This window comes from Lepisosteus platostomus, chromosome 7, assembly GCF_059453375.1.
Source record: "Lepisosteus platostomus isolate fLepPlt1 chromosome 7, fLepPlt1.hap1, whole genome shotgun sequence".
Taxonomy (NCBI): domain Eukaryota; kingdom Metazoa; phylum Chordata; class Actinopteri; order Semionotiformes; family Lepisosteidae; genus Lepisosteus; species Lepisosteus platostomus.
In genome coordinates this window covers 35,244,084-35,303,368 of record NC_142617.1, presented here as the reverse complement: position 1 = coordinate 35,303,368, position 59,285 = coordinate 35,244,084, and the positions used below count along the sequence as shown (strand labels likewise).

General features: G+C 43.9%; 1 protein-coding gene across 4 annotated transcripts; it reads left to right on the top strand.

Annotated features, from left to right (window-relative positions):
* The first annotated feature begins 3,780 nt into the window (after positions 1-3,780).
* rap1aa (RAP1A, member of RAS oncogene family a) lies at positions 3,781-53,830 on the top strand. Of its 4 annotated transcripts, none has more exons than XM_088639990.1 (8): positions 3,781-3,934; positions 35,172-35,260; positions 38,724-38,792; positions 38,894-38,950; positions 39,768-39,908; positions 47,092-47,235; positions 48,210-48,328; positions 52,796-53,830. In XM_088639990.1, exons 2-7 carry the CDS (start codon positions 35,204-35,206, stop codon positions 48,297-48,299), a joined length of 558 nt encoding a protein of 185 aa, XP_088496116.1. In that variant the 5' UTR covers positions 3,781-3,934; positions 35,172-35,203; the 3' UTR covers positions 48,300-48,328; positions 52,796-53,830. The 4 variants fall into 4 exon arrangements, with proteins under 4 accessions (XP_088496116.1, XP_088496119.1, XP_088496118.1 ...); XM_088639992.1 differs by lacking the exon at positions 3,781-3,934 and adding an exon at positions 4,022-4,046; XM_088639991.1 differs by lacking the exon at positions 3,781-3,934 and adding an exon at positions 16,992-17,182.
* The last annotated feature ends 5,455 nt before the right edge of the window (positions 53,831-59,285 follow it).

Genomic DNA, 59,285 nt, shown 5'->3' with positions numbered 1-59,285 from the left:
CTGAACATCCCATTCCCAGCATTCGTTTTATTTGTTTGTCCCTCCTTCTAGCCCTCTATTGGCCGTCTTTTGACTCATTGCGCCCAATAAGATTCCAACAACTTCTTACCACCCGGCCTCCTCTATGTCAAATGCAAGTTTGTATCCACATTCTAAAGAGAATGGAAAAAAATGCAAATGCAAAAATGTTAGTTCATTTATGACTGAGCAAAGTAAAGCTGTTGCAAACGAAATAGAGGAAAAAGTGTATTTAGCTGTGCGGGTGCACAGCAGAATGTAAGCATGCCCATCATACTCTGTACAAAAGTGTTTCATTCTGACTGACTGACAGCATCACTGAAGGGGTGACAGGAAGGGCACCAACAGATGTGTTTGACATTTTGCAACGTTTTCCCTGCCAGCTCTCTCAGAGAGTATAGTGACAAACCTCCATTTAGTTTTCTTCAATGCATGAACGGAAATAGGTCAGAGGTAAACAATCAGACTGATGGCATTGATTCTACTGCCCAGGGGCTCTCCAAAAGGAAGTTCCTATGACCCATCTTAAAAGGGCAACAGCATCTTCAACACCATTCAACGAGCCCAGTCCAAATATGTGGACCATGGTTTTAAACACACCGAATACCCCTCTGACAGAATATGCCATTAAATATAAACTTGAAAAATCACACCACCCCAAGAAATTAAAAAAAATAAGAAGTTCAATACCAAAGAAAGAAGAAAATGCACAGAAAACAGAAGCAATGAAAAATGTGTTTTGGAATGTCACACTATTTGAGCTATGGAGAGGAATAGAATGATTTACAATTTACTAATTGCCAAGCAACTATGGCCTGGTGGTGAAGCTTTCAGCTGGTATAATCAGCACTGGACCCTGGTTTATGAACATAAGGTGAAGACGTTTTGCCTATTTAAAAGTACAGTAGGGTTCTCACACTCTGTGGCAGAGCTAATATCGAGTTATCTAAGATGGATGTTGGGGGGGGGCTAACAAACTCATTTCTATCCTTAGGGGTTGCAGAGCACTGGCAGAGGTGTCAGTTATCTGTACAGTAAATTGTTTGTTAACAGATTCCCCCAGGAACTGGAAATTATATTGCGCGGGCAAAGTATGGAAGATAAGGCCAAACTGTGCTTAGTTCCTTAGGTTGATTCTACTATCTGTCTGATGATGTGCGAGGATCTTGATTCTTACCACAAAAATATTAGATAAAACAGGCAGGGAGAAACAATTATTTACCACTAACCCTTACCATAGTTAATTAAGTAATATTACTACAATGGAAGAAAAGAAAAACAGTATCACATGATCAACGGCCAAGATTATTGACACAACATGCTTTCCTTGAAAAACTTACTCTCTCCTTCATTTGGAGGGTATTGATCCTTTACTTACTAGATTTCTTACATGTAGTTGATATTTCAAAGTAGTTATTTAGAATTTATGTTTTAATTTTTCACTTTTCCAAATGAATATATGTACATGTTCTTCCATATGAAAGTATATTACACCATCCATCCATTTTTGTACTGCTTTATCTAATACAGGGTTATTGGGGAGCTGGGGCCTATACCGACAAGCAACAGGCACAAGGCAGGATACACCCTGGATGGGCCACCAGTACATTGAAGGGATCACAAACACGCACACACTCACACCAGGGCCAGTTTTCCCTGAAGCCAACCTGCCTACCTGTACGTCTTTGCAAAGAAACTGGAGCACCTGTTTTGAAAAAAAAAATAAGTTGATGGGGATACACTGGGCAGCAAGTCTTCACTATCCCTGACTGAGCAGCAGGCTTCTGAACTGGGCCCAGACTGAATGCAGATGTAAAAAGGCAAGATCATCATTTATAATTCTGATGATGGTTTGATTTTTCTTCTGCACGCAGGCACTGTCTTGAAGCTTTGTTCTGGTTTCAAGCCCTACAGATTCAACCTCATGAGTCTGACCACTGGTGACATTGTACATGCTGTGATGTGTACCTAATATGATTCCTCTTCGGAACATTTCTCCTGTGGAGGAAATCACAGCAGCTCCAGTTCAAACAGCAGAAAACGTACTGACAAGCATTTCAGGAATTAATATTCCCTACTTAGATGTGTTGACAATAGCATTTTGCAGCTCATGCAGCTATACACACTTTGATACTGTATATACTGTGTTATTATTGATGGGTGTGAGACCTGGGGTTTCTTAACTTAATAAATGCTTTGTTTTGTTCAAAAACTAAAATGGTGTTAATGTTCCGCTCTGTTCATCAGTCAAAACACAAAGGATCTGTTGAGTAATGTAAGGATTAATTCTTCATTTCTAATATGAATGTTCTGATTTCTTAGCTGACTGTGTTGAGATACAGCCTCGGGATGGGATCTGTACAATGATCTCTAGTCACACGGTTTATTTAATATTTTCGTTTGGGCTTCATAGCTGACAGTTACGCTTAAAGTTCTCACTTTTGTGACACTTGTGCCTTTTCACCTTTCAAGTAATAGGACCTCCAGCAAAGTTTGGTAGACCCTAAACAACTTAGGTCGCCTCTCAATCAAATTCTGTTTAACTAAATTCGCCAGTCATGTAGCTTATTTAATGTTATTACTCTGAGCAGACTGAATACTCCCTAAGAGACTGCTTTACAATTACCATAAAGGACAGATCAGTTGCATTTTTTTAAAGGTGTCCCACAATGTTGTGAAAGTCTCATGTGCAATGGGCCTGATCTGTTACAGCTTGTTACAGTGACACAGTTCCATAGGATTCTGGATAGCCTTGAATACTCACAGGTTATGGGAAAGCTCTGATAGCACCACTTCCTAGCAACTGTATTTTATAAGAACCAGTACTGGACACTGCACAGATTTAGTTCAACTGTAATGAGAAAGGAGTTTTGTGTGTATTAATAAAAATGAATTAACATAATCATAATGATATGAATGCAACTACTCAACTACTGTTCCATCATGAATTAGCAGGCAATAAACGTTGATTTGTGTTCATCCCAGGGCACCTACTTTATAACCAACTCTGTAAAACAATCTTAGGTAACTTTCTGTGGCTAGCTATACAACAGACACTTAAGTGAACTTTCTCCTTAGTTTTACCCTAAAGTGTCCCCGAGTAGGCTGTCCGGTAGGAAACATACATATTTAATGCAAAGATCAGTTTCACGGTCCCCAATTAACAACAGTGTAGAATTGCCCACGCGAGGCAGTCCAGGATAAGCAACAAGAATAACCCGTGAAATTTTTAGATAGTGTTTAATACCCAGGGTGTTCTTTTCAGTCCATCTTTAAACCCCTTCGGAAAGAAACGTCCTTAAAAACAAATTATGCTTTCTTTCGGACAAATTAAGCTGAGCTTGTTGAGTTAAAATGGTCAAAGATGTCGCATTAACTACAAAAAAATATTAGAGCTTGCTACCGGCTCTTTTGTAAGTAAGCACAAAAGAGGAGGTTAAAATCGCCAAAACCACAGGAGAAGAGCCCCTGAACGCCTCTCCGAAGAAGCTTGGAAGGACCCCGGAATAAAACGTGAAAATGTTGCTTTACGAGATTCACATTGCCCGGCCATGCAAAGGGTGCCACAATGCCCGTTAAGGGGGGACCTTGCCTTTTCTCTCTTACGTGCATTTGGCACTAGAGACAATGCAAACGACGCTACATCGTTCTGGAATAAAACCCACCCAAGCAACAGCACTGCACTGTTTTTGAATACATCTGGGTTTCGGTTTGGCACAGCCGGTGCCCTGCCGGCCGGACCTGAGGATTCCCTGAGCCTGGTCGCAGGCTGCCGGCCCCAGGAGGAGACGAAGAAGCAGAAGGCGCCGTTGCCCTTTTAAGAGCGCCGAGAGAGAGGCTGGGGGATGACGTCGGCAGCGCAGAGCCCGGAGTTCATCCGAAGACACTGGCGGAGCGGCGGAGAGAGCGAGAGACGGTGAGTAGCGGAGTCCAACTTTAACCGGGGATCGGGGCTGTCAAAACGGGTCGCGACCAGGACAGGCCGGGGGGGGATCAAGTCCCCGGAGCCAGGGGCTCAAGGATCCGGGGTTAGAGGACGGGGGAGAGGCGGGGGGTGGGGGTATTCCAGGTTTTAGCGAGGGATAAGCTACGCACACCACCCGGAGACGGAAAGTGGTGTGCACGGTGTAGCAGCAGTAGTGTAGTTAGTGTGCGGACTCCAGGCCGGGCGGAAGGGAGGAAACACATCTAGCCGAGTGGAATATGGCGGAGAAAGAGATCGCTTGCAGAACCGTGAAGGGGAGAGCAAGTGCGAACGGAGTAGGCCATTGAAACCACTTTATTTGAGGGTGGTATTTTAGACGCGTGATCTCCTGACAGCAAGATTATCTGCGAGTCTCGTCTATTTTTTTTAACATCTGGCTGCTCTTGATTTGCAGTTCAAACTCTTCACCCTAATCTGGTACAGTTTTTTACGTCCTGGAGTGCAGCGGTGTCTGTAATAGAAAAGTGCTTAACACTAAGTGTTCAGCAACTTAATCGTATCATCCCCCTGTCTACCTTGTGTACCCCTCTCCGGTGAACGAAACGCTTCACCCCCTGTCTCAGGATTGTTCATACGTTGCTGTGACCAGTCTTACTTTTGATTGAAAACACGGGTTTGACCTAAAGTTAGTTACCGCACCCACTCATTATGTGACTCGGACTCCAGGAGATTACAGGAGAAACACGTTGGTGGGAGCCGCTGGTCATACAAGATAGAAGGGGCCAGTTTGTGTTTTGTTTAAATCAAGTTGTCAGCTTCAGTTATGTCCTTTTTGGCTACTTTAAAAAGTGTTGGTGTGGTTTCCGGCGAATCCCTGATTTGTAACAGTACAATTACACGCACTGATTTTAATTTCTGCGAAAATACCTTGCCTAAACCATTTTGAACAGCGACTGATGCTGTCCTTGGTGATTTCGACGGTCTGCTGGTGATGACCTGCACAGTAACATTTTGCATTTGTGTTGTAGCTCAGATCTAAACTATTTTCGTTAATTTTAATAAAGCACATCGTGCCCCCCACGCTTTGAAATAATATCTTAGACCTTTGCATTGGTTGTATCTGTGGTCTTGTAACTAATATATGTTAGAGTATATGAGTATCGTTTTATGTATATGTTGACATGATTATAGCTGTTTGGGGTCCCTGTAATGCCGACAGTTGTACACCAGTGTGGCACACCGTGTCCTTAAATACCGCTATTACAGCTTCCTAAAAATAGTGTATGCTTGACTGCATGGTAAGATACGCGTCTAGCAGGTAACAGGACATTACCGCTTCGAGCTCCTCAGTTCTCCACGGAGCGCCCAGGCTGTTATCTGCAGTGAACAGTAGCGTTTGGGAAATCTGATTCTGAGACGGCTGGACGAGAACGCCTCGCGTTAGCCGTTAGGCAGCCTGGTGTTCAGTAAATGGTTTTCGGCCTTGTGCATCTGTGCTGTGGGCTACGGCTCGGTACCACGTGCGTGCTGAGCTCCTGCAGTCAGAGTGGAGGGCAGCGCGTGCAAACCTCACTGCCGGCTCTGAGGACCTCGAGGAGAAAAGGACAGAATCGTCCGCTTCTTTATAAGATATAAACCCGTAACTGACAGTTTCCCTACTGTTAATGTTTCGTAGAGTGTGTTCACATGTGATAGACGAGATGCATTTTTTCCCCCTGCTGAGCTGTGATCGAGGACAGTGGATGTTTCATCCTTTAATTCCCAGTGCAGTCTTCCTCAGTGTAGTCTTGTGCGTTTTATTTTTTTTAGTGTTCTCGGTTGCTCAATGAAGTAAGAGGTTAACAGTTTGCAGACGGATGACTTCCTGCCTCATGCACGTGTGTGTCAGAATAAAAAAGGTTTCTGTTGTCAGTCCCTTCATGTGAGTTGTGGAGATGTTTCTGGGCTAGGGTGTGTGGAGGTTAGGTGTCTGTATGATATGAGTCTGGAACATTGGTTGTCCTATGTCTGGTGTAATGTTGTGTTAGTCATTGGTAATTTTTATCTTGTGAAGTTTGGGGCTTATTTATTTTCCGTAACCCTGGGGTAGTTACTTGACCTGCTGTCTCGTAACCGTGAGCATCTTGGAGATGTGATGTCACTGGGTGTTTGAATACAAGCCCTGCCCTGCCACCATGCCTTCCAAAGCTCTGCTTGAAACTTTCAGAAGGCAGCATTGTGCCAGAAACGTGAGCGTGTATTTTGCCCATTATCTTAAATACCATTCTCTGACTGTAGGTGTGCGTGTTTGAAATTATTGTAATCGCTGGCTGGCAATTATAGTCTGTCAGAATATTTGGATCCTTTACTTAACCAGACAGGGTGGTACAGTAGCGCAGTGGTTAGCATTGCTGCCTTGCGACTCTGGGAACCTGGGTTTGATTCCTGAGGTGCTATCTATGTGGAATTTGTATGTTCCCCCCCCGTTTTCAAGAGAGTTTCCTTCAGTTTCTCCGGCTTCTTCCTGCAGTCCAGAGATATACTGGTAGGTTAATTGGCTTCTGGGAAAATTGGTACAAGTGTGAGTGTGTTTATGTCTGTGCATTCCCTATGATGGACTGGCATCCTGTCTAGGGGGTATCCTGACCTGGAGATTTCCAGTTTATACAGCAGGGCTCTTACTGGAGCAGTTTAAAGGTGGCACCCTCTGGTTATCCAGAGTCACAGCAAAACAAGACACCAACAACTATTTGTGTAAATAGTGCTTCTTGTCAGTCTGGTCAATTTCCCCTGGATGCCTTCTGGTAGCAAGTGAGCTTAGGAATGTTTATTCTGTAAAATATCTTATTACAGGACTGAGAATAAAGTAATCAAAGCTCCCCTAAAATGTCTGCTGCTCTTGTAATGACCCTTTTCTACACAGAAATCTACTTTGCAAAACTCCATTATTGTCCCTATTCGAACCTGTTTTCTTTTAAAGAATTTTCCTTTTAAAATGTTTAAAGACTTTTCTATTTAGCTAGATGGAAGTTTACCAATTACAGAAAAGAAATGCATCTCAATTTGTGTTATGGTGTTACATTGGGATGGTGTAATGTATTAATGTGTGGAGATAGTATATCTTTCCCTCCATCCTTATTGCTGAGGGTGAAAATGCTCTCGGGAGATTCTTCGGAGACCCTTGTGGAATATAAACACCCCTATTTTTAGGGAAAAGCAATGACGAGATTCCAATTTCATCGAGTGGAGGCGCCTGCAGGGAAGTTTCCTGCACCACAGGCGACTGACTGGGAGAGATGGGAAACGGCTCTGTTTCAGAGACTGGTGCTGTGGATAACTGCAGCGTGACACTTCTAGGTCTGCCACTGTTAAATTTAGTCCAGCCATTTCCCCTTTGTGAGTTTGTATGGTCTGTACGGGCCTGGGTGGAGCGAGCTCCTCTCTTTGCTATAATTAGACTCATTGTCTATTTCGATTGTCCACTGTGAGCAGATTATTTGCTGTTCAGTGTAGCTACTGTGGTTCTTAAGGCATTAGAGGTGAAGTGGTAGCTTATGTCCCAGCAGTGATTGAAAGGCTGACTGGGGGAATTCCTGTATGAGTTACTGACAAATGTACTGCTGGGATTTTGGGGATTTTAAGTAATTGTAAAGACCACTCTCGATCAACGTCCTTTTAGGGTGCATGCTGCAACTGTTCTGGTGTTACTAACCTGCCTTCCAGTGTGTCATTACTGTCTATACTTAGTTGTTGGAAAATGTGTCTTCTCAGTGATTCACTGCAGCTATACAGGTTGTTTAATTGTTTGACCGTTTTCCTGTATTGAGGTTCTGGTTTCAGCAGTGCACGTTAACAGTGTTACAAATCTCATTCATTCACTTAGGTGGCTGTCAACAGGCTGGAAGCTGTAAAGCATCAAGAGCCCACAGTAGGAACAGCTGTGACCAGTGGGATTTATTTTGTATTTTCTTTGAGAGCAGCTTAAGACTTGGGAAGTGTCGTTTCTTAAGCAGACCTCCTGGAGTCCCTATATTCTCATGGGTGTTCTCTGGGTGCTCCTGTGTATGCCCACAGTCCAAAGACAGACAGTAATGGCCGGTTAATTGGCTTCTGGGAAAATTGGCCCTGTGAGTGTGCCTTGTGTTTGTCAGCCCTGAGATAGACTGAAGTCTCATCCACAGTGTTCCCTTCCTTTTGCCTGTTGCCCTTGGGAAAGGCTCTGGCTCCTCCGCAGCCTTGTAGTAGGTAAAGTGGTTGGAATATGAATGGCTGGACTGGATATTGTTTCTGTACTGACCCGGAGACACAGGGGCCGACCTCGTTGACCTCTGCCTGGGGGGTCTTTCTTTGCTCTGCTGCGCTTGACTTGGCAGTCAGCCGAAGGACTGTTGTACTTAAAATGTTGTACTAGAGAATGCTCTTCTCCCATTTTCTCCTCCCTGAGTGTGAAATTCACTCCCTCTTGGACAAACTGCTGTTGGGACAGTGCAGGAGGTGCTGTCATCACGTTTTCCATCTTTAAAAAAAAAATGAGCAAGCAAAAAAATTTAAATGTGAATTGAAACTAGGCAAATCTTATAATAATGGGTTTCGATGAGGCATTAGTGAGTAGCACAGTCTGTGAATTAACACACACAGTCACACAGTTTCATCTGCAGTTCTCTAGGTAGACGTCTGGGCTGAACCAATCAGGAGCTCCATGAGGCAGAAGCCCTATAGAGTCTAGGAGAATTTCTCCTCCTGCAGGAGGCTGGATGAATTTGAAAAAGCTGCTGACGAATAGATAGTTGACAAAAGAACCTCGGAGAAAAGGAGGGCTGGGATTTTTGGTTTCATTTCTGTGGAATCTGCACTTTGAAGAGCTCTTTTGCAGTCCTAATTTTTTTTTTTGTGGTTGCGATTCATAACCTCAGGACCGAAACTTCCCAAAGGGGGAAGTGAAAGTCTCCTCACTTTTTATAAATATGCACCATGGTGGGAAACGTCTGTGCCTTTCTCGAAATCTGGTTTTCTAGAGTCAGCTGGTGTTCTCCTCCATTTCTGTGCAACATCGGAAGCAAACATTGGTGAAATGAGCAACCTTGTTATTTTTTTAATCCCTGCCCTTCGTGAGTGTTTGGTGCTCACTTTTAGAGCATGGGCACAGATGAGAGACTCTAATTAGGATCTTCATCAGCAGTTTTTCACTTGACACGTTTTCTATCAAATTTGCTCTGCTTTTTGGACCAGGGGAATAGAAACAGGAACTGTTCGGTTTGACTACTCCATCGAAATATTTTTCTATCCACCTGGAGTGATTAGCTTTAGTATTGATGTGCAGGCGCAGGTGAGAGTTATTCTGCACATGCCTGGAAGTACTCCTGGAAGAGATCTGAATTACAGGTGCAGGTACATGATTTGTTCTAATTGTGTCTTGCCACCTGTAGAGCATAAAGTGTATATACTGCACCAAATGCAAACAACCTTAATGATTATATATCTTAATGACAAGCCCTCATTGCTGAATGAGTCTTAATGTTTCACAGCTTGTATTTACTCCTGATGCTCCTGTAGGCTAGGAGCGTGTGATTTGTGGCTTGTACAGGAGAAAGAAGCTACCTGTTAATGTTTAGGAGAACCTTTGCTTTAGCCCCTCAGCCATCCTGTGTCAAGTTTATCCCCATGGGTTTAATCACAGCTTAACACAGCAATGCATAATGGTCATGAAAATATACCCTGTGGAACCACAGACACAGAAGTGAACAGGCTGATCTGTCACTTCTTTATACGTTGCTAGAAAATGAGACTCATCTGCCTTGATAATAATTTGCAGTTCTAAAGTTCTTTTAATTCCGAAGGACCCCAAAGATCTCTACATATAGGAGTGGGCCTGTTTCATCCTGCGGGTGAAGTTCTGACACACCTGGGTGAGATGCCGCAGCCCCTGCCCCCTCCTTCATACAGGACATCAGGTGGAGGAGTGAGAAAGTGTTTCACAAGGGGGGACTTCAGGCAGGCCAGATTGTGCAAGACGAGGGTGGAGATTCTCTCACATTGTCTTAGGATCTTTAATGTGCGAGTAGCCAGAACATTGGTTTAAGGTCTCATATGAAGGACAGCCATTGTTGCCATTTATAGTATATAATATGATGTATATTGTCATTGTTGGGGACCGTTTACTTTCTGGGGAAGGAATTGTCTTTATTTACCCCAACCCCAACTGGCCCCCCTCGCTGTTCAGTCTGTTTCGTTGACTGGCTACAAACTGCCTGCCATATCTTGAAAGAGGACTGCTTTTGATGAGGACAGAACAAGGAAGTGAAACTGTTCTCCTACTCAGTGTTGCTCTCCCCGATTGGTCTGGACTGAGATGTGAGGAGATGCTGTCATGGCCACTCTGAGGTTGCAGAACACATGTTGGAGGCACTGCAGCACCTGGAACTTTCAGGAAAGGTTTTAATGCCCTTGTCAGCAGAAACTACTGCACTTTGTTGGTCTGAAGGCTTTTTCCTTGTTCATATTTTCTCTTGCGTTTTAGAAATCTGTTTAAATGCCCATTGAATTAGTCATGGTCATCGGTTATTTGATGAAGTTTTTGCCAAATATTGCCATGTAGTGAAAAGGTCAAAGGTCAGTGGCTGTTTATGTTGCATTTTTGAAACGCCTATCCCTGCGCTTCTCTGTAGAGAAGCACTGGGTGAGATACTTGTGCAGGGCGCAGAAGAGCTGCTTTGTTCAGTTACTTTGATTTCGGCTTGTCTGCATCTTTCCTACTGTTATACTGTAAAGTAAGCATGCTCTTAAGTTATAGAGCAGCCCAGTCTGAAATCAAGTGAGGCGATGTGAGAGGTGGTTGTGGTGTAGCAGGCCAGGATTTTCCCCAAGGTAGGTGAGAATGTAAAACATGGTTTGTCATTCTACTGTCACATCCTAGAACATTCTGCTTCGCATGGTTTGTACAGAACGTGTTAAGTGATTACAAGTCATAAGCCCTGTTATGTCCTATGAAGTGCTTTGCAAAGTTTCGTGAAGTGCTTTTCTGTCTCCATCTGTGTGACTAGAGAAAGACATGGCAGCAGCTAGTAACACATGCTTTAGCTTCTGAGTCATTCAGTGTCAGTACAGCTGATGGAGACGGTTGTGCAGGCAATCTGCACCAATTGCTCCCTGCTACTGAAGTTCAGGCTGCCTTGTTGCCCTTTTAAACAAGGCTGCAAAAGCTAGGTCACATGTGCTTGAGGGAAGGTTTTGGTGGCTACTTTGTGGTTTTTGTTTTATTTGAACCTTCTGGCCCACACAACATTGAGGCTGCTAATGAGTTTTTATCTGTAGACATCATCTAAGAAACGAGAGTCCGTTTTCCTGTTAAAAACTGGAAATCGTCCATTCAGGTTGGGGATGCGGTAGCAAGCTCAGATCTCTTTGCCGTGTTTTCCGGCCCTCCTAAAGAGGGAGCCCCTTGACATTTTTCGGCAGTGCTCCGTGGCTCGTCCCCTCTGGAACATTCAGAACACCCGCTGGGTTGTCGCCTGCCATCTATAAACAGGTACAGCAGGGAGAAGAAAGTAGTGCACCTCCCTCGACAGTTAAGGCCTTTTGTCTCTTCAGGAATGCGAAGCTTCAGTGGCAGTGTGTTGAGTGCAAGCTGACGCCTGAGCATGCTTTGATCAGTGGTGAAAACGCACACCAGCCGTGCACACTGTGACACCCTCTGCAAATCCTTTACTGTGGCAAGTTAACTCCTTCATGGCGTAGTTGAGCTGTACAATAAGGCACCTGAGAAAATCAACACCCAGGGGGTGTAAATGCAAATTGGCAGGCCCAGCAGTGGATGAGGCAGGGCTTGTGGCTGTGTTCTTACAAGAAATGAACTGATAATATTTCTTTACTCTTGGGTCATCCATCCATTTTCTAACCACTTTACCAATACTGGGTCACAAGGATCCTATCCCTGCAAGCAACGGGAGAAAACTCACCAGAAGATTTACTGAATGGCCTTTTTCTGTTCTCATTTGTTAACATAAGCCCGAAGCTGATAATCACAATGCGTCTTTTTCCGAGCATATCAGAAGAGATTTAATGTGTGTGGTGTTCAAGGCCACCCCTAACTAACTCCACCCCTGGAACTAAGGGGGCGGAGTTAGTTGCTGGCACAGCGAATAGGAAGAGCTCTGCCGTGCCTTGTTGCCTTCAAGGCATCTCTTGTTGAACGTAGTGTAAATATTATAGGTATGTTTGTCCAAGTTTCAACAAGTTGTACGTTTACAATTAACACATCCTGCTTGATTGTAAGCATTCAGATGACGTTGATGCTGTTTGCCAGCCAGTGGAAAGACCTGCACAGTTTAACAGTTTCACTTCAGTATGTTTTATATCTTTTAGGATTTTTCAGTTCCAACTTTAAGCCTTTGAGTTCCACATTGAAAGAGCCGGTTGGTAAAGGGATTTCCTGTGGGATGAAATAGCGGAATGTCTTGATACAGCACACACACTGCTTTTTCTGTTGATACTCCTCCTCCTCATGCATGAAATAGGTTTGACAGCTTTCTTCCAAAGCGATGTGTAGATACCCTACCAGCTGTTGCTGCAGTATCCCTGGCTTCAGCAGCCTGACTTGTCTTACGTACAGGACACCATCAGTGTTCGGCTTGTGGGAAACAAGCCTGGTGTGATAGCCTGTAACCAGCTCCCGTAATGGTGTGTTTAGGAAGTTTTACAAGGTGTTTGATTGTTGAGGGGAACGATCAAACAATGAGAGAAACTGCAGTAAAGGCTGTTTTGATTCATCAGATGATCAAAACCTTTCAGCTTCCTACATCTTCAGCTCTGATGTGATGGTCGACTGGGCTTCAGCAGCGCTCATCTCTTCAGTGTGATGCCAGCAGGTTTTTTTAACCTTGGGTTTCCCAGAGACTGTCCATATTTTAACTAGGGGTCCTTGTGGTGGTAAATAAGTCATTTCCACGTGGATGTGGAGCAAACCCGGAAAGGTCCCATTATTTCATTGCACTCATTTCCTTTTTGAGTATTTAAAATCATCACTTAAGTTGCCCTTGTTTCTCCCCCCCTCCACCACCCCCCCATTTCAGCATCATTAATTGTAATTGTACCTGACATGCCGTAGTCCTTCCACTCCCACGCTGACGTGGGAAACGAGTGCTTGTGCAAGTCCTTGGGGGCGTGTGGAGGCCTACGGCCTCGCTTCAGATCCTAATGAGAGACAGCAGGTCTTGTGAGCCGGTGTTTATTTTAAATGCATTTTTTCCTGCGCTGGTTAATGTACAAGAGTCTTACTGGTTCGGCACTGTGCTGTTTAGCTGTTAGTAGGGAGAGGCCAAGGAGGGTTTTATAGACAGTGTTGTGGGCGCGGGGTTGGGAGAGGGGGTATATCATGGGTGCCCTGCTGGGCAGAATCTGCAGCTGAAAGGTGGCCAATTGGTAAAGCTCAGGGCTTTTCTGAAACAGGTTCTGGAAGGACTGGGACCTCTCAACTGTGATGGGCAAGCAATAATGAGTGAAGCGTCTCCCATGTGCTTGAAAATAAAATACACTGATGTTATTGTGAGCTTATTCCTAGAGTCCGGCTCGATGTTCCTCAGCCCGGCAGCTTTGATAGTACACTTTAACGCCACCCGCTCTGGATGAGGGAAAAGTATTAATACTTGTTCAGTTAAGGAAGTGATTCCTTCTGAAGAACTGTTGCAGAACGATCACGGGTGACCCTGGAGCAGGGCTAAGGATTCACTGGTCTAGCTGTTACAAGGTATACAGGAGTAGATTGTCTTCTCCTCTTGAGGTGGGTTTGGGTAGCTCTGGGTTCTGCTGGGCCTTTTTCCATGCAGCATTGCCTCGGATGGATTTTTCTAGATGAGATGATCGATGTGACAGGCCAGTGGCACATCTGTGTTTCCAAGTGAGCTATTAATTGAGAAAAGTGCCGTGTGATTTATAAAGGCCTGTAAAAGGCGCTGGCCTGTGGCCCCTCCGGAACCCAGGTTTTGCGGACCTCCGGACCTGCCAGGATATGTGCTGCAGTTTTGGCAAGGACTTATATCTGCACCCCAGCTTCCTTTTTGACATTGCATCCTGGCCAGGTCCTAAACGTCTTGAAGCGCGCGGTGTAAGTGGGGATCTCCGGTGTGGAAATGACCTGTTGGAGACACGGAGCCTGTAACCAGCTGTGCTCCACTGAGCTCTGCCTTGGACTCGGACATCCTGTACTGTTTTATTTCCCCCTCTGGACATGCGTTAGTTGAAAACTGTCTACGTTTACTCGATTTCTCTGGATTGCGAGATGCTTGTTTCAGATCAGTCGCCACTTGTGGTTTGGGTAATTTCCAGGCACTGGCTTCCCTTCTCTTTCCTGTGCTGTTGACTCCTGTGCCAGTTCTGCTTGGATGAAGTTGTGGGTATCGTATACCAGGATGGCCAGTCTGGGTCTGGGGTCACAACGGAGCCCAGCAGGTTAAATGGGCCACACTCAATCACCTGAGAATGGAACATAATGGTAATGGAACAAGTCCTGAGAGACTTGTGGAGGTGATGGGGTAAAATGCAAGGCACTGTAATCTCCCTTTACAAACGGAACCAAAGAACGGTGGGTTCCCGCCCGTGCATGGCGTGTGCTGTGATGAGCGTGCTTCACTTGCTGATGAATGAGATGTGCAGATGGCGTGACTTTGAGACACTTTTAGAATTCATCTTTTTAAAATACACACAAATACTGTGCATATATATATAGCCTGTCGGCACTGTCTGCTAGAATCCCCCCCCCCCCTTCCGATCTGGAGTAAGATCAGCTTCCCTGTCTCCACATTAGTGGCTGAGGCTGGATTGCTGCTCTGGTTCTGAAGCTAGCGGGCTTCCTCTTCTGCTACATAGTAAGAAACTGACTGCCTCAAACCAGCTATTAATAGACCAAGATGGTTGAAGACCGCTAAGGATTGCGCAGTACTTTATGATGAGCTGTGTTCTCAGATAGCGATCTGATTGAGATCTCTGCAGCGTCTGGCGCAAGAGTCACTGCTGATGTAGACCTTGTGTTGTGTGTTGAGCAACCTTCTGAAGACTTGCTGGTTATTGCTTGGGGTTAATGCTGCAGATGTAGGATCACGCAAGATGATTCTTTTGGACAAGACTGGAATGGAGCCTTGCTCCTCGAGATGCAGGAAACTTTTAACTATATCGACAGCGTTTACCAGGAGGAGCCGCATCAGAAGGGGCAGGGAAAAATGCCTTGAGGTTTTGTAATTGGTTTTTCTAAACATGCAATCAGTCCTATGAACTAGCTTCATCACTCTGTTGTCCTCCCCACTGATAGCTGGTGTGTGGTGAGTGTACTGGTGCACTATGGCTGCCGTTGCATCATCCAGGTGGATGCTGGACATTGGTGGTGGTGGAGGAGAGACCCCATTACCTGTAAAGCACTTTGAGTGGAGTGTCCAGAAAAGCGTTATATAAGTGTAAGGAATTATAATTTTTAAAACAAAGGTACAGTTTGTGAGAAACCTTTCCTCTCTTTGCCCAGGTGAATCAGTCAGTCACAGAGTGCTGATAAATCATCACAGGCATGTCTCGTCATGAACCTCTGTGTGATCTCAGTCACAACAGTCAGGCTGTTCCTCTTGATTTTGTGTTATCTGATTGGGCAGACTGAAAAGGGATTTTTTCAGTCCTCAGGGAATGTCCTGTAGCTGTATGTTTATTTACCCTCCTTTTTGACCCCTGGACCTATAAATCTAACCCCGTCGCACACCACACCCTACCCATCCAGTTAGAAAGTGAATGCATAGTGTCTGAGCAAGGTGGGAGAACAGTCTGCTACCCGCTTTTAAGCCTCATCCTGAGGCCACTGCCTGAGTGATGTACTAGGAGAGGTGCAGACAGCAGGGATTTCGGGACATGCTTGGAGGACACAGCCCGCCAAGACTGATGACCAATGGGGAGGTGGATATTGCTCAGCTGTGCATGCTGAGATGTCAAGTCGGCTGTCCAGTATTGCTATCAAAGTGTGAGCAGGTGATTGGTGAGAATAGGGATTTTTGTTGTCTCCCAGGCATGCATGCTTTACCCAGCCATGCAACTCTGGCTCAGTGGTGGTGTTTTGTAGCACTTTCTCCTACTGTCTCGTGAAGCATCTCTGTGCCTCTTATCAGCACTGCTAGATCTCAGCCTCTTCCTGCTGGGGGCAGGCAGTGGGCGGACTGGCTCATTTTCCTCTCTCTGCGTCAGAGGTGCACAAGCTGGTCCTGCTGCAGGGGGGCTCTGAGAGTGTAAAGGAGGGAGAGCTCACGGCACTTCAGACAGAACAGGTGTTTTACTTTGTGCTTGAGCGTCTTGTCCATTGCTTTTGTGTTCCTGTAGTTTAGGGGTTAACAGTGATTATGGCATTAGCCCCAGCCAGCAGTTAAAAAAAAAGTTTCCTGTGAATGGAAGGAATTAGCTTCACAGTTTTGTTAGATGCTATCAGGTTGTTGTTCCATCTTTGAAGAAGATATTTATCTTTGGTGCCTAGCTGTGGGAAAAAGGGAGTTCTTACAAGATTATAGAGATATCAAAGAAACGGATCCACATAATCTTTTTAGACTTCTTCCTGGATAAGTATAGCAGAAAACCTTCTGGTCAAGCTGAGTTTAAGCTTAATTTCTCGCAGTAGTGATGCTTTTATCCCCTGAAGTCAAATCAGTCTTCCTGAAAGAGGCCGTGTCTTTGTCATTGCCCACATGTTACAGCGTTTCACTGCTTTGGTTGTCATTGGCAGCTCTGGGTGACTGATTACAGTAGGACACATTATTTGGACTGTTACGGTATCTAGTGAGGAAGACGGTTTCAGAAGAGGGGTCTGAATACGTTGCTCCTCTGTGTGTTCTCAGGGCCATTCTCCCTATTGCCACAGATACGATCTTGTGAAAATACTCAGAACCTTGCCATATTAGGAAGAAATTAGTAGAAACCCCCCAAACCTCACCGGTTTTTCACTTTAAGGTTTGCCTCTAGTATAGCAGCCTCGTTTTTGAGTGTCTGCATTGGGCGTGGCTTCAACTGTTTAAGAGCAAAAGAGCTGCTTTGGCTGGCAAACAGTTAACATCAGGTCAGTTTTTGCTGAGCTGCTTGTAGATGCGGGAGTGAGGAACAGAGCTCGTTATCTGCCGAGTTCACCACTTCTGGGCTTGGGCTGTCTTTCACTGGTATTCCCCTGGCTGTCTGACTGCCTGGCAGAAAAGAGTTTGTCTGGACCTGCTGCTGGAATCCCCCTGACCCTGGAGGGAGACAGATGGTCAGGTAACAATTTAAAGACCACAATCTTCGTTTGATTTTGATCAAAGATAAAAAGTCTGATAGTATGTAATCATTAGATCATATACTGTATATTGTTTGATATAGAAAGTGTGTCACTCCAGTCAGGCCATGAGTTGTTTCCTTGTTCTGACAGAAAGGGGCTTTGCAGTGAAATATGCATACAGACTGTTTCTGTATGTTTACTGACTCCTCAGAGTCTATAAATGTGCCCCCAATATGCTCCCTGACGTGCAGTTTGCAAGTGAACCAGCAGTGTCTGGGCCAGGTGGAGAGAAGCACTAGTCAGACCGCTCGTTACTCGACAACTGAGACCGTCTCTCTCCTGAGAACACTGCCCCAGTGATCTACTGGTCAGCGGCGGTTTCTGGATATGCTTGGGGGACATGGCCTTTGTCTGTGGACGAAGAGGAGAAGTTTCGGAGGGCTCTGGAGGGGTGTTGTGCTGGTGGGAGATGCCAAGCAAGAGTGCGGATCTGTGGTTTAACAGTTGGGCTGTTAAACCCTCTCTTAACCAGGGCAGCTACGAGTTCTGGTTTTGATCCAGAGGGACTGAAGAGACTGGTTAGTTTTATTCTTGCGTTTTTTGTTTAAATGATCATTTTCTCTATAAATAAGGACAAGGGTTGAAAACGTTCCCTGTGTCAGTAGATTTCTAGTGAAAAGGAGCCCGGTTTAGGTGATCAGCACCCAGAGATGTCTTGATATTGAATGGTGCTGATTGACTTGAGGTCACAAGCTAGAAATCTCTAGCATCTGGTCTTGGCTTGGCCAAAACAACTGCATCTTATGAAACCTGAAGTGGATCGCCCTGCAGTGCATCGGGAGTGTGATCTGCTTCCCTGCTCTGGTGTGACTTTGATTGCAGTGATCAGACTAAAAAGATGTGACAGAATGCTGAGTGTTTTGCTGGCGATGTTGATGTCTCTGTGGGGTAGGGTTTGTGCAGCCAGGAACAGCACTGTTCCCCTTTAAAACTGAATTTCTTTCAAATGCTCGCCCTGTCTTCAAGACTGAATGATGAAATGTTCAAGAACGAAACTGGAACTCAGGCCGCCTGGGTATGTTGTGTGTTGTGTGTTCGGCTCTGTGCAGCTGTGGTGCCTGCCCTCTCAAATCTGTTCTCCGAAGTCAGTGACAAAAAGGCAGTTCCTCAGGAGCTGAATACTTTTCTTCGATTTGTGGGCACTTGGACACTGGTTGTGTCAGCCTGTGACACAGTTGTTTCCTGTGGAAAGCGTAACAGTGGTGCTGTCATATACAGGTGCTAACTTCAGACCAAGAGACCGGAAGAAAGGAATTGAGTAAATGTTGGGGTTTGACGGACGCTGTTTGCTCTGCTACACGAGGGACTTGACTGGTTCTGGTAGTACAGCAATGTTCCCTTCTTGTCGTTGCTGTCAAGCCCTTTGGTGCTTTTGTGTCCCAGGAACCGAATGTTTTTTTCCCCATTTACAGGGCCTGCAGTTGTTGGGCTGAGGCCTGGCAGCCCACTCTGTCTGTCTGGCAATGAGAGAGCCGGCCTCTTGCTCTGTTCCCACAGCCAGTCTGCGCTGCAGTAAAAATAGGAGGGTTATATATGGCAGTAGTGGTTACCTGCAGGCAGTTGGGCTGAATGGGATCTGTGGGCCAATCATCTGGCCTTTCGATCTGCTTTTGTTTTGGATTTCCATACTTTAATGAGGTAGTGTGACCAGTCTACATCTTGGCAGAAACAATAACACACCCAAATGGCTAAAAACATCCATTTTGGAGTCTTGGGAACCTACGCTTGTGGTGTGGCCTAGTGGTCCGCGATCTCTGTGTGAAGAGGATCGGGGTCCCGACGGGGCTCCTCACTAGTCTCTCCATGCATTGCATGCCAACCGCTGCTGCTGTGGCATGAGAACTAAGCCACAGCATTAGATCAAGAACAAACTATTGTGCAACATTACCACGAGCTATGCAGCCCTGTCATGTAGAAAGTGCCCTTATTTGCTGATGCAGGCAAAGTATTCAGTGGCACTCAGGAGTGTTTTTTAGGGGCTCGCTGTTGACCGATGTGAATCTATGTAACCTGAGCTTGTTCAGCATACAGGTTCTTGCCTCTAGCTAATTATGTACCTATTAGAAATTCCTAGAACTGTATAAACTAGAGTAATAGTGTCCTGATCATGAATTAGACTGCACATTGTCTTGGAGATGACTTTGGAACAGACGTTATTCACGCACCTGTGACCTGGTTCAAAACGTTTGGCTATTGGCTGTGGTCATTTTCTCCTTGAAACAGCTCTGTGTCCTGAATGGCCTGAACATTTGACTTAGAAGTGCTCCCCCTCCTTGTTTCACAGAGATTGCACAAGCTTTGTTTCACAACGAGGTAAAAATAAAATTCCCCTTCTATTCAGTGATTTTTTTTAAATTCATTTCCTGTGTGAATTACAGCCAAGCTAAGCTGTTATTCTTAAATTAGAGAACTAAATGAGAATATTACTCTAAAATTTCCTGTGATACCGCTAGAATTTTTTGATGATCAAAACTGAAAGGGGGAAGTACAGATTTGAGCTCTCTGAGCTTCTGAACTAGTTTAATAGAAAGGGAACTTTTAGAGAGCTCCTCTCTCACTTCACTCTGGAAAGAGTAGGGGTGAGTAGGGTAGCTTTTGTATCAGTTTTAAGTCTCTGGACTGTTTTCCCATACAGGATGGTTCACTCGTCTTTTCCTGTTCATTTTAAGGTATGGCGGGATTTGTGTCCTGTTAAAGTTTTACAAAACAAATTCAAAGACGTTTGTCAGTCCTCACTTTGATCAAAGAAAAGCCATTGTCATCCGTGGGACCTGGTCTCCATAGCCTGGTGGGAAAAGAGAACTCTCCAGAAGGATTCAAAATCCTGAAAGGTTTGAATAGCCTTCATCACGCAATGAATGTAAAGGCTGTGGACACAAATGGAAATGAAAACATAGCATATTTAGGACTGAGAAACGCGAGTCTCTTCCTATTACACAAAGGTTGGCGGATGTTTGGAACAGGCTGCTCAGCCATGTCGATGCACATTCAGTCGGATCTTTTAAAATGTTCCCGAGTGCTTCCTGGATGGGTTAATGGCTGAATGGCCTCTAGTTTTCTAGAGCTTTTCTCTCAGCGTTGTCCCACTTGCTGGGCGCAAATAGGTTTGGCAGCGTTTTGTGTTGGGGTGGGAGTTCTGCTTCTTCTTGGTCGCTATTGTGTGCTGCGAAGGAGGGGACGGAGTGCAGGACTCCTCCTGTCCTTTGGCGTGGGGCTGGCTGTGCGGAGCGGGGCCGCGGAGAGGTACGAGTGAGTCTGAGGGTTTGGCTTCCGTCTTCTCAGTAATTTCAGCCAAAGAGATCCGGGCTGTGTCAGCAAATATAGCCAATGACGTTTTTTTTTTTTCAGTCATTCACTAAGATGTGGTTTTCCCAGGATGGATTTAATACTGCTATTTCTGAGAAATCCTATTGTATTTTTGTTTTCTTTCTTTTTGCCGCGCTGCCAGTTTCATTACAATGAGACAGACTGGTGGAACGGTGTCACCTAACAGGACATAAATGATACTAAGTCCTTTGGTTACTAAGGCTTCAGTACTTTACCTAGCATGGAGCTTTGTGTCGAGTGTTTAGGTTGAAACGCGAAGCCTGTTTTTTTTTCTTCTCCCGATAACAAGTGAGTGACTCAAAAAGCAAATAAAAAACGCAAACCTTAATGGCAAAGCCCCAGCCTCCACATACACTGACTAAGAAGTCGACCACAGGTTCTCTGCATCTGCTGCACTTTATGCGATAAGATATAGGGCTATATCTCTGCCTACAGTGGAATTTACAACACACAAAGCAATTACAGGCCAGCTAATTAAGCAGCAGAGAGGGAATTGCAGGAAATAAGGGGTCCATTTTAGTTTCCTTGGTAGCTAAGAGAGAAGGAGGAGAAGGAGCAGGGATCTCTTGTCTTCTGTTCTTTTCTCAGTTTTGTATAGTGTATATATGGAAGAGTGTTACTCTTTTAAAGATTTGTTTAAGGTATGACAGTATTCATGGTGATGCAGTGCTACAGTCCCCCTGACAGTGAACCCACATTGCTCATGGTATTTGGCAGCTGAGAGAAACCGCTTGGATAGGTGCTTCTTTCCAAAATGACTAGGCAGCGATCAATCACTGCTGCGAACTGTGCCCGTTGGCCCCTTGGGTTGGTGTCTCATGTACAGGACTCAGATGTCCCACCCAGAGTGAGCTACTCAACTCCCTTGAGCTCAGTCAGTGGGCGGCAGAGTCTGGACTTGAGGTGGGCACCTCCTGGCAGTGAGAGCTTCACCTCAACTGTTGGCCTGCCTGGCGAGCAACTGGCGCTGGAGTACTGGAGTAGAACCCTTTTTCCAGTTCTGCATGAAATCTGGGCTCGAGTGCTGTGCCTCGGTCCTTGAAGAAGATCTGCCATAACCGGGCCGAAGCCTGACTAGTGTCTCAGCACCATTGTCTGAGGAACAATAGACTTTCTCACTTGCCAAGTGGTGCTTGGCTGACAGTGTGCTGGCCACTCTCAGCTGGTGATATGGCCTGGATTTGAGCTGTGGGACTCGTTCCTTGCTCCTGTAAGATGTTTTTAACTGGAAGTCACTGGGGTGCTCCTGAGCAGTCTTCCTGCTGTTCCACTCCCACAGTCTTGGTAGGGGTAAACAATGACCACTGGCTGGTGCCCTGTGGTTTTTTTTAAAGGAAAAGGTACTATTATGCTTTCACCAATGGTGTAAAACCTAGAAAAATCCTCTAACCCTTTGGCTGCATCTGTGACCTTTTTAGTCACATTCTGAGGTATTATGTGGGCGGGCTTCTTCCTTAAAAGACTCCTTAGACCTTTCCTTGAAATTCAGTTTTCTTGTTGGGGGGGCTCTCCCTGAACTGGAGGGGGGCTTTCTTCACGTGAAGAGTTGTGGGCGTCTGGAGCAGCGGACCGCCCAGCTGCGTTTGTGATCTGTCTGCGAACAGCAGGATGAGAGGCCTCTGGATTAATAAGATGGTAATACCGAAAACCTTTTTTTGTTCTTTTTAACCTCATGGCCTGTCGACCTATGAGGATTTCTGACTGATGGGAATCCAAGCTTGCCCAGGCTCTATTAGTGTAAGCAGATAGAATTTGTTTCTGGCGTCAACAGTGGCTTTTCATGTGGTTGGTCATCCCACTGAAATCCTGATTGGATCTTGTGACGGACAGCTTGCTCTGTATTACATGCAGGTCCTGCTGCCGGACAACAGACACAGTCCAGCAGTTTAGCTCCCAGGCTCTCAGCGCTGGCAGCCATTATGATGCCATTCCACAGGAATTTGGGAATGCGCAGGCCAACTTCCAGCTTCTCTGTCCCTCCGAGAGTTTTGATCTGATCAGGCTAGAGAAATTATGACCACTTGCTCTTTGGGAAAAGTCTTAAGTGTTTTTTGGGTTCAGTTAGGAGAGCTGCCAAGGGAAATATATAAAAAAATATGAATTTACTGAAATTGTTGCATGGGCTGTAACAGCATATAAGATCTATTTTTCTTACTTTCTCCCACAGAGGCATGATTAGTGTACTGAAATGCATGTTACATAACATATGTCTATGGCCTTCTGCACTGTAGCACAGTCTGTCCACAGTCCTTGTGATGCTGTACTTTTTGCCTTGCTCTGTGCTAGAAGTCTTGGCCTGCTATTTTATACAGATCCCTGCAGCATTTAAAAGGAGTATACCTTTCAAAAATATCGCTGGTTGTTCAATTTCCACAGTTGTACATCAACATCGGTGTTCTGAATACTAATCCTGTCTTAAGTTTTTGAATTACTACCTTTACCTTTTCATAATCAACATCTGTGTTGTTCAGAGGTTTTAATATTGTGTGCTTCAAAGCCCAATTTTCCTCCTCAAATTCTGTGGTAAAATCCCGTTTTCTGTTCAGATTTCACAGGGAGGCTTTAGTGTACAGCACCTGTGGGATTCAGAGCAGGAGACAGCACACATTTCAATCCCCTCCACACTTCCTCACAGATGGCTTTATTGTAGAGTGTGTTTTGGAATAGTCCGCATGAAGTAAAAGATTAAAAACCACACATTGAAATTCTTAAGATCTAGGGAAAAAACTTGTCAAAATATCATTTGATTACAAGTGAGTGGGGGGTGGGTGGGTGGGGAATATAGCACTCTTTTTAAGGGTGTCTGTGTGGTTTTAGATTTGAAGCTGTTGTTGGGAGAAATGACCACTTTTAAAACACTCCCATGTGTCGGCTGAAGGGACTTGTATTTAGCATTTGCACAATTCTGTCAGGTGATTTGATTTCTCTTTCTGGGAAATTCTTTGTAAGGTGGTGCACTACACAGCCTTTATATCTGTCACCACAATACATCACTTTCTTAGCAGTTAAATGTGACTTTTTTCTTTTATGTGGCTTGTTATACTTTACTGTACTAACAACCAAAACAACTAGATGAGCTAAGTAGCCCCCTCTCATTTGTATTCTTCTGTTCTTTTACACCATTTAAATACAGGTTGTTGTGCTCTGGCCATAGTACCCCTACTGAGAGGTAAAATTTGTTACCTACGATTAGGCCCTACAAGGTCCTCTGGGGTTTACCTATTAAGTTCGGGATCTGCGTGTTGCTATTCCTGGGTGAGATCTGGGACTGATTGCTAGCAGCCAAATGCAGTCTTTCCAATCCCATGAGGACTCTTTCTTGAGGGAACACACAGATGTGTGAAGAACAGAAAAGGGAAATCATGCGGAAACACAACAGCGCCCAGGGCAGCCCAACGCCCTGACACCGCAGAAGAGCACCGGAGATGGAAACTGAGAGAGGACCCGGGCTGGAGTGCGGCACAGGCCCAGATGCGCCAGTTTGCCGTTTGCCCGGATGTGCTGTGCAGCAGGCAGATAGCTCGCCTGTCAGTCACAGTGCCGTGCTGAGTCAAGTGGTGTGACAGGCTTGCGCTAGCTGGAGCAGTCATAGGCACTGCATGGAGCAGAGCAAGCAAGAGATAGCAGGCGCTATCTGCAGAGCAGAAATGAGCTCATTGCACTGACAGAACGCTAAAAACATCCACGTATTAAATGAAAGGCAAAGACCAGTACAAACAGACCTTTTCTCGTTTCCTCTGTTTCATCGAAGAGCTTAGCTAAGTGTAGTAAACTTTAAAGTGTTATTAACTATTCATTCCTTCTTAATTGAAATGGTGTTCTTTGAATTATTCTTTCGTTCCCTGCCGTCCCCCCTGCCTTGTATAAAGTGAGTGCATGTTTGATGGGTTTCTAAACGCACGTGCCAGAGATTTGCTTTGCTCCAAAGCGCGAAGTGCTGAGTGATGCTCCGGCAGCCTGCCGGCCTCGCCTGTGCCCTTGCTGCCCACATAGCCGTCTGCCGAAACGCCACCGGTGGTGAAACAGCCGAGCACAGGTGCAGTCAGTGTCTGACCCTACAGGCTCAAAGAGTTCTCTCACGCCGATCATGTTGTCTGCTATTCAGGAAAGACAGGATGCCTGTAAGTTGAAAAGCACTGCTCTATGCATTTGAGAAAACGCCCATCCATGCAAATGTTACACACTGGAGAGGTCTGAATGTGACTACCGTGTCATTAATGGCTTGCTTGTGTAGAAGGACTGGCATGTCTCCACCTCTGTATGTGAATGGGCACTGCATCTCATTGCTCTGCACGTTTTGCAGTCCAGTTGTTTGAACAGGTTAGCTGATATCCGGAGCCACCTATATATACCGTCTTAATTTCTTTCCAAATTTGTCTGGCTTGTCAGGGAACATCGCTGTTAATGCAAACGAGTTTTAATCGGAGACTTGTGTTGCCTGCAGTAATATAAACCACACAAGAAGAGCAGTGCAGGGGCAGTGGTGAATGCTGAGGTGAATGCTTGTTCCCCGCTGTGAATGCTCCTGTGGGCAGTTGGATAGTTGCAATGGGCAGCTAGATTGTAGAAATTATCAGTGCCCAGAGCAGATCTGTTTTAAATCAATAAGCAAGAGCATTGAAGTAGCTTGTGATTTAAAGTCAGAAAAAAGAGAATTGCATGGTTTTGGTCAAATAATTGAATCAACCTTTCTTGCACGTCAATAGCTTATTAACATACAGTGTATATGACAATAATACAGTGCAACAATGGTAAAATACCATAATACAAAACACCATTCAACAATATCACCAAATCTGAGCTCTTCCGGTACCATAAGATTAAAAAACCATAAACGTGTAAATTGTCTAAAAACCAGTAATAAGATCTCTACCTACAAACATTTTTTTCATTATTCAACAATTGAATACTTTAAGGTATAAAGGAAGTAAAAGCTCTCTTAGTCTTTATACAGGACATCTGGTTCCTCCTCTCAGAAGGGAGAAGAGTATTTTGTAAAAAGAGTGGGTGTGAGGGATCATCTAAAATTATAATTTTATATTAATATGTGGTTCCCTGTGCAACTAACAACTAACAAGGACAAGGCACCTCCCCAGCTCTGAATACAAAAGGTTAGAATGCTCTGCAGAACGTTCTTATAAAGTGTCGACATTGTGCTTCCTACATTAAAACTCCTTAACTTCCTTAAAAAAATACAACCTCTGCTTCACCTTCAAACACCTTGCCTCCATATTCAGAATAAACTGATTTGCGCAATGAAATCAATTTTAGAAGAACAGTTGCTCATGTTGCTTTAGTTTTGTGCTTCTTTATCCTTTGGTAATTATACCTGCGTGTGCAATATGATGATTTCTCCTCAAACGGGCAGCCAACTTCCCTGGAGCTACTCCACGGTTGATCACCGTGTTTTTATTACTTATTGAAATCAGTTTTCCTTAAAGCTCAATGGTTTTGTTGGTTGTTCCAGATTTGTTTCTCCATTTCTCGAAATTATTTTATTTTTGGAGTTTTGTGGCTCTTCCTCTTGATGGGTTGTACCCTTTTCTGGGTGATCTTGGATTTGTATTTTACATCTGCTGTTTGTTTCCATATTGGAGCTCCTGGAGGCCTCTGGCTGGATTTCAGCCTCCAGCTGTGAATGAAGTGTGTTCTGTGTGTCTGGGGAAGGGAGGAGGAACTTTTAAGGAGCTGTGAAACATTCCCTGCCAGGAGAGGCTCGGCTTCAGTCAGGGTGTGACGAAGCCTTGCAGAAGCATCGCTTTCACTTTTGGATCTTTCTGCTGGCCTTTCTGCAAGTGGAGGTATTCCGTTCCGTTATGGGCTGTAGGGAAGGAGGGTGTCCCTTTTCTTCAAGAGGTGATCACATCCGTACAGATCGGGCATGTTTCATCTAGCGTCAGGAATACAGCTCCCGCCTGCCACCCTAATAAGCTACTGTAGTGAACAACGAGGGGCAGAAGTGAGTTGAGTGGGGCACTGCCCCACAGAGCTGGCAGTGATGAAGAGCGTACTCGTCTGGAAGGGTGATATGAAACACTGTGAGATTTGGGTGGTCATGTTCCCATTGTGGGCAAACCACATGTCTGAGCAAACAGTGCTCTTTAGATAAGATTGCAAATATTGCTAGTCAGAGGAATACAATCATTCATTATTCTTTTAAAAAAATGCACGTTAGCGATATTACTGCTTCAGTGTTGGGTCTGTGGAGAACTCCCTCACTCCCTTTTCCATAAGGTATGTCTGGCTGATTACGGGAAGTTGTTCTGTTTGCGTTCCGAGCGGACTGAGTTCACAATAAGCGAGACTTTCGCAGAAACCGAGACTGCACTTGCACCCATAAGAAACCTGTTTTTGTAATTTCCCTAGGAGAGGGGTTAATACGAGACTCGAGTCCTTGTAGAGGCGTTGGTCTTGGTAGTAACTGGCTCACAGTGAAAAGCTGGAGTCCCTCAGAGGTGGTTCTCTGCTGTAAGCTGCAGTCAAAACGAACGTCACTCTTACAAATAGAAACTTGCAGGCGTGTTGGGTTGCAGGGCGTTTACGTTTTTTCCCCGCAGCTCTTCGGAGAGTAAGATGCTGCTTCAGACAAGTAGATTGCCTTTTCCCACATGCTTTCCTGAAGCTGCATTTTGCTTATGCTCACTTGGGCATTTCATTGTTCACATCCTTATGTGTTTTGAGATCTCCCAGAGCATGCTGCGCTTTCAGTGCACTATGCTGTCAAGAGTTTGGCTGCTCTTTGGGCAGCAGAGGCCTTGTCCAGCGAGCTGCTATCGATGTGGGCATCTCTCGCCGCTGCTTGACAGAGCCTTGCTCCAGTCCTTGCTGCAACATGATGGTCACACAAGGGCTGCAGCCACACGTAGTATGATGCTTCCATAATAAAAGACATTAGGGGCCAAGCGCTGAACACGACTGGATAAGAATGCAGTCTGTCAGCCGGAAACTGAGTGCATCAATCGCGGCCCTCAGTTACCCTTGCTGTTCCGAGACTCTCATTCACAAACGTGCTCCGGGAGTCATCGCCCTTGTTGGTTGCTAGTTTCAGGCTGTCGTGTGCGATTCTGCACGTCCAGAATGCAGATCCGTACTGGACCAGACGGGCGCTTTGTGAAGTCACTTAGCAGCAGCAGATGAAAGACACCCGGGGCTGTGTGGAGGAAGCTCTGCCAGGTTCTCCAGACAGATCATCCTGCTCTCCTGCCTGCACTGGACATGTTTCCTGGCATCTTTCGGACGTATCATGCCTCCTTGGGTTTCAGCATTGCCCCGTGGCAGAAACGCAGATCGCAATTAGATCAGTCATGCCACAAAGCCTAGGAGCTTACTGTGAAACTGAAGAAATTAGGAGAGGCATAGATGTAACAACATCAGTGTAAAGTGTGATGGTCATGCTGAAGGGATTGCATGCTAGCTTGGACAGCTGTGTTGCCAAGCTGCTTAAATATAAAGGTGATCCCTGGTGGCCAGACCAGGGAGATGATATTGTAGACTTTGCATCATACAGTTTATACCATAGTAATGCATACATGTGCCTATAAGATGTGTGTTTTATGGCCAGCAAGAATATCACTCTGCAACTCGCAACTGGCAACCCAATTAAGCTCAGCAGGTATGAGCCTGGTCACTACCTGGATGGGAGACCTCCTGGGAAAAACTGGATAAAGTTGGCTGCTGGAAGAGGTTTTAGTGGGGCCAGCAGGGGGCGCTCACCCTGCAGTCCATGTGGGTCCTAATGCCCAGTATGGCGATGGATACACTATACTGTAAATAGGCGCCGTCCTTTGGATGGGACGTAAAACCAAGGTAATTAAAAATCCCAGGGCACTTCTCGAAAAGAGTAGGGTAACCCCGGTGTCCTGGCCAAATTTCCCATTGGCCCTTACCAATCATGGCCTCCTAATAATCCCCATCTATGAATTGGCTTCATTACTCTGCTCTCCTCCCCACTGATAGCTGATGTGTGGTGAGCGTTCTGGCGCACTATGGCTGCCGTCGCATCACTAATGCGCAGCCCCACCTGGATGGTTGTGGAGGGAAGTCCCCATTACCTGTAAAGCGCTTTGAGTGGAGTGTCCAGAAAGCGCTATATAAGTGTAAGCAATTATTATTATAAATACTGTTTTTGCCTGGTTGTTGTAACCATGCTTTCAGTGTCATGTCTGAGGCACAGTATTCCCTCACACCTCTGGTTTCAAGACAAGTGTGTGCAGTATGTCCTGCACAAATATACCTTTTGTTTGTTTTTTCATGGCTTTTTAAATTGCACTTTAAGGTGGTATTTAAATAAGTCTCTGCCATGTAAAGCAGAGTTCTGCCCACAACAATCTTTTTTCAGGCTCTTAAACAGTTGTTTTCCCTTACTGTGCTCGCATATCAATTAGCACTGGTTCAAAATAGTGCCTTGAGGGGAAAACAAACTCGTAGATCCTCATCACCTTCAGCAAATGTCATCTAAACACTGGCTTGACAGAAAGGATCTCCAGAATGGGTGCTTTAGTTCACTAAACACTAGGCAGCATGCAGAATGTGGAATAAGAGGTACATCTTCACTGCTGTTCTGCGTGTAATTGACACTAAGGGTGCTTTGTCTCTGGTGCAAATCTCCCTGCTGTGCTGTTGATATTGATTCCATCGGCAGCTTTAAGAAAAGGTAGGATGAGCTCCTCTGATTGACTAGCACCAGTGAGCAAGTGAGCTCTTGTTGTTTGTAATCTAATTTGCTTTGTAAATAAGGATTCCTTTTTATAGCTGTTCGTCCCACTCCGATTGCAGGATCACATGCAAATTGTCCTGATGAAGCCAACGAGCGATATGTAGAACCGCTTCTACTCATCTGTCTGTAAATATCCAGGCTGCGAGAAGGAGCTCGAATTACCCCCTCTGTGTTAATCAGTCAGTACCAGGATGCGAGACCACTAGTCCTAAGGAAAACTGGCTTATTGCTGTAAGTGGTGTTCTTGGTCCAGGGAGAAGAGTGCACCTACTGGTCCACCATTCCCAAACCAGTGGTCATGTCATGCTGTCAGTGTTGTAGCAGGTGCTCCTTTGGGTAAGATGTGCAGTCAAAGTTCTGACTTGGCTTGAAAGTTCATATGGTACTGAGTAGGGGTGTTTACTGGTAACATTTCACTTCGGGCTTGCACAGTCTGGCCTGAAGCTCCTCCTTCATGCAACAGGTGAAGCAGTTTCTCCCTCCTCCAGCTGATCTGGGGTGGAATAGCTACCATATGTTAGAGAGGCAGAGCAGCAATTGAGTGGTGGCTGAAGTAGGTCCCTTCTATATGTAAAGGTAATTGGTGTCCTTTAACATGAACAGCACACTTTGTGAATTTGTCCGCACCACAGGAGACATCATGGGGAAGTTAAGGAATCGATGCAGTAAAGGTGCTGCAGCTTTAAGTTCACCTGGAACTTGCATTGCGCGCGAGTAGCTGTGCAGCGAAGCACAGATTGCACATTGAAGAGGGCCTGCAGCAAGGTGACAGAGATGCAGCTTTGCTGGAGCACAAGTTTGTGATCTGACAGCTCTTTTCACTCGCTGCATTCAAGGCTACAGCAGAGAGTGTGCGATGCTCTTTACTGGCAGGCCCAGGCCGCGTGTGAGAGGAGGAAAAAAAACAAAAGTGGATGTCCTTATCGGGCTTGCGATCGTGGGAAACTGGGGCCAATCAATAAGCGAGCGGCGAGGTGCGAGGATAGTCTTTATCAGCAAGGCTGGAGTTTAGCCTTGAGCATTGCATGAGGTTTGTGAAGTACTGGGCCGCGTGCAAGAGAAGTATCGATCTACTCTGATCCTAAAGGGAATGAAGAGAAAAGAAAAGGAAGAAAATCGCCGCTTCTGGAGAGTGGTGCTGCTTGAACTCCCACCTGTTTCTTGATATTTTCCTGTTGTGCTACTATTCAACTCATTCTTATCCCTGCGGGAGAAGCTGCTCAGGGAATAATCGAACTGTGTGGCAATGTTTTAAAGTCTGGTTTGTGTCTGTTTATGGAGTTGAGTTTCCTCGTGTTAGGTAAAAAAACGCCAGGAGTCGTTTCTTTTCCCAGTGGCCTCTGCTCTTGGTTCCCTGTGTTGCAGCTGAGCCTTTGTCATGCAGTGCTGGTTCCCTTGAATGCCGGTCACCCATGGCCCGTTGGGAAACCTGTGGCAGGTCAGGGAGTACCCAGAAGGCCATTCGACATCAGGGATTTGAGTACAAGTCTCAGGAATCATGTGCCACTGTTTGGGCCATAAGGAAGTGAAGCAGCCTAAAGTTCCATTTTTCTTTATCGCCGCCACTTGATCACATGATCTCACTGTTATATAATACTAAACCACAAGACTTTGGCTGTTGGAGGGGGTAAAAGGCTGGTAGCTGATCAGGCCAGGCTATTCTCCTGTTTGAGAGAGGAATGGAACTATTCTTATCCTCTCCCACTTCACAGATTACATCTCTATGTATTTTTTCAGTGCGCGTTAATGCTTGTATAAAAGCTTCTTGAGATGCACAATCTAAATGAGATAACTTAACCCAGGAACAAAGTACAGGCATCATCAACTGGCTGATTTCTCCTAAAAAGGAAGAAATAAGGAGCGTGAACTCGATGGTTTGTGGTTAAACTGCCTTTTCGGAGGTATTGAACAGAATAGGTTTATGGGAGATAGAACTTTGACTAGATCCAGATCTGAACCACAGTCACTCTGACATCTTGCTGATTTATCCTTGAGAACAGATTGTGTTAAAAACAATCACGTTCAGGAATATTTTCTTAGTTTTTAAACTCTTTTTAAGGTTGTTTGGCGTGTCTAGATTGCTTCCCATGTTGACATGCTTCTGATAAGACTTCATCTACTGATTGCCAGGAAGTGTGCGGGGGAAGCTTATTGGCGTTGCATGCTGCTCATTGTGAAATAACACTTCGCCGGGCGTGTGCAGCAGTGATGTGTTTCCTGACCTTGATTCCTGTCTGCCTTCAGAACTTCTTTTTAGATGCTGTTGTGCTGAAGTAAGCATCCTGAATAAGTATCGTTGTAAACTGAGCAAATGGTGTTATGGGAAGTGAAGCAAGCAGGAGCCAGGCCACCCCCCCAAAAAACAACCAAGCGCATGAGGCCTGGCCTGGGCCAACCAGTTCATTGTGGAACTAAGCCAGCCAGGTTCATTCTCGATGCTTTTTTTTCTTAAATTTAGACAAGATAATCTAGTATGTTCACATCTGTACACAGCCCTGCAATGCTGAAAAATGCTGCCGCTCTCTGGACTGTACAGAATTGTCCTATTTTCCTGGAACACTCCTGCAACCATGGAAAAGTAGCTTTCTGCATACAGTCCACTTCGTGCTGCTCAAAACATAGTCTCTGTGGTCTTTGTCTGATCTGTTTTGTGCTTTGTGTTGTGCACTGTGCGCAATATCTGTCAGGGGTATATCTGCTTATTTTGAGCATGTTGGGTGCAAATGGGAGTTTGAGACTAGAGAATATAAATATTACAGATAAGAGGAGGCACTTCGACTCATCCTTCTCGTTTGATTGCTGGTAGATAATTAATCTGTGGATTTTCAAGAAGATGGTTCTTCTGCTTACAAGAAGATGGTAGCAAAAACGTGGTTAGGTGTATTATGGAGCGAAGTACCTCTTGGTCTCAGTTGAACTCTGAGAGAGGCAAGGACCAAGGCATCAGTACATAATACTGTTATGCAGCAATTATTGTTGATTCTGTAACATTGAAGGAGAGAGTAGGTGTGACCTCAACACAGCAAAATGTTGGTAGCATTAAGTCTCTTCCAAAGAGTGGAGCACAAAGAATGACAGGGCAGGAAAGTGGCAGAGCCCTGGTCTCGGATTGGAAATCTCCTGCCACAGGCCACCTATCCTCCCTGTCCCAAGGATATAATATTCCTTAGGGCCCCAGTGTGACCTATCTATGCAGTGGCTCCTTTGGGTACTGTGCTGGCGGCTATGTGCAGTGTGTTTTGTTTTGCATTGGCGAGGATAGGTGTGCATTACCTATGTGAGTCCCTGCCACAAATACAGAGGTGGAGTATGTGGGGAGGTATTTCCAGAAGGTTCTCTTCTCCCCTTTTGCTTAGTCTCTGCTACATATTTGAACCTGGAAGTAACTTGCGTCGGATGGTGGTGCTGAAGGTGACTTTGTTGACTGCGGAGACTAATTAGGGTAATTGTCAGCCGTGGTGTGATAGATATCGAGAAAGACCCGCATCACAGCTTTCCAGGAGACTCTGTGTAACCTTATTTACAGCTCGGCTAATTACATTAAAGCATGTGACGGCTTTGCTAATTGATTTCAGGCCTGAACCCTTACTGTGACAAAGGTTGGAAATGTCTTGAAATTGTGCCCATTTACTTTCTCTCCTGCCACCCCCAGCAACTCCATTGTGTGCTGTGGGATCCTCTACCACTCTTTCCTCTTGGATTATCAGCTGCAGCTGACTTTCCTTCTGAAAAGAAGACCGGCTCGGGCAGCACAGATAAGAAGGAAGTGCGGGGCTGTCGAGCTGCACGAGAGCGGTTTTGCATATCTTATTATATCTGCGGCTGCCTTCCTTCTCCGTGTTGGCTGAACAACTTTTTAGGTCTGTTAGAAAGTTGAATGTGTAGGTCATCGTATATTGTGTGCGGTATACACGATAAGGAGACATGGGGCTGATGTCATGAGATGCCGAAACAGGAAAGACACATGATTGGGATCCCTAAAGGCGTTCTCCACTCAGGCTGTTAAAGCCTTTTCGGATGATCTCAGTGCCTCCCATTTCTGTGCCTCATCTCGGCCCCTGAGTGACCCCCGCACTGGAGTTTCATTCCCTATCCATGTTGCGTGTCCTGTGAGTGAGGAGCAGGGCGGCGCCCAGTCTCTGTTCACCTCCCAGGACAGTGGGTGGGGTGTAAAAGAGATTCTTTCGTTCTTTTTTTTTCCTCTTTCATTCTGTTTTGGTTTCTGGGTAAAGCCTGCATACAGTGCCCCCCCCCAAAATCTAGAAACTAAACATGGTATTGCTAATAAAACACACACGATTGTGTCCCTTAATGCTTTTCATTACCGGCACTGACAGTGTCATCATGCTGTGTTGATCATTCAGGATGGCCACTGTGGAGCCTCCCTGTGTTAATCAGCTTGACGGAGCCATGTAACATTCATACTGGTCCACTTTGGGAGGTGTGTATGGGTGATTCTTATGGATTGCAAGCTCACATGCATCCAGAGGTACCTGTCGCATGGCAAACGGGGGGAACTACGATCAGCTTGGCCCCAGCCAGTCCCAGTGGCTCTTGGCCAGCCACAGAACATGTCAAGGTTGGCTGATGGCACAGCCTCCGTTTTTGTATCATGTGGTTTTATGTGGCTTCATATGGGGATATCTAATTAGAAGGATTTCCTGAAGGCAAACTTTTTTTGTTTTTGCCCCGTTTCCTTTCCTTTTGTTATCATTTGTTTTCTGCTCTTGTCGGTCCAAGCCAGAGCCAAGAAACAAAACCTCTGATTCCTGCACAGTGTGTTCTTCTTCTCACTACTTCAAACCTTACATGGAGGGAAAATAAAGCAACAAAAAACCGCTGCTTATTTGGTGATGTCATGATAGGAGCACATCTGTGCATGTGCGTTGGCAAGGCTCAGCAGCAGTGTGTAATTGTGCGTTTATGAGAACGTTACTCTGCCTCGCGCCTTATTTGTTAGGAGCATGTGAGTAGGAAAGGCGATTTGGAGAAGTGAAACACTTTAAGGTGGCGGGTGGGTTCTTTCTAGGAGACGAGAGAGGGAGAAGATGTCCTTATATGGTCTAGTTTGTGTGTGTGAGGGTAAAACAACTGCTGTTTTTTTTTTCCGCTCATCCGTCACGATTCCCCTACAGCTTAGTTCCTAGGAAAACTCGTGGGCAGGACTCTGCCGTAATGACAGCAGCAAAAAACTCAGAGATCCCGGTCTGGGCCTGGAGAGGCATTTGCAGTTATTCTATAAAGCTTAATGTGAGTCAATTCTCCTCTCCTAGGGGATGCGTTATAGAAAGTCCCTGCTAAGCCAGTTCATGACTTTTCGGAACCTGGTGTCTCCCAGGATTTGTTCCAGCAACGCTTTGTTGAAATCCCAACTGGACTAACATTTTGCACAGCCTATAAAATGTTGGTTTCCATCTTCTTTTCAGATTGTCCATTCCACTGTACTTTTGAGAAACTTTGTAGGTAACTCTTGGTTTTCTGGAGTGGAAAGCAAGTTTAAAAAAGAAACAGGAGAAAAGTAGATCAGCTAAGCTCAGCTGGAAGGAACAGCAGAAGAGACTGAGGTCTTTGACTAGGAAACCCCGATTTCTACCCTGGACTGATTTTAAACAAAATCGAATTCTGTTTCTTCAATGCCATTCGGAGCTCTTAACTACCTGAGAGAATTAACTTACTTCCTTAACTAAGCCAGTTGAACCTGTCATTAGACTTCAGGTACTGCCTTTTTAGGCTTTTGAATCGTGGCCTGTGAAGGCCACAGCTGTGGTTTGGTCTGGTTTCCCCTCCCAGCAGGTGACCTGAACACCGCATTAGTAGAACATGCTGTGTTACCAGTCCCTCTCCTGTCACACGTGCTCACTCTCTCTCTCTCTCGTGTTTTCCAGACTGCGACGCTGTTTGGTGAAGTGACCCCACCATGCGTGAATACAAACTAGTGGTGCTAGGCTCCGGAGGTGTGGGCAAGTCCGCTCTGGTGAGTGTGTTTTTCTCATTACAGCTGCTGCAATAACACTGTTGCTCACTCAGCATGCAGTGCCAGTGGGATTTCGCTCAGTTTCGGCTCTTGTTCTGCAGTACATAGTAAACGCTCTGCAGGCTGGATGTAGCAGTCATCTCTATTCTGAAAGTTTATCCTGAGAGGCAGTGAGACTTGTTTGGTGAAAATTGCTTGATGCAATTGAAATTGATCAGTTTCGTGAATTACCCGACAGACTTGTAATTATGCAAGTGTGCTAAGGTTTAGCTCCCTTTTCGTTGATATTGCAATTACTTATAAATGACATGGTTTCATATGTATTTGCACATAACTGCCAGTTATGCAGTGGAAGTCCTAGGTGATTCCAGGCCTCCACGCTGTGGAGCTGTTTAACACAGCCACTCCCTGCCTTACATAAGGGTTTTGTTCCAAACCCCGAGTTTGTCAGAATTCAGAAACAGTTGCTTGAACTTGTAGAGGGAATGAACACATGATCTTCAGAAATCAAAATGTTTTGCTGAATGAAAAAGCATTTTAAAACCTTACATTGAGAATGAACGCCAAATATGACATGCAGTTAAAAATCTACAGCAAATACTTAATGAAACTTTAGAGAGAGAATTGAAAGAGGGATGATGCACCGGTGATAGAGCACGTGTGCGAGAACAAAGCGAGACTGAAAGAAAAATTGTGCCCTGGTGACCACATTCCACTTTTTCTGTGCTGTTAATCTGCAGGGGAAACTCACTGCTTACCTTATGCTTCACTTATCTGACCGGAACTTTCCAGAACTCGAATTTGATTTTGGGACCTGTGGAATTTTTTATGTTGAGTCTCATGTAACCCATGGAGGGTTGTAATGTGTCCACCTACAGCCTGAGGTCCTGGCAGCCTGTAAAGCAACTCACTTTATTGTCGTGGTTGCTTCTGCTGTTTTTAAAAAAGTACCATGGTTTTCTGATTGCTTTTTACTTGCTTTCCAATTTTGTGATTCAGACTAATTTAGTTTATCAAGTCAGACTCGGAGCAGTAAATTGTACTTGTAAGATCCTGAACTTAAAAGCACTGTAATGTGCCCTTGCTGCGTGGCGTTTTGAGATTTGCGAGATGCGACGTCTGGTGTGCGCAGCGCCTAAATGCTTCCCCTCCTGTTTTCCTGTGACATACCCTACTGCCGAAGCAAACTAGAAGGACCAGGTAAGAAAAGACTGGCAAACTGACTGGAGTCCTGCCATTTTTAAAGCAGGCCCCACCTCAGACCAAGAAAAAAAAGCACCCACCGGGAAAAAAGGAACCATGAGAAATTTCCCTGGCATCCTCATGGTTTTCCCAATTTCTCACCTGCTTTGCCATTTTGTAGTATCATGTAGTTCACCATTGTCCTCTACTGTGTCACAGTGAAGTTATACTTTTATACCAGTGCACAGCAGGACACTCTTGAAACATGTTGGCCTTCTGCGTGTCCATTTGCACGAGGGCCCAGATACAGAAGTATGCGAGCCTCCTCAGCGTCTCTCACTGTCAGACCAGTTCTTCTTTTTGTTTTTCCACGGTTGGGCTCTTGTCCTCGCATTTTGGCAGTGGTAGCCCAGCTCTCCCGGATGCCAATCCACTTAGGAAAGAGCCATGGCCGGGCTCCAGGACCGCATGACAGGGGTGCTGGGGTCAGGGCTGGGAGAGGCCTCGCTCCTGGGGCCTGCTGGCACTGTGCCCGCCCCATGCCTCGATCTTTGTGTCTCCAGAACCAAGAGCTAAAAATAAACAAAAGGATGTTCTGATTTGCTTGGCCGTGCTTTTTTATTGGGGCAAGCCGCTCACATCACTTGGTTGTAGTGGTATTTTGCCTTCCGTTTAGGAATAGGCTGTTTGGGAGTCCATCATTATAAAGAGGTGTGTATAAGGCTGTCCCTGAGCAGCAGATGCTCTTTTCCCTAATAGTAATTTGTGCCTCGTTGTGTAGAGCATTTGTGCCAATTCGAAAAATATCCAAGACCATTAATAATGATTTTCTATTTAAAATGCACTGATTTTTAAATTATGATATTGTCCTTAAGAAGGCAATTGGAAAATGATTAATAGCCTTGTAGCCGTTTTTGATATCTTAGGGGGGTTCATTTATAACAGCTCTTTCTTTCCACAAGATTTGTTCATGATTTGAGCTTACCCTGGCTGCTCTGCATTTTAAATCCTTCTGTGGTGTTCCTGCCAGTGTTTTGCTTTACTTTGGCTAAGTACATCCTCAAAACCAGGCCTTGAAAAAGGGCCTTTTCTGCCACTGAAACCAAAAAAAGATGCATTTTATTTGCACTGAGATTGTGTGTGCTTTTCCTTTTGTTCATTAAACGTTGTGTAACCTCCATATGTGTTCCCACTGCTAAATGTAGTACTAAGCAATCACATTATTGAGAGGGTGTTTTTGGTGACATTTATGTTGGAATGGGTGTAAGTTAAATATTAGCCACTGGTTGCACATACCCAGATTAACATGAACTACATGGTGTTATTTTAGGAACACTGGGAGTAGTCTGTGAAACCAACCCTAGATGTTTAAAGAGTCTCAGTTTGACTTTCTTGCGTATTAATTGCCCCATTATGTAACTGAAGCTTAGTGTTTTATGTAGTTGTTTTAAATGCAAGTGTTCTTAGTGGGATGCTCCCCAGATGCCACTGGTAGTGACCGCTGCTCTGTGGAATGTTGCTTAGGAAAAAGCAGTTTCTGTAATTGAGGGATGGTATGACTGCTTTTTTTTACTGTCTTCCAAAACTTATTTATGTAATTTAAATGTTATTTTTGGTAAATGAGTGGCACATGTTTTTTTAAATGCACTTGAAACCAGCTAGGATTTTCTACGTGTTTGTTGGTGGTATAGAGTTAAACCGCTCATAGTAGCTCTGAGCCCCTAGCCAGTCCACTGGGGCTGCACACAGTTTGGATTTGCTCTGAATTGCTGTTTCTTTAGGCTTTTTTATTTGAGGTAGATTTACTCTGGCTCTGCAGGTGGGGAGTAAGAGGGTGAAAAGGGCGGAAGCAGGGGTGTCATCTTGTATAGACCAATGTTCAGTGTTCGTCCAGAACTGGCACTTGAGCTAGTGCTTTAGTTAGTTGGTTTCTACCACTCAGACGTTTGCATGCTGTACTTTTGAATAACTCCCCTCGACTTCTGTTTTTACTTGAAATGTAACTGTGCAGCAGAAAGTAGAAAGAAAAATGTAAATGTAAAAAGTTCTGGCACTTTTAGAATTTAAGGTGGACACCATTTGGTTACTAAAAATAAACAAGGACAATTTCTCTTGTGAGGATGCCCTCCCCAGTCCTCATAATGCCTAATGTATAATGAGGATGTTTCCTCAGACTTGTGCGCACAGGTTTAGAAATACTGATGCAAACACGTGCGTTAACATGAGATTATTGATTGCTCACCCAGCTTCTCTCTCTCTCTCTCTCTCTCTCTCTCTCCAGACAGTCCAGTTCGTCCAGGGAATTTTCGTTGAGAAATATGACCCGACAATAGAAGACTCCTACAGAAAGGTAGGTGTTGCAGTGAAGATGGTCTCTGTGTTGGACCCGAGCTGTACGGGTGTGCAGCGTTAAGAATGAACTCAGCTTCTTCTCCTGTCTCCCCCGGGCAGCAAGTGGAAGTGGACGGGCAGCAGTGCATGCTGGAGATCCTCGACACGGCAGGAACGGTAAGTGGAGCTCCAGCTTCTTTGTTGGTCAGTCAAAAATGGGGGAAAAAAAACAAATATCTGCTCTCCGGAAGGGAAGACCCCAACCGACTATGTTGGCTCTAGAAGCTCGAGATTATCACCTGTTATCGCGTGTTTTTGTGCCCAGTCGGCCTGCTTTTAGGAGCTGTGTGCTCAAGTGCTTGACTGCGCATGAGGGAACAATTGGTTTAAGACTAAGGCTGAAGGTTCATTTCCTTCATCCTGACAGTGTAGGACACACCTTTAAGCAGTAGAATGTATCTGGTTTCCCTTATCTGGCATAACTTCATCTTTTCCATAAGTCTAACGTGATTTAAATGTTCACAACCTTCTACATGAGGACTTACTTCTGGTTTGTTATGCAATTTTATCATCCCTTGATTTAAATTTTAGGCTTTTAATTTGACATATTGTGTTTGCCTTTATTATTTCTTCCCCTTTCTGTGTTGTGTGGTGTGGATTGAAAAAGGAGATGACCCAAATGCAACGGAGCTCAGTGCTGTAACGAATCGGCGCTGCACTGAATTGTTCACGTGGTTTTAATCACTCCCTGCTCGACTGGCCTTATGACAACAGGGCCGTCAGCAGAGGTTGCAAGACGGGGTGCAGATTGTTCTCTGCCTCTCGGTGTCCCAGTCAACATCCAATGAAAACGATGGTTACATGTCCCTTTCCTTGCCTGCCCTCAGGTCAGGTTGAGGGATGGCAGTTGTGTGTTTCTGGGGTGGCACTCGGACAGCTCAGGACCAAAAAGGGGGGTCACTCACCCCTCTTGCTCTGCCTCTCTTTGTTACAGGAGCAGTTCACGGCGATGAGGGACCTTTACATGAAGAATGGCCAGGGCTTTGCTTTAGTATACTCCATTACAGCGCAGTCAACGTTTAATGACCTACAGGACTTAAGAGAACAGATCTTACGAGTAAAGGACACTGAAGACGTGAGTAGGCATCTCTCTGATTGGGTTGCAGGTCACATGTCCTCTCCATTTTCACTCAATGGTGCAGTTTATACCCCCCCCCCCATGCACCAAAGATGTACATGGATTTATGGTGCTGTGACAGCTATTCAAATTGCCCACAAAACACTAAATCAAACTATATATTTACAAGGGGGAAACATAAAAATGCTGAAAATGTTTGTGAAACACAATTACTAATATTATCAGTAGCTGCAACTAAAGGAAATTGTCGCGAACCAGCGCCTTCGACTTCAATACTTGGTTTTATTGGCAACTCTACAGATTCTGTACTTGGGGTGGGGGTGGCTGATCTCAGTATAACCAGTCCTGACTATTGAACTGCAGAGAAATAGAACCAAACGAGCTTAATGAGCCAGATGGCCTTCTATGATCTGTGGCCTTCAGGGAGAATGAAAACTAATACATCGGAAAGTGTTGTGTTTAATTATGTTGTGTTCATCATATGGTTGATACAGTAATACTGTTTTGTATTTGGACAGGACAGGTTATATGTAGAAATGAGTTCCAATTGCCTTCTCATATAACAGTGATACTTTATGTATTATACCCAAATAAGTAGTGGGGACTTGGATAACAGTGCTCAAGGCAATGTTGTGAGCTGTTATGACCCAGGGTATCTTTGTGTTTCTGTTGTCCACCTGTATGCTTTGATCATTATGAGCTCAAGCCTTACGCAGCACAGAAATAGTAAACATAAAGGTGTCTAATTAATCTTAGTCAGTAAATGACTAACTTGCAGCTTCTGGCTGTGAGAAAAGCTATATGGCTTGAGGTAAATTTTGCCGCCATGGTCTCGCTACTTTGTGGTGTTGTCGTTTCTCTATCCTTACTGGGTAACAAAGCTGCGTACAGTGAATATTAAAAACTGCTGTCCCCATTGGAACTGCTAAAGTCTGGGACTGCCGTCAGACAGTCTCCCCATCTCTGGTCCCAGAGTTTATAGGCTGAGGATGTCATGAGAGCTGTTCCCCTTGGGAGCGCCCTAGTGAAGCTCTTGGGTATACAGACAGTCTAACATCTGGCACTATAGCTGTTCCCTGCTCACATCTGGAATGGTAGGTTTCCCATAGACAGTTCTGTTGGGCTGCGGTGATAAAGTGGTTTGTGGATGATTTATGACAGCTCTTTTCTGCAGTGAAGTGCTGCGATGCGTGCCTAAACTGCTGGGATGGCATTTTTTTCGAAAGTTAACTTCCTGTCCAAAAACAAAACTGTTCGAACACTTGCTGTTACCACAGGGTCTTATGTGGTAACACATAGGTTTTCTATTCCAGGCCTGGGAAGGCTATGGACACATCAGTTAAAGCAATTCGCAAGCCCTAAGCACTACAACATAATATACATAGGGTACATGATAAAGTTGATTTTGTTTTCCCCCAAGAGAATACTCATTAGCACATCTGAGGGAAGAAAGCTGGTTTCTTGTCTCAATTCTAACATTTGGTTCCGACACTTAACATCCTGACAGTGGGGCTCAGAGCTGGAGTAATGCTTTGTACTGATGCACTTGGTTGCTGTTTTTAGGGCAGAAGAACTTATGTACCACTAGTTGTCCTGTCCAGACAGCAGTGTTGTGAATGTGGCACAAGGAAATCTGATATTTCTATGGCTGGATCTGTGGAAAACACCCTCATAGCAGAGCAGAGGATACATTTTTACAGTGCCCATAATTTGATTATTTGCAATGCAGAGTTGTTTTATTAGGCCAAACTAAATACTAAATAAGCCCTCTGTGTTGGTAAAACATTCACAATTATGACTTTAAGTGCCTGTAGACAAGTCTGCATTTCAAAGCGGCTCTCATTTTCAAAGTAACATTTTGTGGCCTAGCAACCTGAAATCGAGACACATTAAATCAGAATTTATTTGATCTTTATTTAGACATTGTAACACACAATCTCCAAGTGAAAAAGCAAGTCCTCAAACTTTCTGAAAAGTAATTGAAATTGAAAACCTAGAATAAAACTGTAGAACACAAGAAGACAAAGATAGAAAACACATGACTAGTTAGCATAGGCAAAAATACGAATGTATTCATATTAAGTATATATAATTTTATTTCACTATAACTTTAACAGTGAAAAACACTTCCACATTCTGAATGTATGGCATAATCCTTGGATTCCCAAAATAAAACAATACCCGCACTCCCTGTTTTTTTTCCCCAAAGAGGATGCTCATAGTTCCCATAATTGTCCTGCTCTCAGTCTCGGCATGCTCTCTACGGCTTATAAAGAAGGAGAGGGCAGCTCATTCTCAAGACCTGATTAGCAATAAACTTGCCCAGAAAAGTGGAGTTTACTCAGTTACAGTACTCTTCCCCCCTGTCTGCTCATCAAGGCTGTGGATGAACAGTCCTCTCATCGGCTTGGGGACTCTCAGGGAGAGGAAAATGGGATTCTCTTCTTGCCTGTGTGACCCCCTGGCAACTAATTTTTCATTATGTGCCGTTTTTCCTCTCACCACTGTCCCGCTCTGTTACAGTGGGCAACTCTGGATGTTGGTGTTGTCTCATACAATACTTAAGAAATTACAAAAAGTTACAAAAGTGAGGAAGCCATTTGGCCCATCTAACTCATTTGGTAGTTAGGCATCTATTGAAGGCAGCCAGTGTGGTTTGAATAATATGGCTGGGTAGCTTGTTCCATACTCCCTCAAACATTTGGGTAAAGAAATGCCTTCTGTTCTCTCTTTTAAACTTTCATGTAGTGCCCTCTGGTTTCTGGTCCTCTGGGTTGACTTTGTCTTTGGGTTGACTTTGTCAGTGCCCTTGAGGATTTTGAATACTTGTATTAAGTCCTTTCACGGTCTCTTTTTTAAGACTAAAAACGTTCAGTTTTGTAGCCAACGTTGTACATCCCATAATGTACCTGGTTGCTCTCTACTGCAGGTCATCCACAATACATAGCTTGTCCTCGGTAGTCACGGAGTGCTTGACACAGATTCTCAGAAGCGTTATGGACCTTGAAGGAAATGGGAAAACCACTCAGTTTATCTGCATTGTAGGGAGTACGCTTGAATAAGCATCTTTTTTTCATTTTTTTCTCACCTATTTAATACTATGCTGGAGTGTTGGTGGTTTGCTAAGTAGTTTCCAAAACTAGTCTGCATTCTCCAGTTATTTCAGAAAAATAGACCAGCCCCAAAAGGGCCTTTGAGGTTGAGGTGCTTTGAAGCACCCATTTCTTCTGGGCTAGCTCGTGATACTTCCTAAGAAATGGGAGTATCAGCACATTGAACAACCACGCAAAAGAAGTGGCAGCACATCACTTTTGAGCTGAAACAGAGGAAATCGGTTTGTGAGCAAGTAACGCAGAAATGCCTGTCGGAATTTCTTCTCCTCGAGGTGCTCTAAGAGCGCACTGACATCACGATTTCCCTAAACCCAGCACCGTGAAAGGCACATTGATTAGGCAGCATGGCGATTAGTCGTGACAATGTTATTTCTGGCTGCTCTCTCCTCCCCTGCCTCAGGCTGCCTCTGCTGTCTGAAGGATTAATGCTCACAGACTGCGCACACACGCACTGTTGAATGGATGCAGTTTTGTTTGAGCTGAATCTTATTTGTCAGCCTTTTGATTTGATCGAGCTATGTCGACTTCCACATATCCGTCTTCGAATCCCAGCTCCTGGCAAGCCACCGAGCGTGACTCTGGTGAACTCTGGAGGACAGCTCCACGAGTCCTGTGGTTGCTGGGAGGAAGGTGTCTTGTCCAGCCCCTGCTCTTTGGCCCTGTCACTGTGCAGGGTTTTGAGAAACTGAAGATAGTGGGGTTTTATGAGAGTCTTGATATAGGCTATGAAATTGGTTCAATAAGGTAAGTCTAGGGGTGGAATAACACCAAATGACAAGAAGTAGTTCAGGTGGGTAGCTGCGTCAGCATGCATAGGTTGCAAAGGAACAAGTAATAGGTTTATTCCATGCTGAAAAAAACTACCTCACACCTGAAGAAGGCTCCACGGCCGAAACGTTGTGTTTTCTTTCTTCTTTTTTTCAGCATGGAATAAACCTATTACTTGTTCCAAATGTCAAGAAGCTTAGCAGTAGCTAACTGATTGGATGATTTTGTCCAGGTGTTTCCTTAAGGATCCCAGGCAGGCCTGTTAAAAGAGGTTGGGAAGCTGGGTCCAGACTTCCACTATGATCTGGGCAAAGAAATGGGTCCTGAATGAAAACCTTTAATTTATGGTGGCATCTTGCGTGTTGTTCAGCAACAGCTGTGTCAAACGTGAACTCTGTCAGCTCATTGAAATAGAGAGGTCTGTACAAATATTAAAAAAGGAAAATCAGATGTGCACAACTGTGGTTTATAATCTCCTCATTCCCTGTTGTGTTTCCTGCTGTCTGGCTACTTCCCAGGCAATCACTTCTTTCAGAAATAAGATGCTGGAGTTTTGGGACCAGGGAAAGCATTCTCTTGTATTTTTCTTGTGTTGAGCTTTCTGGATTTATTTTGCTGCAGAACTGTGATATGCACTTAAAACAGACAGGACTGTAGGTGAGATAATTTCTCTGTGTTTGTAGTGAAGGATATTGACTATCTGTACTGTGCTGAAGTCTTGAATGGTCAGTTCACTTCCAAAGTTATGAAACTTTGATTAATTGGACAAAAGACTTTCAAAGTCAGGTTATAGGTTTTTCAGCTGCTCGCTAATCATTTTTCTCCTGAACAATGTCAGGTAAGACAGCACTTGCTGACATTGGAGCTTATCGAGAGACTGTATAACAGAGCAGGCAAGCCTAGATAACAGACTGGTTGGTTATGAGGTATTGCTGTTTTTTTTTCCATTCAGAAATGAAATGTCCTGCTGTCAGGCTTTGCCTGGTAGTATTTGCAAAGAGGAGCTCTGTCCCAGACAGCAAGGTGACCAGGGCTCAGTTCTGTGTGTTGGCTCCTGGGCTGTTTGTTTCCAAGCCCATGGAAACTCAGGCTGCAACTCCGGACAGTGCTGTTCCTGCCTAAAGCTCACTTGGCTCGGAGATCCAGGCACTCTGTCAGCACGATGCCCTTGTTTGGTCACTGAGAAACATGATTCTTTCATCCCCAGATTTTATTTTACCCTGAAAGTGGTGCATGACTGGCAGAGACCATGTGGTGTCCAGTGGTTGGTTGGTAGTTGATTGATGGATTACCTTTTGTTTTGATAAAGACCATATTTTTGGCCACATGTTTCTTCTTCCTCTCACAGTGCGAGCTTCTTTCCATATTGCACATTACAAAACATAATTTTTAAAAAGGGAGATGGTCATATCCGTAATCCGTAAGCCATACACTGATAAATTAATTGGCCTCTGAAGTCGCATAGAAACGTTTGAGTAGAGATCTGCGTTAATGTGCACTGGCTACAAAGGAACAAATAAAGGTTCATTCCACTCTGAAAAATAGCAAAGAGGGACATTTTTTGGCTGTTGAGATTGTGAGGTTTCTTTAGAAAATGGTTTTTGCAAAGTTTGTGACAAAGGAAAGCGTCTTACAAAATATGCAAACAAGGAAACTCTTGTAACAAATGCTACTTCCTTCACAAGGACAGGCACAAAGGTACAACATTGCCCCTCTGCCACAACAGCCCACCATTTACTTAAAAAGGTAAAACGTTTTTGACTCCCATTATACAAGATCTTGTGCTGTTTATGTTTTTCATTTTCGTCTTTAGATCTTCTGCAGTCCATAGCTGTGTTAAAGTGATGGTAATATTATTGACAGTGTACAGACCAACACGAAATCCGCATACTGTACATATATATGAATACATTACTCATGGAAAAATATGACAGGTTGAAGATCTGTGCTCTAGCGCGGCCTTGCTCTACTGTTCTAGAAAGCTGAGTCTGCATTGCTCCTTTGAGTGTTTTTGTGGAAATGCCTGTTGATGTTTGGACCCTGCAAGGGAAAGTCTGCTTTCAGTGTTTTCTCAGCCCATGCCAGACGCTTGTTTGGAATCCAAACAAGAAGTGCTGCCACATAGTGTGGTCAGTCCAAACATTCCTGTTCTCCGTTTCTCAAGAGAGGACCCTGTCTTCAGCCTGGGGGCTCAGAAAAACTTCCTTTGGTGGGGTTTGGAAAGGGCCAGCAAAAGAACAAGACAGACCTTTTCAGGAATGGCGCTTGGTGCTATGATTTCTTGGCAGCCCTGCCTCTTGTGTAATGAGCATATTCCCCAAAAGGGCTTTTGTTACAGGATTTCTAATAAAAAAAAAACACTTCCCCTCATTACCAGTTTTGTCATCTGATGGAACTCTTCTGCTTTCCGTCTTTGCTTGCTGACAGATTTGACTGTTTCCACTTATTTGTGTCACAGCAGAGTTCACACACTAGATAATTCCTGTACAGTTTACAAGAAACAGCCACTGTAACACTTACAGGCTCTTCATGACCGGGCTTCCAGCTGAGCTGATGGGAGTTCAGCTGAAGAGAAGCTCTTTCTGACTCTACTTTCCTCTTCCCACTGTGAAAAATCACCTGAGGTATTGAAACAAGGCAGGAAACTAATTTTACCCAGGAGTTGTAGGAACATGTTTTAAGGGGTTTTAACAATGTACACAAGATTAGTTTCAGTACCCAGAAAGATCTTTTCTTTGTAATGTACACCAAGAATGATGGCCCAAAGAGAGGCCAAACTGTAGCTTTTTGGCCTTGTTGCTTGTTGGATTACTGGCAGGAAAATCATCCTGCAGTTATCTGTCCATCTAGATTATGGAGCAAAGCTTCACTTGAAGCTGTCTGCCATTACCTGTATTTGCTAGAAACATTTCTTTTTCCAAACCATACGGGGTGGGACGAACATTTTAGTCAGTGAAACACAGTGGAGGAAAGAATAGTATGAAGGATTGCATTACATGTAGCGTATGTATTGAAATTTTACCCTGTTCAGTATAAGGCTAAAAGCTAAATACGACTAAGATTTAAGAGCTGTATTATTGGTATGTTTATCAGTCACCTGGAGGCCACCTACACTCACGTTCAGCTCATGCTATTATCTAACTTTATAGAGTCCCTGAATCACAGAGGATTCAAAAGACATTTAGATAAGAATACAGGGTAAACACAAGAGGAGGCTATTGAGCCCATCAAACTCTTTTACCCCAACAGCACTGTCCACTCCTGTCCATCAGCCCTGTGCTCTGTCTCTGCCCCCTCAGGTCCCCATGATCCTGGTGGGCAACAAGTGTGACCTCGAGGACGAGCGGGTAGTGGGCAAGGAGCAGGGACAGAACCTCGCCAGACAGTGGAACAACTGTGCCTTTTTAGAGTCCTCTGCGAAATCAAAGATCAACGTTAACGAGGTAAGGATCCAGCTTGGAGCGCTTAAATCGACACTTGAACTGTCTTTTCCTTTTTACTGATTTTGCTAACACTATGAAATGACTGTTAGCAGTGGTTCATGATGAGGCTTATTGGTTACACCACCGGCTGCATCTCCACCATACTGGACACCAGGGAAGAGATTCAGGGCCGGGAGTGCAGACTGGACCCCTAACAGCTTTGCTCCACGTTGGAATAATGGTTGTTCAGCCAAAAAGAGTTGATAAGGAGAAAATTGGGCTCCCGGGTTGCTCAACCATTGGAAGCTTCAATGTAAAGTGCAGATTTGGGCCTACAGATCTGGGTGGTGGTGCTGTCCAACACTGAGCAGGGTACCCCAACAGGATATAGTGCATGTTTGTAGGGCCTTGTTCTTCCTTCTGTTATTTGACAAAAGCTGTATGATTTTTAACTGGCGGTTAATGGAAGGAGCACAGGAAGGGGATGAGCTGCAGGTCCTGAAACAGGTGTATAATTTGATGTCATGCCACAGCTTTGAAGTAGAAAGTTCTGATAATTTTTAGTTTGAAATTAATAATTTATCTGGAGTTGCTTTCCCAGCACTCTCCAGGATCATAGGAACATTTTGGTTCACGAGGCGTCACCTCCTGCTTTTCGGTGCATCTTGGATGTGGAGCACTCCAGCCTCCAAAACTTCATGCCTCCCGGTTTTTCCAAATTCTACTTCCACAACCTTGCCAGCTTAGTCTTGCATTCATGTGGGATTTAATCGGGGAAACGTCTGCTGTACACTTGAGGGGAGCTTGTTTTTGATATGGTGTTTAGATGGCAGGTCAGAGGTTTATCAAAGGCAGGGTGGGATTTTTTTTCCCATCGGTCACGACACATAGATCCGACTTAGATCTGCTAAGTCTAACTTAGATCTTAAAAGATCTGCTGTGTCCAGATCTTCTTTCTCTCACTTTTTTGATATCCGTTTTTCTTTCTCTTCTAGATCTTCTATGACCTGGTCAGACAGATAAATAGGAAAACGCCAGTGGAAAAGAAGAAGGCGAAAAAGAAATCGTCTTGCCTACTGCTCTAAAACTCCCACCAGCAGCAGCTCTGAGCCAGGTGGGTGTGCCAGTCTGGCCTCGCTCTGTTTTGAAGCTGAGTGTGTGATGCCAGGGGCAGAGGCCTGGTACTTTTGCCATCGAGGAATTTTCATCAAACTTCAGCAGGACAGTGCCAAGTGACATATCAGTATCCAGGAGCTGTTAAATTTTACAACATCGACATCACATGAAAATTGGGTGTGAATTTTGAGGTTAATTCTTGAGATCAAGTGTTAAATCATTTTTGGTGTTCAAGCCATTTGTATAAAGAAGTATTATTCCTGTGGGCACTCTTCTAGATACCGACAGTAAGACTAATGCATTTTTATACAGAATTAACCTGGATGATGAGCAGGCAAATCATATACTTCTAGCACCTCAGTGTTTAAACTGCAATTTTGTATGCAACTCTAGATAAATGTGAATTTAGATGCCACCAGGTTCACTGTATTTTCTTTTTGGGCAGCAGTTGACTCCTTTTATTGTAAGTTTATATCTATAACTGGCCTTATCAGGGGCTTTTAGGCTTATGATGAGATAACTAGGGTGGTGACCCAAATGCCACACTAAGCCCTAAACCCTTCCTCCAAGTCTACACTTCTGTGACATAGTGCAAGTGTACCAAGCATTCACGGGTGCACCGTTATAAAAAGGTAGTGGGACACCCTTGCATAACATCACTCATTTGTAACATGGCTCACAATTAGAATGCTTTCTGTTGTTGATGTTTCTTTTCCCAGAGTGCTTATGTGCGTGTTTACAGTGACTTTTAAAAAATAATTTTTCATTCTTCACTCACAGTTTGATGAAACTGCATGTCATCTCATCTGTCCAAAAAGTAGTGACATATCGTGTACATTCATGTTTAGCAGGCTCAGCTCAAAACAGGTGAAGGAAATGAAGGAAACCTGGCCATACCATTCTCTGTTTATTCCAAGCTTTGTCCTATGAAATACATTTAAGTGCTTGTCCCAGTACAAAAATGACATGGAACATAACGCATTTATTTACGTTGAACATGATTGATTCAAAGTGGTCAAAGTAAACTGAAGGTAAATTTGGCATTACCTCAGAGCTTTGTACTATTAAATACTATGTCATTCTGTATACACAGCAGGTAAATATTTATCAGTAGAAATGGGTGACAAAAGCTGTATCTCAACAATTCATACCTTAAATACATACAATATGGATCTAAAGTAGGCTAATGAAATTTTGTTTTTACATAAAATAATATAATATGATCGGCCAGCAGCCATATCTACCTGCAACTCACAACTGGCAACCCACTGAAGCTCAGCAGGTGTGAGCCTGGTCAGTACCTGGATGGGAGACCTCCTGGGAAAAAGTAAGGTTGCTGCTGGAAGAGGTGTTAGTGGGGCCAGCAGGGGGCGCTCACCCTGAGGTCCATGTGGGTCCTAATGCCCCAGTATAGTGACAGGGACACTATACTGTAAACAGGCGCCGTCCTTCGGATGAGATGTAAAACCGAGGTCCTGACTCTCTGTGGTCATTAAAAATCCCAGGGTGCTTCTCGAAAAGAGTAGGGGTGTAACCCCGGTGTCCTGGCCAAATTTCCCATTGGCCCTTACCAATCATGGCCTCCTAATAATCCCCCTCTATGAATTGGCTACATTTCTCTGCTCTCCTCCCCACTGATAGCTAATGTGTGGTGAGCGTTCTGGCGCACTATGGCTGCCGTCGCATCATCCAGGTGGATGCTGCACATTGGTGGTGGTGGAGGGGAGTCCCCATTACCTGTAAAGCGCTTTGAGTGGAGTGTCCAGAAAAGCGCTATATAAGTGTAAGCAATTATAACAATAATTATTATTATTATAATAAGACCACAAGTGTGCCCTCACACTCCTGACTTCAGAGCAGTGTTGGACAGAAACAGCACCATCTGTAGTTAACCAAGCAGTACTGCACCCTTCCTGTAGGTAGGGATGTGATTACCACGGCACCCGTGAATGTTTCAGTTTATTTCAGTTCACTGTGAAAATTAGAATGTCCAGAAAAGTGATCTTCAGGGGAACAGGTATAGCTGTACCTTTAGGCTACAGATTGATCCCCTCTATTCACCTTTCACACTCGGCCCTGAAATTTCTTACCTATTAACATTTCTTTATTTCCTGTTCACCAATTTTGCCTTTTCCTTCATGTGTTTTCCCCTCCCCACCTCTCCCCTTGTTCACTAGCCTGTAAACAGGCCATGTGTCTGTCTGTTTGAGCCCAATCAAGTGAAACGCGCTGTGTTGTTTACAAGACCATGGTATTTGGAACTTGTATTTGAAGAGTACATGTCAGCACAGACAAAGTCCAGATTTCACGGCGTTTGCCGGATTCGAAGAAGCAGACCAGATCTGCAAGTATACAGCTGGATACTCCTCAATTAAAATGGTGATCACAAAGATTTTTTTCATGCAGAGAATGTGTAACTCCTTGACCAGAGTTGCAATTTACTGAAAAGGATCACTTGAAAAGGATGTTGTTTTCATATTCTAGTTTTTCAGTGGGCACAGTTGAGTTTTAAAGTGCTTGCACAGTGTGTATTTATTATTTCAAAGTAGTTTTCTTCAACAGGGGAGTTAAAACTACTACTTTAATGTTTAGTAAGGTTGCACAGTTAAGTACAACCTAAGGTTGTACTTAGGTTGTACTAAACTTATTATACTATATTGTTGCTGTGTTGATGCCTCATTATTTTCTCATTTTTACGTGTTCTGCTTTTTCAATTTTGACAAATCAGATTACAATTAATTTCTATAATAATGTTGCAATAGATCTGACTTGTGTACATAGACAAACATCCTTAACTAATAAGATTTCTGTTAACTAAGGGCAGAAGATTAACTTGCTGCCCCTCCCAAGTGCAGTGTGGGATTGCTGATCAAGCTAGTCTTTAGACCAGAGTGTCACTGCTGAGCTGCCAGATCACTCAGGAGGACCCAAACAGGAGTATAACACCCTGACTTGGCCTGTGTAAGGACAGGTGTTTTAAAGATTTTAGGTGCCAATTTTTACTAATCCAAATCTGCATTTGGGCTGAATTTACTGTTCTTATTCTCTGTTTTTGTGGGTGGGTGGAATGAGAGACTTTGTGAGAATTACATATTTATTCTCAGTTTCAAAACTCTTTCAGTTCTTGCCAGAGTTCTGGGTAGTCAACCAATGCAGACTCGTGCAGCTGTAGATCCCCTGTGTCAGTGCCTCTGTAAACTGTTCTGTCCCAGAAGACACCCCCCCTAGTGCTTGAATGAGCCCTCCCACAGCTCTGCTTTCTGGCTCACTCTCCATTTCCCTGGCTCTGCCAGCACACATTCCAGATGACGATGCGATGTCGTTCACGATTAAAGCCGAGCTGTGCTTGTCGCACGGCGCACTGGCCCGAGGCTGTGTTTATTCATTTCTGTTTGGGCAGCCGAGCGTTGCTAATGGGATAAAGGCACGCCGATTCCATCAGCCGCCAGTCCTGTTTGAGTGAGCAGGCTGCCCAGAGCCCTGGGCCCCAGCTCCTCTCACAGCTTCGGAGCGGCTGACTCATCAGAGACCCTGAGCCGCTGGCCTTCCCTAAGAGAGTCTCTCTGTGTGAAGACCTGGCTCCTGCCTTCCCGCACATCGGCAATGTACTGTTGCCTTTCTTCACCCAATTTAGGCATAATTCCACTTGTGCTGAGCTCTTCCTTTTCAGTCTTTGCATCCTTTTTACAAGTTTCAAGACCGTGTGGTATCCACATTGATCCGAAGCACAGGCTGTTAGATGTACTCATTTTGTTTTTGTTGTGTGGCTTGATTGAGTCTTTTCACCGGTGTCGACCTTTACGAAAGAGAAACTGTAAGCACTTCCAGATTGGATGGGCATAAGGAGAAAGATTAAGTGAAACTGGTAAAGGCTGATAACCCTGCAGTGTCATTATTCTAGACCTGGGCAGAAGGATATTTTGAAACAAAAACAGGCGCTTATCACGACCGTATGAAAGGTTGCGTTCTTTTGGGTTGCTGGGTAATTGATCTGGGGATTTCCTCCATTCAGGAGAGCACATGGGTTTGATAAGATGGTTGTGTAGCTTGTTTCAGACTTGCTCTCCATTTAAAAGAGAAGGCTCCTGTTTTCAGGTCTTGAAACCTCTTCCCTGTGGTCTACAACGATGTGTTTCACATTAAGTGGACTTCATCATCTTCAAGGGTTTTGAAAACTTGAATCAAATCCCCTCGCATTTCTCTTTTCAATAGCAAATGATATGTTTATTTTCCTCCTAGATTTGGTTGCAAAGCACTAATATCATTTTAGTAACTTGATAACATGAGTTGTGCCCCGTGTTCTAAATGGTATAATATTAGCACAATGTACAATTTTTACATAAATCCCCCTCAATTTTCAATTCAGTGCTGTCCTAACATTATTACTAGAAGAAATCGATATCGCCTAGTGTTGAAGTGTCGTTTTAAGGCCACTGCTCTAACCCTGGTCTCTCTCTCGATGCAGAATGCTGAAATGAAGAACTGTTGCCTCTTTGGAAAGTGCCAGCATTCCAGACCTTCAACCAGAAATGAAAACTTCAAAAAGAAAAAAAAAACAAGCATCTTACTACTACAACTACAACTGCAAGAAAAGTGAAAATAATTGACCACATATCTCGGACGGACTCCTCTGTACTTTTTATACATCAGTCAGCCGAAGAATCCGGATTTTTTCTCTGGTAGGATTGACTGTCAAGACAGACCCTGAATCTTCAGCTTCCTGGCCTCCATTTGTTCTTTTTTTAACAAAATGTTTAAAGACTACAGTATTTTCATGTCTGGCAATAGATAATAAACTTTTTTGGGGGGGCAGTTGAAATTTAGATCTATGATTATAAACAAACAGCATGGCCTCAATTAAAATTATATATAATATTGCAAATGGAAGCAGAATTGATGATTATTGACCTTTTTTATTATCATGTACCAGTCCTAAGCACTAATTGTGTCAAAAGTAATAGATTGAAGTCCATATATATTTTTATTTCCTGACATTAATGGGCTTTGCAGCAAATAACATTCTTTTCCTGTGTGACTTTATTTTGTATTTGAAGTCACTGGGCTTTCAGATTTCCCATAATGGATTTGAATTCCAAATGTTTTTTTTTTCTTTTGCATAAATATGCTTTGGGGAAACAAAATAGGTATTTTATAGAAAAAACTGTGGGAATAATAATAATTGGTTTCTATGTCTCTCAAAGCTGAAATATATTATACTAAACCAACTCTAATATCGCTTCTTGTGTTTTCCTGTCACAAACAATTCCGGCTTTTATGAATAATTAAATTTTAGTACATTTTCATTATTTTTTGGTCATTGTAATTTTTGTTATATATATATGTTTCTTATCCAAAAGGAGCTCTATCATTTTTGGTGTTTTTTTTTAACTTAATGATGTTTTTCTTCGGTTCTCTGCCTGGCAAGTGTCTCAGTCATCGCTGTTCAGAAAACGCCTGCGATGGAAATGTGAACTGAATGAATAAATGATTTTCAGATTTACTGGGTGCATTTTGTCGAAGAATAGTCTCAGGTGCAGCAACAAGGTCAGAAATCTCCTCATCACCACTTCCCAAACCCAGTGACTGCCCTATATTCGGTATGTTGGAAACATTAGCATATTTAATAGTTCATAAATGAAACTGTTAGGGTTTAGAGTTAGTCGGTGTTCGATTAAAGATGAACCTTTGGGTTAAAAATTCGGAGCCCAAAATTCATGGCTTTCACCTCATTCTGTCATCTTGCTTACTAACTGAGCTTTTGATTGCTTAGCCAAGGAGCTCTTGATCACTATGCCATCTTCACCCAGAAATAACCTGCTGTTTATCCCCAAAACCATGAACAAGATGTGCAGTCATGGATGGGACTTCCTCTGTACCAGACACTCTCTTAATGAGTTGTCTTAATTCTGCATGGATCCAGTCATGAAGTCAGTCACCAGGAAGCTCTGTTCTAAGACCCAGTACTTGGCACAGGCCTGATGCTAAGAACATACCTTTGGCTTAACCTTTCAACGACCAAAAAATATTTTAAAACTGGTCATGAATTGGGCAGGATACTAAAGTAGTCTGACTTGGGAGTAAGTGTTGTCCATTTCATTCACAACTTAATTTCTGTCATGGAGAGTTTTAGGTGGAATTATTTTGTCCAGTAGATGGAGCTATTGTATAATTTAGTGTGAGCAATGACCGTTTGTAGACCTAAAAATGGAAATGCCAATGTAAAGTCACTCAACAGGGCATTGGACCACCATGTGTGGCCAGTTTGCCCTGTTTATGCTATGGCATAGGGTCTGTCAGCGTCTGGAATTCTACCGGAGGGATGCAGCACCGTTCTTCCACAGGAAAGTCGACCAGCTCATGCCTGTTTGATGGAGGTGGAAAACTATTTCTGGCATTGTTCCAGAATGTCCCATAAATGCTCAATTGGGTTTAGATCCTGGGCCTGAGAAGGCTGTGTGACTAATATATGGATAGCATCAGAATCATGCTCGTTAGTCCACAGGGATACCACGAGTGGCTGGGGGAATTTTCACCCTCCCTGCAAGAAAGAAATGCTGCAACACGGAGTGAAGAGTATCACTCACTAATGTAAAGTAGTGACTATAATAATCCTCACACTTACAAAGTGGTTTTCTGGATACTTCACTCAAAACACTTTACAGGTAATGGGGGTTCCCCTCCACCACCACCAATGTGCAGAACCCATCTGGAATGATGACACAGCAGCCATAGTGCTCCAGTACACTCACCACACACCAGCTATCAGTGGGGAGGATGGAAAAAGAGTGATGAAGCCAATTCAGAGATGAGGATTATTAGGAGGCCGTGATTGGTAAAGGCTGGGGGGAAATTTGGCCAAGACACTAGGGTAACACCCCTGCTTTTTTTGAGAAATGCTCTAGGATTTTAAATGACCACAGAAAATCCGGACCTTCTCCAACCTCACTGTTGGAACCACGTATTCAGGGCTGTGGTGTTTGTTAGGTTGGTGTTGCATGTGCACTTTTCCATTTGTGCTCACAGAATGGGGTCCTAGCCTGGACTGTAACCCAAGATCCTAGAACTGAGTCTTTGAGAGACAGATATGTGACTTTCATTGACTAAATGTTTTTTATCATGTGACAATGTCGATACTTCAAAAAATGGCTCTTTAATTAAGCATTTCATCTTTCAAAATGTAGTTGTGAGAGCTAAACTGTGGTGCATTGAAATACAAATTCTCATAGGCCGTTCTTGACACTTCTGGTTCATTCCATTATAGGACTGGAGTCTTCAAACAATAATGAATTGTTAATTGCCTGATTAGTCCAGGTGTTAAAGATTGCTAGGTACTTAAGTGCTTAATTAGTCCAGGAACTGATGAGTAAGGCTTAGCAGGAGCAGTGGAAATGCTGAAGCACGTCATGCTTATTGGCACCCCCCTGTAACCCTATCTGTAGATGGTTCTGTACTTGAGCTTCAATCAAAATTGAAAAACCTTGGGGTAATATTCGATTCTGGCTTAACATTCGACCCACATGTGCAGCATACTGTCAAAACATCTTTTTTTCACCTCAGAAATATCGCTAGACTCCGCCATATGCTATCACTAACTGTGGCTGAAAAGCTGATCAACACATTTGTGTTCGCTCGAATTGACTACTGTAATGCTCTACTCGCTGGGGTATCTAAATCTGCTCTGAACAAACTCCAGTATGTCCAATACTCAGCAGCCAGAATCCTGACCAGGTCTAGTGCAAGTGTTCACATTGCTCCTATCCTGGAGTCCTTGCACTGGCTTCCGGTCAAATCCCTTGTGGACTTTTTAATCCTCATGCTCACCTATAGGGCTCTGCATGGCTTGGCACATCAGTACCTGTCTGAACTTTTAACGCTCTACTCCCCACCTCGCAACCTTCGCTCTTCTAATTCTGCTCTACTTACTGTCCCCCAAGCCCGTCTACATTGTATGGTTGACAGGGCCTTTTCCTCTTATGCCCCCAAGCTCTGGAACTCTCTCCCCAAGGATATCAGAGAGTCACCTTCTCTAAACTCCTTCAAATCCAGACTCAAAACCCTCTTCTTCAGAAAAGCCTTTACTTAACTGGTTCCATTCTTCACCCCTCTGCTTTTCTTAGTACCACCATCCACGGTCTCCTCTACATATTGTAATTGTGTTTTATCGTGTGTATTCTTCTTATTTATTGTTGTTGTCATCCTGTAAAGTGCGTTGAGAATCCACCTTTAAAGGCGCTATATAAAATAAAGTTTATTATTACGTTTGCCATATAAACAAAAGGTAATGAACACTAGAGGGTGCTAACATCATGAGTGCAGCTGAGAATATGTGAAAGCCATCTTAGACCCTCACTGTATGCACAAATTACATTCAAGTTTAGTTAAAGGTTGAGTTTCTAACCTGGCTGAGCTTGAAGTGTTTTCTGGAAGGAATCGTTTTTTCATAGTTAGGAAGCACAATGTTCTGCTTGGACTGAACTGTAACGCCATTTCAAATCATTATTTGGACCAACCTTGTGAAAATTGGTAAGATCCCATCTTTTTTCTTCTGTTGTGCTGGCTATTTGAATAAATTCATGTTGACCTTCCAATTTATTTGTGTACAATTTGAATTTTGCATTTTAATGGAACTGCAACTTTCTGTGGTGTAAATTGCTTACCAGATGCTTAGGAATTTATGGTCACTGAATTTGTTCAGATATTTTTCAATAGAAAAGGTCTCAAATAAAGTTAAATGTTCATATTTTTGGAATTTTATGTATTTTTTTTTAAAGATTTAATCTGATTGTCTTGATTAGAACACTGAAGTCTTATTTATTCCTTAAAAAAGACCCAAAGCACAGTGACAGGTTAACATTATTGTAATATTTCCACTCTTTGCTGCAGAGCAATACACTACAATGTGCTATAAAGATATTGGCCCTGATACAGAAATTTAACTGTCAGTGCTGTCTCACTCAAGTGCAAAAATTGGACAGACAGAGACTGATGCCAGCTGGAGCTGCTCAGCAGCTTGTGCCCTTCAAAAAGAGGGTATCAGTGAAGCGTAAAAACAAAAGTGCCAGTTGGTCAGCCAAGCACCCCTCCCCCCACAATGAAGCACCTGGTGGGCTTGGAGCCCCAGTAGGCTGGGCATCAGTCTTGGCTTTGGCATTTTCAGCTAATTCATCTTGGTTCTACTGGAGAAAGTCAACTAGATAAGTCAGGGAAAAGGTGGATCACTACCCAAACCTCAGAATTATTCTCTTGGCCTTTTTCCGTTGTAATCCTATGTGGTCTTGCAATTGTCCTGCTAGAAGCTGACCCTCATGGTTTGGTCTTTGGCCTTATATTACTGAGAAATAGTGTCGTCGTCAGTCTGTACCAAAGGTCTTTTTGTAACAAACGAACACAACAGTCACAGCAGGACCATCATGCTCCTAATGTCTGCACACATTGTCTTCCTTCAGATCAAGTGCTAAACAGCACTCATCTGTCAATAAACGAGATACCCTCTGCCTTCTGGGACCTGACCTGTCCCTCACCAAGAAGTTTCCCAGCATCATAGTCCGGCAATTGTTAAAGCACTGCATCTCATTATCTAGACAACATTCCCTCACCAACAGGTCACTTAAAATCATGTCAATGGACAGAATGTGATCTTCGTAACTCATTTAGGGCCTGTTCATATCTTTCATTGCTCGTTTTATCAATTTTAATTTCCAACAGTGAGTACTTGACATTTTTGACATCCTATGACATGACCTCCGCATTTTGTTATTCTATGGCACAGTAATAGTCGATAAACAAACCTACCTGCTCACTCTTAAAAATGTAGATGACATCATGTGTGTGCCCTGAGTCTGTTGCATTCGCATTGTGCTTCATAGTGTTTTTTAACTGATAATTGATTTACGCAATTTATTATTGTACACCCCCTATCATAATTTGGTTGTAACTTCAGTCGATCTTACTAAGTGACATGTAATGAAATAACCTCTGTAATTTTAGTGGCTCAGGATCACTGTGAATCTTCATTGTTTCTTCATTTTCTTTACTATATGGATAACTAAAAAAAACAACTCCAGTAAACAGTAGGCTACATTCATATAACATTGCTGTTGCTATATAACATAATACATTAATAGGAGTAAAGTTATCACTTTGAGCTCATTGAAACTGGTATGTTTCTCTTTATTGTGCACTTAATCATCTTTAGACAGTTGTACAAATTGTGTTGGTGAAACAGGGAAGAAATATACTTAATATTAATTTAACTTCATCTGGCTGTGCAAATGTTGTTTAGAGAGCACATATCCTTGTGTAAAATACTCCAGGTGTTATATATATTTCCTCGCAAATGTGTTAAAATAAATGCCAAGAATGTAACATAGAATAAACCTGTTTGCACTTAAAATACAAAAGGCAAATCTGTTCTAACCAAAAGCCTGTTTCCAACAGGTTTCTTAAGGTGGCTTTAGATTGGATTATAGTGTTTAAAAGGAGCGTTTAATCACAGATCTGCGCTGAAAGTATGATGGCTGCAGCAGAGTGTTTTGAGGTTGTGTGTGAGAGTGATTCCTTTTAAAGACATGTAATCTCCTTTGTCCTGTCCCCCAGGGGAGGAGATGCTTTCATTTGCAAGACAGTGGTTTGAACAATCAGGAGTGGAATGAATCCAAAGCATGTTAAGGTTCATGAGAAGTGACAGCATTTTTCTGCAGCAGTTTCAGGACTATAATTTAGATTTTTATTCTGGTCTCAAAGCATCTTGGGCACCCTGTGGTAGAATCCCACAGGGAAATTTCTTCTGGTAACCAAAATGAATGGTTTTGTGTATTTTTAAGTTTAATGTTTTTGAGTTGCAGTTCAGTAAAACATATTTTGCCCGTTTTGTAATTTGCATAGCATTTTCAATGCTTCTGTGGTTGTGACATTCTTCAGCCACACATATACAAGGCTTCCCATGGTTTGGAGCA

Excerpts from the sequence above, each read along its gene's own strand:
- rap1aa (XM_088639990.1), top strand. The coding sequence starts at position 35,204 with ATGCGTGAATACAAACTAGTGGTGCTAGGCTCCGGAGGTGTGGGCAAG. Across the intron at positions 35,261-38,723 it reads GTGTGGGCAAGTCCGCTCTG|ACAGTCCAGTTCGTCCAGGG; the intron begins GTGAGTGTGTTT and ends CTCTCTCTCCAG. Across the intron at positions 38,793-38,893 it reads TAGAAGACTCCTACAGAAAG|CAAGTGGAAGTGGACGGGCA; the intron begins GTAGGTGTTGCA and ends TCCCCCGGGCAG.